The sequence below is a fragment of the Benincasa hispida genome, chromosome 3 (assembly GCF_009727055.1).
Source record: "Benincasa hispida cultivar B227 chromosome 3, ASM972705v1, whole genome shotgun sequence".
NCBI classification, from domain to species: Eukaryota; Viridiplantae; Streptophyta; class Magnoliopsida; order Cucurbitales; family Cucurbitaceae; genus Benincasa; species Benincasa hispida.
The window spans coordinates 19556362-19628450 of NC_052351.1; the positions used below are offsets into that span (position 1 = coordinate 19556362).

The 72089-nt window shown below is 34.8% G+C and overlaps 3 protein-coding genes and 1 long non-coding RNA gene across 7 annotated transcripts; 3 read left to right on the plus strand and 1 right to left on the minus strand.

Annotated features, from left to right (window-relative positions):
- The first annotated feature begins 14215 nt into the window (after positions 1–14215).
- On the plus strand, positions 14216–16439 carry LOC120074009. Its single transcript, XR_005480866.1, has 2 exons — positions 14216–14683; positions 16385–16439. It is a non-coding gene; the product is annotated as an uncharacterized LOC120074009 (long non-coding RNA).
- Positions 16440–30487: 14048 nt separating this feature from the next.
- On the plus strand, positions 30488–31160 carry LOC120073907. Its single transcript, XM_039026822.1, has one exon. The coding sequence runs from the start codon at positions 30840–30842 to the stop codon at positions 31011–31013; it is 174 nt and encodes a 57-aa protein (XP_038882750.1). The 5' UTR covers positions 30488–30839; the 3' UTR covers positions 31014–31160.
- A 190-nt stretch (positions 31161–31350) lies between these two features.
- On the plus strand, positions 31351–37763 carry LOC120073906. Of its 4 annotated transcripts, none has more exons than XM_039026817.1 (2): positions 31351–33352; positions 37485–37763. In XM_039026817.1, the coding sequence occupies exon 1, from the start codon at positions 33159–33161 to the stop codon at positions 33330–33332; it is 174 nt and encodes a 57-aa protein (XP_038882745.1). In that variant the 5' UTR covers positions 31351–33158; the 3' UTR covers positions 33333–33352; positions 37485–37763. The 4 variants fall into 4 exon arrangements, with proteins under 4 accessions (XP_038882745.1, XP_038882747.1, XP_038882749.1 ...); XM_039026819.1 differs by having other exon boundaries at positions 37500–37763; XM_039026821.1 differs by lacking the exon at positions 37485–37763 and adding an exon at positions 36447–37456.
- Positions 37764–38861: 1098 nt separating this feature from the next.
- Positions 38862–39920, minus strand: LOC120073475. Its single transcript, XM_039026321.1, has one exon. The coding sequence runs from the start codon at positions 39918–39920 to the stop codon at positions 38862–38864; it is 1059 nt and encodes a 352-aa protein (XP_038882249.1).
- Between the last annotated feature and the right edge of the window lie 32169 nt (positions 39921–72089).

The window sequence follows — 72089 nt, forward strand, 5'->3', positions numbered from 1 at the left end:
TCTTCCTTTTCTCACTCACAAAATCAATCTTCTCTCTCGCTCTCACTCTTGTTCACCGGAGTTGGTCGTGTCAAAGCTTCTTATGTGAACTTACTGTGCCAGAGAAGAAGGAGAAGATGCACGAAGGAGAAGAAGACGCAACGAAAGAATAAAAGAGAGGAAGAAAGGAAGAGGGAAAAAAAACTCAGCATCATAGAGAAGAAAGGAAAAAGAAAAAAAAATCAGAAAATAAGGGCGACATTGTAATTTCATGTGATCATGACATCAACAAAGGGTCATTTGACATTTTCTTTTAAAATTTGGGTCATTTGCCATTTTGGGCCTTTAAAATAAACTTTTTGCAATTTTCCCCTTAAATTTCTAAGATGAGTTTAAAAAAATACTCTTACCTAGTTTTAATGGAAATCGTTGATATTTTCATGTTAAAAATACCCCTAAACATTAAATTTTTTCAAAAATACCCTTTAGACTAAAAAAAGTTAAAAAAATATCCTTATTATTGTATGAACAGAAACCATTATCGCCATCTTACTTCTTTATTTTTTCTCTTTTTTCTCCCCTCTCTTCTTCAATACCCTCTTACTTTTGTTCTTATCAATTGTTTGACATTTTTTTAACTAAAATAAATAAATAAATAAAATTGCACACTTTAATAAAGTTATATGGACTATAATAATAGGAAAGAGAATAATGGAAGCACCATGATAGATTTTAGAAGTTAAATGTTTTGATAAAGTTGTACGTTAGTAGTTAAACTTGTGCTGATAGTCAAATACATTTTTGTTTTACTATTAATCGTTTTGGTATGTTTAAAGGGAGATTTTAATTTTAGAATTTTGTGAATTTTTGTGGGATTTTATGTTTTAACTTAAATTCTTTTTGTTTTTATTTTGGTTGCTAAGAAAATTTGTGTACAAATTAGAAAAATAGGAGAAAGATGAGAGTATCCATATTAAAAAAAAAAAAGAAAAAAAAAGAAGAGGATATTGATATAATTGTTTTAAAATTAGTTATTTTCAAACAAATTGATCGTCATATTAATGGTAAATATATTTTTTAACTTTTTTTTAAATTTTAGAGTTATTTAATATTTGCAACGAAATATTAACATTTTCTATTCATATACTAACTATAAGTATTTTCTAAACCTTTTTTAAAGTTTAATGGTATTTTTTATCATCTTAAAAGTGTATGGGTATTTTTGAAACACAATTATAAGATTTTCATCCAAAATTAACAATAAGGGTATTTTTTAATTATTCTTCAAAGATTATGAACATTTTTTAAACTTTTGAAAGTTTAAGGATATTTTTTATACAAATAAAACATTTTTTATAATTTAACCTAAAAATTATGTCGTGGAATGGTAATCGATAATCTAACCATACATTTATGCGGAAAAAGAAAAACGAATCTCTACAATTTCCTTATCTACTCCACAAACAACATTTCACGGATGTTTTAAAATTGAATTATATTTCGCAACCAGATTTCTGCATAAATATGAGATAATTTCTACCTTATGACATATTCTCTCTCATATTAATTTTTTCTATCGACTTATTTAAGGCTTTTTTTACCTTCATTTTTTTCTTCGTCTTTCCATGTTTTTATTTGATTCGACAATCTTTTTCAATGCAAAGATTTTATTTTGTATATAACTAACTTTCCATTTCCATGATTTTAGTTAATATTTGATTTTGTTTTTCTTTCTAAATTTTGCTATATTTGTTCTTCAATTCTTGGCCTAAATTTTGCTTTATTCCATATTTTGAATGTATATTTTATTAAATGCAAAAAAGAAATCACATTCCACTAAATTTGTAGATTTTGCCATCATATTCCCCGGTATGATGGGATAATTTAATATATACCATGTAATATTTGTTGAGAAATATACAATATATTTCTAAATATATTTAAGTGTGAGGATATACTAATATATATATATATATATACAATATACGATATTGTGCGAATCATATTCTGATATTAGTTAAATATACAATATTTTATTTTCAATCTAATGAAGATATATGAATATATTATCACATATATTGTCTATGCCAATGAAAGCTATATATGGTTTCTCTCCACATTCAATATAGAGTTGCTCTCATTAATGGTGAGGCAAGGAAAATCTTACATAATTCAATTTCAAATACACATAATTAAGGAAGGTAAATAATGCATTATTTTTAACTCAAATGAATGAGAATGGGGCTTCTTAGTAACTAGAACTCTACTTTTTTGAAAATATGAGATTCATTAGGTCATTCATGTAAGGAGCTATTTGGGAGGTGGAATGTAATAAGAATTACAGCGTATCAGAGTGGTGTTAACACTCTACACTATCGAATGCGGCCCAAGTCTCTCTCGGGCTAATGAGAGGGTGGGGTCCCTTGTTCAAGACTCAGAGTCAACACTTAAGGGAACAAACTCTCTACTATTTCTAAAAGCAGATAGAAGTAAATTTCTTCTTGCACCCTATGTCCCCAGCTATCTACCTGATCTTACTCCTGAAATGGGAGGCTTATTGAGCCGACGCTGTTGAGCCAACCCTCACCTATGAAAATCTAAGGATAATCCTGAATAAATAGAAGTTCATAGTTAGCTCAGGATTAAAGTTAAGTTACATAGGTCATCGCTTTAAAATAGTCAATCTTAAACAGTAAACAACGTTATAAAGTAAGAGTAACTTATTTCTTAGTCTGATCTTATGTAAACTCATTGTACAAGACGCCTCCACTCCTCATGTTACCACATGACCGAATCAGGATCACTTCGTTTGTAGCACTTTACAACAAATTGTAACAACTACAGAATGGGCCGCATTCGATAGTGTTACCAGAATAAGGCACCCAACCTTATTTGTATATTATAGATCATTTTGACTAATTACTTGAACCTGATCCACTCTTATGTCTCCACATAAAGTTCAAGTACTCATATAATAGTCATGAATCTTTTAGTTTATTAGATTTATTTCTGAAACGAAATGAGCAATTCATATATTCAATAACACCTTCTATTGAATCAAACTTCAATAACATCTTTATTGATCAACATAATAAGTTTATCGTTTACAAACCACGAATTTTAGGACAGAAAACTAAATAGCTTTGACCACGAAATCGTGGACCATGTCCACGACTTTCTAACTCGTGTATTAGGTACACGAATTAGTTGTTGGGAATGTTCTAAACTCGCAGTTCGTAAATGTTGTTAACATATTCAATTTATCAATAAAAATTGTGTTGAGTTTTTTATTCAATAAATTACTATTGATATTGCATCCTTCTATAAAAATCCAATAAACGAATCTATGGCTATAACATAAATACTTTAACTTTATGTGGCGACATAAAAATGGATCAAGTTTTAGTATGTAATCAAAATGGTCTATAAGTATACGGATGAGATTGGGTACCTCATCCTGGTGACACTATTGGATGCAGTCCACTTTGTATACTGATACAAATGATGTGATCCAAAAATCATTCATATAGAGACATATGAGTGGAGGCATCCTGTGCAATAAGTTTGCAAAAGATCGGACCTCGAAATAGTCACTTTTCTTTATAACAACCGTTTACTGTTAAAACTAACTATCTCAAACTCAATGACCTAGGTAACTCGATCTTAATCTTGAGCTAACTATGATTTCCTATTTATTCGAGATTATCCTTTGATCTGTATGAGTGAGAGTAGTCCAACAACACTAGTCAATAAGCCTCCCCTCTTGGGAATAAGACCGGATAGATAATTGGGGACATAGTTTTGCAATATGAAATTTACTCCTACCCGATTTAGGGCTAGCAGATGGGTTGTTCTCTTAAGCGTTGATGCCTTATCTTGAACAACGGGGCCCCGCCCTCTCATGGAAGAGAGGGTTATGATTTATAAGTTGGACTATAATCAATTGCTCAATGGAAGATCAGTGGGAGCTTAAGGAGCAAGATATATTTACAGGGTAAAACGATAATCTTTAACCCAACTATAAATACGAATGACCTATGAATGATTGACTTACTGGTTATGGTTAAAATGGACATAAATATATCTACAGTGAGGAGAGTGCAACTATCAAGCTATAGTAGAATGTCTTGGTAGTTAATGAAAAGTAATTAATTCGATTTAAAGAGTTTAACCAATTAATTACAAGTCGTTGGAACTCATGATCTGTAGGTCCATAAGGTCCCTCTACTAGCTCAAAATTTGGATTAATAAATTGAGTAATCTTGATGAAATTTAAAATTAGGTTTGAGAATTTGAAATGTTCAAATTCAATTAAGGTTTCTATTTTTTATATTCAATACAATTGAAATATTTAATTTTACCTAAATTAGACAAAATTGGAGAATCAATTGATGTTTTAAATATGATTTAAATATTAAATGTATAAAATTAATTTCATTATAATGGAATTGTTTTTTTTATTGATTTAATATTAAATATTAAATTAACAAAATTAATTAAAAGGTTTAATTAATTAGTTTTATTTAAAAATTAATTAATTAAATTAATATATATATATATATATATATATATAACTAATAAATCAAATTAAATTAGTTTATTTAAAAAATTGGTTGTAGAAATCAATTTTTGGAAAAACTAATTTGAAAACAAAACTTAAGGTGGAACTATGGTGCAAGGCACCTTATTTATCAAATTTCATTTTCTCTATGAAGTAGGAGCTGACCTTCATGCAAGCTATGAATTTGCATGATGAAAGCTTTATAAATTGAAGTGTTGGGCTGAATAATTGGATTAAGCTTTCAAGAACTTCTTGAAGAACTCTGCAGAAACCAAAATCCTCTTCATATCTTCATAATAGCCAGCTCAATTTAGTGTTTCCGCCACACAATCCTTACAAAAGAATAATAGAGAAGATCTTTGGATGGTCTACTTATAGATTGAAGCACTTTACGTGGAACTCAGCTAGTGTTGAAGAGGATTCTTCAAAGGTATTGTGTTCAGCAAACCCTCTTCTGTAACAGTTACTTTGAAGCATGTTTTCAACTCAAATCAAGTATAATTAGAGTGCTTATTGATTCTGATTTTCTTAGCTGCATGTTAATATACTCTATCAATTGGTATCAGAGCATGATTTAAGCACTCAATTATTGTTAATTTGAGTTCGGTGGGTGTTCTTCATAAACTATATGAAAATAGTGAACTGATATTATTTTTCAGTGTTTTGGCATTTGAGTCTTTTCAATTATATTATAACTCTTGTAATTGACTCTTGTTTGATGGGCCTTGATGTGTGTTTAAGTGTCTGTAATTCGTTTGGAGTCATTAGAGTTGCAATTAAGTTGTAATTGAAGAAAGAAGTGAAGAAGGTCGAAGCAGCAGGAACTAAAAATTCAAATTTCTACTAGATACTCGATGCTCGATGGAATACTCGATGGCATAGTCGATGATATTCCATGAAATACTTGATGCACGATGCCATACTCAATGGCACTCGATGCGTTTACTCGATGATATTTCATGAAATACTCGATGGTACTCAATGCGTTCACTCGATGATATTTCATGAAATACTCGCTGCTTGATGCTTGATGCTTTACTTGATGGTTGATGGCATTTACTCGATGGTATTTTGTGAAATATTTAGTATTCGATGATGTTGGGTGTCATACTCGATGCATACTATGAAAAAGTAATAAAACATGCAAAGGAAGACTTCAGAATCAATAAACACTTAAACTACATTTAATTTGAGTTGGGCTTACTAGGCAACTCAGTAGGATTTATATTTAGATCTTACTGAGAAAACTTGCATGCACAACGCATATTCCACCATCGCATTCTACTCCATTATTTCATCGCATAACAACACACATCAATATCGCATGTTGGTACATACTCATGGGGGTGGTGCCTATGTTTCATGGCTTTATAGAGAAATTGCGAGGTCCAAACGGAAGCAAGGATTGTCCCAATTTTAAATAGTTCACATAATCAAAATTCATAGTTTAGAAAATTATGCATCAACATTAAATTACAGCATGCAATAAAGGAAGAGGAAGAGTTTGAATCAATTTACCCTTGAAGTCAAGTCTTCTATAAGAAAGCCTCTGTTCTCCGGTCATGAACAAACACGAACCTAAAAACTTCCAATGAGGACACCACCACAAAAGTTTCATCTGTATTCTCTATAGGGAAAGAGAATTCTTAGGATATGTGGGCTCTGAGTTTTGGAAAAATGGAAGAATGATTTGAGAATGAAATTTCTTTTTCTGTGTGTGCTTGAGAGAAACATGAGTGATTGAAAAAAAAGCAAATAAAATCACCCACAAGCACGATCAAATTGAGAGAAAAGAGGGAGATAGAGTTACAACTCCATCCTCAATTAATTTTTTAAAAAAGATTAATTAAATTCAAAACAATTTAATAAATACCAATTATTTAATATATATATATATATAATAACCATCTTATCATAAGTATATATTAAACTATATATTATATCAAATATAACACATAACTTAAAGTTTTTATATTGTATCAAATACAATATAACCTATAGTTTGTTTCTCTCTCAATAATGCATGGCTTTTAATAATTCACATTTATACTAAATTTAATTATATGAATCACTTCCATATAATTAATATTTGAATCATATTCAAAAATTTAATTCCTCCCAAATAAACTTTATATTATAATGTATCAAATACATTATATTAATTATATCACATGTAATTAATTTAAATTAATTATATCATATATAATTAATTCTCTCAATTAATTTGAACAATTCAAATTAATCCAAAATTAATTCTCAATAATTCTTATTAAGCTACAAAGGGACCTTATGGACCTGTAGATTGAAACTCCAATTGAATGAGTAATATAACATGCAACAGAAGACTTCGGAATCAATAAGCACTTAAACTACATTTAATTTGAGTTTTAAACATGTTATTCATATGACATTCATAAAAGGGTTTGAAACACATATTATCTTTGAAGATCTCTTCCACGAATTTAGCAAAATTTCACCAAGATTGAGATTAAATCTTCAAGAAGACCACCACCAAGATCTTCTCCATTATGCTCAAGAAGGAATGTGTAATGGAAACACTTAAATCAAGCTAAATTGAGGATGAACTAGTGAGGGTTGAGTTGGGTTTCTAGATTTTTTTCACTTCAGCAAGTAAACTCAGATCAATCCATAATCTTTCTGCATGGAGCTTCTATATATACATAGAAATCATGCAAATCAATAGGGTTGCATAGATGGCACCACCTGAAGGAACTCTTATTCCAGAGTACCTATGAGCGGAAATGAATCTTTCCAATTCAGTGTGACAGAATTTCCACTTATACATTCAAATATACAGATATGCATTCACAACGCTAAATTACTGGCATGCTTAAAGAATCAATAAATAAAAGACCGAGAGATCAAACCAGTTGAAGACTTTTCTTCACAGCAAATCTCGCTTTCACAGGAATGACAAGTTATTGTTCAGCAACTCCTAATCGTTTACCTCGAACAGTCTCCACACGAACAGAAGAAAATGGGGACGACACCACCACTCGGATCCCTCAGTATTCTCGGAATGAGAATCCAAAGGGTGGGCTTTGTTCAGATTTGGTAGAGGGGAGGAGGAAAGGAGATCATATACAATGATCAAGCAAGTGGGAGAAAGGCTCGTCTATCGTATAGACAAGATGCTTGATTGTTTAGGTGAAGTATACAATCATGTAGGAAAAGGTAAACGATCGTCTAAACGATCGTGTAGGAAAAACTAAGCGATCGTCTATACGATAATTTAGAAGAAAAAAAATCGGGGCCTAAATGATCGTTTAGTAAAAGATAAGCGGTCGTTTAGTAAAAGGTAAGTGATCGTTTAGTAAATAGTGCGCGGGGGTGTAAGCGTTAAGCGATCATTCAGCACTATCGTATAGGTAAGCGATCGTTCAGCACTATCGTATAGGCTCTGATTTTACTAAGAGATGACACACTTGAACACTATATCGCAAATGCTTGACACACCATGAGCTATTTAAGTGTCTCAATGCGATCTTCATCTTACTCATCCGTTATGAAAACATAAGAGATGCCGGCCAATTATCCCATAACTGTCCAATTAATAGATAATAAATATAATCACATTATATTCATAACCTATGGTTTAATATCATATATTAACCATAGTATTTTTTCTTCACTAGATATAAATCATATTTATATCCAATTTTCTCCAAATTAATGTATCTTATACATAAAGTTAATTATATTATATAATTAACTAGTTCAATTATATCATATATAATCGAACTCCCTCTTGTTAATTTGAACATTTCAAACTGACCCAAAAACTTATTCTCAACTTGTACCCAAGCTACCAAGGGGACCTTATGAACCTATGACTCAAAGCTCCAACAGTACGTGAATAACTGACTAAACTTTTTAGCCACGATATCTACCATTCGTTAACTGCCAGGCATTCCACTAAAGACCGACAACTGAACTCTTCTTACCATAGATATATTTCTATGTCCATTGGATATAACCAATCATCAGTATGATGACCCTTCACAGATGCTCGTAAGTACAGTTGGGCAGATTTACTGTTTTATCCCTATAGTTACATCTTACTCCTTAAGTACCACTGATCTCTCTAATAAACAATACAACAAATAGTCCTACCATATGTGAACACCTCTTGGGGCCTGAGAAGGTGTGTGGTGCCACATCGTTCAAGCCCCGGGATCAACCCTTAAGGGAGCAATCTATTCTACTTACTTCTGCTTCGGGAGGAGTGAACTCCATCTTTGTAGCTGAGTTCCTTGCTCCCAATAGCAAGAGATCCCAACTCACTCAGGATTGAGGTCATGTTACCTATGGTCATCCTAGTGAAATGAAGTCTCTATCATGAACGGAGTCATATGACGAGACGTTATCACTTTGTGGTCAAGTCTTATACAAACTCTTTGTATAGGACGCCCCTACGTGCATGTCCCCTACACGAATGTTTAGGATCAGACAATCTGTGACAAGTCACAACACTTGTAACTATTCTACAAAGTGGGTCGCATCCATAGTGTTACCAGGATAAGGTTTCCCTCCTATATTCGTATACTACAGACCATTTTGGTTATCACTTAAGATATGATCCACTTGTATGTCACTATATACATGTTTAAGTTATATAATGACAACCAGGGATTTTAAGTTTATTGGTTTTGTGTAAAGCAAATAAAACATCTAAATGTGCAAAGTTAAGAAGTGAAATAAATATCATATATTATATATCACAAGCGTTCGTACAAAACTGTTTACAAATACAGGACACGAGACTTTAGGCATCAACCCCAACATCACCTACTTGGTGATAATTGCAAACTTCAATTGGAATTTGGTGAGAATCCAATAAAATGTAGTTAGTGGATTTTTCTCAAAAATTGGAAAAATCCATTAACATGATTCAAAAATAATTTTATTTTATTTTTTAAAATTATTTTTATATAATTAATTCAAAGTAATTAATTTAAAAATAAAACTAATTGTAATTTTTAATTTTAAATTAAACTTTTTAATTAAAAGAATATTAACTTAATATCTTGATATTAAATTAATAAAACACCAATTTCAACAATATAAATCAATTTCATATTTAAATCATAATTTAAATATTAATTGATTTTTCAATTTTGTTTAACTTAAATTAAATTAAACGTTTTTAATTGTATCATATACAATCAATTGAAAATCCTAAAATTGAATTTGAACATTTCAAATTCATAACCCTAATTTCATACATTAATACTCAATTTTCATTCCAATTTAAGAGCTAGTAGAGGGACCTAATGTACCTACAGATCATGAGCTCCAACAATTTGTAATTAATTCGTTAAACTCTTTAATCGAATTAATTATTATTCGTTAACTATCAAGACACACCACTATAGCTCGATAGTTGTACTCTTCTTACTATAGATATATTTATGTCCATGTAAACCATAATTAGTAAGTCGATCCTTAACAGGTCGTTCGTAATTACAGTTGGGTCAAAATTACCATTTTACCCCTATAAATACATCTTGTTCCTCAAGTTCCCATTGACCCTCTAATGAATAATTAATTCATAATACTACTTATGAATCATGTCTGTAACGTCCCGGAATCTAGGTAAGATTTAAATTAATTCGTGGAATTAATCGTTTCTTTTAATTCAAGACCAAAGTTTAGGCAATTAAATAATTTATTGGTGGTTTGAGTTTTTTTGGGAAAAGGGAAACTAGGGGTTGTTATATTTATTTTTTTATTTTTATTTTTATTTCTTTTTGTTTTGTTTTACCTTTACCTAAAGGAATTAGGGTTAAGGGTATGATTATCTAAAAAGGGGGACCTCAAGAAGCGTGCAGTAGAGAAAAAAAAGAGAAAAAAGGGAAAATCTTCTTCTCCTTCTCCCAGTCGATGCCTCCCTCTCCAAGCCCTCTTCTCCCAGCTAGTTTTCTTCTTCCAGACGCGCGAGGAGCTCGCCGCCTAGCCGTAGACGCCGTCGATCAGTACCAGGAGGTGTCACCATTCGTCGTAGATCAGAAGCTGCATTCGTCCAGACCTGAAGCTACGTTCGTTCAGACCTGAAGCTGCATTCGTCAGACCTGAAGTCATCGACCAAAAGGCGTAGCCATGTTCTTCTCCCAGGCCACGACGTCTTTCCCGTTTGCCAGCCACCAGCCTAAACCCAAGCACCATCCGTTAGTCTTGATGCGGCCAGTTCTGGTATTCGTCGAATCATGGTTGTTTCCACTCGATCTTTCTATTTGGGGGTAAGTTTCGGGTTCTTTTGGCAGCCCATCGTCATTGGTTATTCTTGGGCCAAATCTAATTTACCCATGGAACTTTGTGGTTGGATTCAGGAACTTGGGTGGTGAAGGAAGTTTCCAAGCGGAGTGGAGGTTCATTTTGGGGAAGTTTGGTATCCTTAGGTAAGTGGATGCAGTTACAATGCTTTTGTAGGTTGGGTTATGCTACTGTGTTTTGTGTCAAACTGTTGTTGTTGTTGTGTGGCCAGGTTAGACTATTCATTTGAAGTGTTAGAAGTTCGTTCGAGTGTGTGGGTTTCGTTGCTTTCGTACTTGCATTGAATTTTCTCATTGGGTCAGACTTAGGTAAGTGATTTACTAATGGTTTGCCCTCGAACCTAAGCATGCGTACCACTGGTTCTAATTGGAATGTAATATTTTTGTTATGTCTGTATATGAATGGATGATTGATGAAGGAATAGGTAGTCTTAGCATGATTCGTGACGTTGGATCAATGCTTATGTTTGTATGAGATTGCATGAGATTGCAGTGACTGTTAGCATTTCCATTGGGTTGTGCACATCGCATGCTATGAGCCTTCGGGCTCACACCCTATGCTTATGTACGGTGTCCTTTTGGGATCACCACTTATGTTTATATTAGTACCCACCGCGGTCACTACTTATGAAAACATGCCTTTGGGTTCGCCTCTTATACCTATGCCTATGCCTATGCCTACGATGTTGTTGTACACCCATGTCCCGATGGGAAGGCTAATAGATCGTTGAGTGGGCCCAGTAGTGGGTCGCTTACTAAGTATACTTTTATACTCATCCTTTTCCTTTCATGTTTTTCAAGTAAAGGTAGAGATAGATCAGCGAATGACAAGAAAGATCCGTGACCTGGCTATTTGGACGAATTATTGCTTCCGTACTTAGGTTTCATTTACTAGTGTCTAGTTTAGGAGTCAGGCATTTTAAAATCCCATGAGATATTTCTTGATTTCATTTATTGATTTATTTAATTGTTATTTATTTTAAAGTTGGGTTAGGGGTACCCCAAACGATATTTTCAGGATTTCTCTACTTTATTTATTTGCACTTTATTTAATAAAATAAAAATTTTATCTCTTTTATTTAATTATTCTTCGAAAAACGTATTTCCAAGCCTATGCATGCATAGAGTAGCATCCTAGGATCATACTAGAAATTTGGGTCATTACAATGTCCTCTATTATGAGAAGGCGAGACCCCGATTGTTCAAAACCTGGAATCAGAACTTAAGATAACAACCTATCTACTAACCCTAAAATGGGTAGGAGTGAATTCCATCTTGCAGGGCTATGTCCTCAGCTATCTATTCGGTCTTATCCCCAAAATGGAAGGCTTATTGAGCAGTGTTGTTGGACTACTCTCATCCATATAGATCAAAGGATAATCCCAAATAAACAGGAGTTCATAGCTGGCTCAGAATTAAGATCGAGTTATCCTAGGTTACTTTAATATGAAATAGTCAGTTTTAACGGTAAACGGTCATTATAAAGAAAAGTGACTATTTCATGGTCCAATCTATATGTAAACTCATTGCATAGGATGCCCCCACTCACATGTCTCTACGTGAAAGATCTATGGATCACATCATTTGTATTACCTATACAAAATGGGTCGCATCCAATAGTGTTACTAGGATGAGATACCCAATTTCATCCATATACTTATAGACTATTTAGGCTATATACTATTAATTTGATCCTGTTTATGTCACCACATAAAGTTAAAGTATTCATACTATAGCCATGGATATGTTTATCGGATTTTCATAATAGAATGCAATATCAAAAGTTTTATTGAATAAAATACTCAATAATATTTTATTGATAAATAGAATGTTTAACACAAAATTTATGAACTACGAGTTCTAGGACATTCCCAACACCAATGGTACTTGAATAATTAATTAAACTTCTTTAATTAAAATATTCAACATCCATTAATATCGGTCAATCTGCTAAAGACCGACAGTTGTACTCTTCATACTACAAATATATTTCTATGTCCATTAGATAAACCCAGTCAATAGTGCGATAATCCTTCACAAATTACTCGTAAGTATAGTTGGGCCAAAATTACCATTTTACGCCTATAGTTACATTTAACTCCTTAAGTATCATTGATCCCTCTAATGAATAATAAGTCATAGTCCAACTATGACCAAACCCCTCTTGGGCCAGGAGAGGGTGTGGAGCCATATTGTTCAAGCCCTAGAATCAGCACATAAGGGAACAATTTATCTACTTACCCCAACATTAGGAAATGAGTGTCTTCCGTCTTGTATAGTTATGTTCCCAGCTCCCCAATCAGACGAGTACTCATAATAGTAAGCTTATTGAGTCGAAAATCTGGCCACTCTCACCCATACAAATCAAATGACCGCCTTCATAGGCAGGAGTTCACAACTCACTTAGGATTCAGGTCATGTCACTTATGGTCATCTTGGTGAAATGTAAGTCTCTACAATTAACGGCGTTATATAAAGAGGCTATTCATTTCGTGGTCCGATCTTATACAAACCCCTTTGTATAGAATACCCCCACTCACAATTCTCTACATGAATGATCAAAATTAGATCATTTGTAGCACTTTATAACAATTGTAACATGTACAAAGCGGGTTGTATTTGTAGTGTCACCAGGATAAGATATCCAGCCTTATCCATCTACTACAGACCATTTAGGTTATCACTTAAACATGATCCACCTGTATATCTCTACATACATGTTTAAGCTACAGAAGATAACCTTGGATGTTAGTTTATTGGTTTTTGTGGGTTAATGCTACTAAATAAATAAAATGGTTTGAACATCACAATTACAAATTATAGGACTCACGAGATTTAAGGTATCAATCTCAACAATCTCCCGCTTGTCCTAAAGCTAGTGAGGTGTATATAAAAAAAGTCACACTAATAAAAGTACACAAACAGTAAACTAGGGCATAAAACGCGCCTAGTACAAAATCTCCCACTTACCCTAGACTAGATGTGGACAGTCCCATAGACCCCATACTGTAAAGTCCCAAATTTTTATTCCTATTGTACTTTCAGTAATTTCTAGTATTAAAGAGAATTTTTGGAATTTTGAAAATTATAATTGGATTACTAAGTTGTAATTACTAATAAAGGGATGTTACAATTTAATTGTTTAATCAGAGAAAATTGTGAAATTTGGACTTTTGTCATCTGAATTTAATTTTGGAGTTATTGTCGAAAATTGAAGCCATTTTGGGGAAAAGTGGCTGAGTTTTGAATTGGAAGTTGTTGGAGAAAAAAAAAAGGAAAAAGAATAAGTGTTGAAAGGAAGAAAAAAATAACATAAGATAAAATATAATAGAATAAAATAAAGTATTTTATTTTATTTTTATTTTATATTTATATTTTCTCTTTCTCTTTCTCTTTCTCTCCCTCACCCCTCTCCTTCCCCCTCACGCCAACACTCCGCCCCCCCTTCCATCTCTATCTCGTAGTTGAACCCTCGCCAGCAAGTCATGTTCGCCCATGACCCAGTTAAACTACGTTCGCTCGTGACCCAGCACTGCCGTCCCTCCTGCGTCTCAGTCGTGCCACCCAACATTCCACTCATCGAACAACCCAACTGCGTGACCCGCTGTTCCGCCCGATTCAGTGACGTCCGAAGTCACCGCCCCAGCCCAGGCAGCTGTTCGCTCGCCCAGCTAACCTCTCAGATGCAAAGTCGCACCACGCCGCCGCTCATCCAGATCCACCATCACATATCTCCTCCGCCACCGCGCCCTTCTTCACACCAACCTTGCCAGATTCGTCACTGCCGTCTGCATTTATCTGATGCTGCCTCTCCCTTGTCGTCGTCTTGGGTGCCGTCATATCTATTTGGGTAAGTTTGTGCTATTTTAATTGGATTTCTTGGCTGATGGTGTTTTGCTTCAATCTATTTATACATATTTGTTTGGGCTTTAAAATCGATTTTTAGAGAAGCGTTGGAGTTAAAAGTATGTTGTTAAGAGGATTTGGAAGTGGTTTCGACAGCTTTTGGGTATGTTTTGGGGTCTTTGTCGATCATTTTTGGATACACACTAAGTAATGGCTTATTTATTGATTCAATTATTCGAGAGTAAAGGTTGAATTTGTGACTAGAGTTGTCAGGTTGTATTGATTTTGTAGCATGAGGTGATGTTTGGACCAACACACTTTGGGTAAGATTATTGGGAATTATTTTGTTAATTTGGTTATTAGAACTAAGCTCTTTTTATTAATTGTAAATTTGGATTATGTTTAGGCCTGATTCAAGATTCATCTACGCTAGGAGGAAAATTAATTTGCTTGTCGCTTAGACATAATTTTGAGTAAGTAATCTTATTACTTAAACTGCCCTAGTGCCAGACAATGATAATTATGATTTGTTGAAGATTATTAGTTAGCATAATGTTTATGTATGCCTTCGTTGACTGAAGTTTGAAAGGACTGAAGCCAGGTATTGATAAATATGATTTACTGAGGATATATTGATGGTTTGATATTTATGTATGTCTTGTTGACATGAGGGTTTAAAAGACTAGTTGCGCATAGAGATGTTTGAATACTAGTATGATTTGAGTATATTATTGTTATTGGAGATCCTGCGGAATCTGAGTATGATGAGATGCATATGTATCTTATAGAGCTATGATGAAGAAATTTATATGTGTGTTTTAGAACCATGATGATGAGATGTATATGTATGTTATAGAACCATGATGATGAGGTGTATATGTATGTTATAGAACCATGATGATGAGGTGTATATGTATGTTATGAGACTAGAATGGCGAGAGGTATATGTATGTTGTAAAATCATAATGATGAGATGTATATGTATATTATGGGACTAGGATGATGAGACGTATAGGTAGGTTGTAGAACTATGATGATAAGGTGTATATGTATGTTATAGAACCATATTGTGATACTTGGGATGTTGAGATTGTGATAGTGTCCTCACAGATTAGTTAGATGCCCACTTGATGTTTTGTTTCCTTCAGGATTCACCAGAGGTGGTGTTATCCTTCGAGATTCACCAGAGGTGATGTTATCCTTCGGGATTCACCAGAGGTTGTGTTTCCTTCTNTGTTTCCTTCTGGATTCACTAGAGGTTGTGTTTTCCTCGGGATTCACCAGAGGTTGTGTTTCATACGGAACTCACAAGAGGTTATGCTTCCTTTGGGATTCACTAGAGGTTGTGTTTCCTTTGGGATTCACTAGAGGTTGTGTTTCCTTCGGGATTCACTAGAGGTGGTGGTTTCCTTCAGGATCCACCAGAAGTTGTGTTTCCCTCGGGATTCACTAGAGGTGGTGCTTTTCTTCAGGACTCACCAGAGGTTGCGGGTCCTAGGATACTTACTAGAGGTAGTGGACATACTTAACTACAGTAGGATGAAATTTAGTTATTCATGTATGTATGTGTCCTATGAGGACTAGAGAAGTTTATATGTGCCACCAGAGGTAGGCATCTAGAGGACATAGATACCTAGCCTGACCCCAGTAGTGGGGTTACTTACTGAGTATTTTATACTCATTCTTTCTTATGTTGTTATTTCAGGTAAAGGTAGAGATGCACCGGCGATCGACAAGCAAAATCCATGATCAAGCCACTGGGACCAGTTTTATACTTTCGTTCATGATATTTAAATTTCTTTTCATGTTTTTCAACTTTCAATTTTGATGTTTGATACTTACTATTAAGATTTGTTTTCAGACATATTTATTATCATTTATGATTTATGGGTACCCTATCGTTTATTTTTATATTTGAATTTAATGAAGGTCTTTTGAATTTACTTTATTTATTTAGCATTTATTTCACTATAAAAGGGTGTCGTTTTAAGTTCCATGCATACATGTGTTTAGTAACGGCCCAACTTGAGTCCTAGGGGGTCAGGTCGTTATATATACTCTACAGGTGACCCTTAAACACCTTAGCCGTGAGGGCCTTTTTAATGGATTAACAAGACGACCACGTCCCCTCGATGCACAATCTCCTGAATGAGATGATACTTTCGTTCTATGTGCTTTCTGTGCTTGTAACTCCTAAGCTCTTAGAAATTAGCTACAACACCACTATTATCACAATAAAGGGTGATGGGCTTAGACATATTTGGAACCACTTCCAGATTAGTTAGGAACTACCTGAGCCATACAGCTTCCTTAGCAGCTTCACAAGCCGCTACGTACTCAGCTTGCTTGATGCTTCTTTAGACTATTGCCCCTTCATTAAGAGTGAACACTGATCCTGATATGGATTTCCTAGAATTCTTATCAGTTTGAAAGTCAGAATTTGTGTATCCTATAATGATCAAATCCTTAGAACCATGCACAAGCATATAATCCCTCATTCTCCGTAGATACTTGAGGATGTTCTTAGCGGTGGTCCAGTAATCAAATCCTGGATTAGACTGATATCTACTGACTATCCTTATTGCATAGCAGATGTCAGGTCTAGTACATAACATTGCATACATCAGGCTACCAACAACCGATGCATAGGGGATCCATCTCATTTCCTCAACTTCTTGAGGTGTCTTAGGACATTGTTCCTTAGACAAAATAACTCCCTGCTTGAAAGGTAGTAAACCCCTCTTGGAGTTCTACATGGAAAACTTGGCAAGCATCTTTTCAATGTACGATGCCTGAGACAATGTCAACGTTTTGTTCTTTTGATCTCTAAAGATCTGAATGTCTAGAACAAACTGTGCCTCTCCCAAATCTTTCATTTGGAATTGAGTCGCTAGCCAATTCTTAATTTTAGTTAGCACACCTATATCGGTCCCAATGAGTAGGATATCGTCTACATACAGCACTAGAAAAGTTACTGAACTCTTGATGATTCTTTTGTAAACGCAGGGTTCATCAACATTTTGATTAAAGCAATAAGATTTGATCGTTGTATCAAATCTTATATTCCAAGATTGAGAATCTTTCTTCAATCCATAAATGGATCGATTAAACTTACAAATCTTTTGCTCTTGACCTTGGGTTATGAATCCCTCAGGTTGCTCCATATAAATGGTTTCCTCAAGATTGCTATTCAGAAAAGCAGTCTTGACGTCCATTTGTCAAATCTTATAGTCATAATATGAGGCAATGGATAGGAGTATCTAGATAGACTTCAACATGGTGACAGATGAGAAAGTCTCCTCATAGTCGACTCCCTCAACTTGGGTGTTTGCATTTGCCATAAGTCTAGACTTGAAGGTTTGTACCTTCCCATTAGCACCCTGTTTTTTCTTGTAGATCTACTTGCAACCTATAGGTTTTACTCTATCAAGTTGATCTACGAGATCCAAAACTAAATTGAAGTATATAAACTCCATTTTGAGATCTATAACTTTGATCCACTCATCTTTGTCAACATCCTCCATTGCGTTCTTGTAAGAAAATGAATCTTCAACATCTCTGTCAGCTATGATAGCTAGGGTTTCTGTTAAACCCATATAACGAATAGGCAGGTTCGTAACCTTCCCACTATGTCAAGGCTCCCTCAACGCTTGACATGGATGTGACATACTAGATGAACCAACTTCAATAACTCTTGTTGAGGTGTTGGGTTGTTCAACAACTCTTGTTGAAGGTTCAGTAGTTTCATTGGAAAATTCACTCAACACTATCTTACTGTGGGGCTCATGCTCTTTTATGTAGTCATCTTCTAAAAAAGTAGTGTTTGTCAACACAAACACTTTATTTTCTTTAGAATTGTAAAAGTAACCACCTCTCATTCCTTTGAGATAACCTACAAATAGGCACAATGTTGAATGAGGTTCCAATTTCTTAGGGCCTCAAGCACATGTGCTGGGCAACCCTAGATCCTGAAATAACGCAAACTACTTTTACGACCATTTCATAATTTCAAAGGTGTTCTAGTAACACTTTTGGATGGAACACAGTTCAAAATGTAAGTTTCAATCTGTACTGCATAACCCCAAAATGAGTTAGGTAAGGAAGTATAACTCATCATAGACCTACCCATGTCCAACAGGGTTTGATTTCTCTTTTCTTATACACCATTATGCTGAGGTGTACCAGGTGCTGAGAGTTGGGATACAATTTTATGTTCTATCAAATAGTTTTGGAATATAAGATCCAAATACTCTCCACCTCGATTAGATAAAATTGTTTCAATTGTTTTATTTAATGCATTTTCAATTTCAGCCTTAAACTCTTTGAACTTTTCAAAAGTTTTAGGCATATGTTGCATTAAATAAACATACTAATATCTAGAATAATCATAAGTAAAAATGATAAAATATTCAAACCCTTCTCTTGTCTTAACATTCAGACCACAGAGATCTGAATGTATAAGTTCTAAGGGTTCTTTGGTCTTGTGACCTTTTCCAATAAAAGATTGTTTAGTCATTTTGCCTTCAAGGCATGACTCATTTACAGGTGAAGAATTTTCTTCTAACTTGCTTAGAAGTCCATTCTTGACCAGTCTCTCAATCCTATTGAGATTTATGTATCCTAATCTTAGATGCCAAATATGGGCATTTTCCTTAGGAGAATTTTTTTGTGTTTTATTTTGAGTTATCGTAGTTTTAAACAATTCAATATTTAGGAGAGTTTTAATTGCTAATGGTCTTAGCACATATAAATTATTTTCCAGCTTAGCAAAACAATATATTGATACCATTTCTATAAATAAATATTTTATTTACATTAAACGATAAAGTATAATTTTGTTCAAGTAAACACTTTACAGAAATTAGGTTCCTCTTTAATTTAGGAACAACATATACATTTTCCAATAAAACATAACTGTTCTATAAAGTAAGCTAGAGTCCTCTCACTATCCAAGCTGAGACAACATGTCTAGTTCCAACACGCATTGTCATCTCTCCAGCCTTCAATCGCCGCCAGGAACTAATTCCTTGAAATGAAGAACAAACATGGTTAGTGGCACTTGAATTTATAATCCAGGCCGAATCATCATTCTCCACTAAACAAGTCTCTAAAATAAGTAAATCACATTTGCCTTGCTTGGCCTTCTTCTTTTATGCCAAGTATTTAGGACAATTCCTCTTCCAATGTCCCTCTTGGTTGCAATGGAAACAGATTCCCTTTGCAGCCTTAGCCTTTTTGCCCTTCTGGATAGCAACTGGTAGGTTAGCTTTCCCATTTCCACCTTTTTTCTTCTTCTACTTTTTGGTGCTGGAAAGGCACAAACTTAGTTCCATTGGGTTCTATACCTAATGCAACATAAGTCTAAAGCACTTGAAATGTTTAAGGAATGTAAGACTAAAATTGAAAACTTATTAGGTAAAAAGATAAAAACACTACGATCTGATCGTGGTGGAGAGTATATGGACTCAAGATTCCAAAAATATATGATAGAACATGGAATTATGTCCTAACTCTCAGCCCTTAGTACACCTCAACAGAATGGTGTATCGAAAAGGAGAAACAGAACCCTGTTGAACATGATTCGGTCTATGATAAGCTATGCTCAACTTTCTGACTCGTTTTAGGGATATGTAGTAGAGACTGTTGTTTATATTTTGAACAGCGTTCCCTCGAAGTGTGTTTCTGAAACACGTTTTAAGTTATGGAGAGGTCGTAAAGGTAGTTTACGCCACTTTAGAATTTGGGGATGTCCAACCCATGTGCTAATGGTAAACCCCAAAAGGTTGGAACCTCGTTTAGAAGTATGCCTATTTGGAGGCTACTCCAAGAAAACAAGAGGTGGGTACTTCTTTGACCCAAGTGAGAATAAAGTATTTGTATCGACAAATGCTACCTTCTTGTAAGAAGACCACATGAGGGATCATAAACTACGAAGCAAAATTATTTTAAGTGAAATTTCTAATGAATCTACTGAGACTTCAACAAGGGTTGTTGAAGGGGCCGATACATCAACAAGGGTTGTTGATATAAGTTCATCTAATCATTCACATCCATCTCAAGAGTTGAGATTGCCTCAATGTAGTGGGAGGGTTATGAACTCACATGTACGCTACGTGTGTTTAACAGAAGCCCAAGATGGTGTTGAAGATCCATTATCTTATAAACAAGCAATGGTGATGTTAACAAGGATTGATGGATTAAAGCCATGAATCAAGAAATGAAGTCTATGTACTTTCATTATGTCTGATAGCTAGTAGATCAACTTGAAGGGGTAAAACCTATAGGTTGTAAATGTTGGGAATATCCTAAAACTCACAGTTCGTAATATATGAAACATATTCTATTTTTCAATAAAAGTATTATTAAAATTGCATTATGTTATAAAATCCAATAAACGAATCCATAGATATAGTATGAATACTTTAACTTTATGTAGAGACATGAAAGAGGATCAAGTTATAGTATATAACCTAAAAGGTCTATAAGTATATGGATGAGATTGGGTACCTCATCCTGGAGACATTATAGATGCACCCCACTTTGTATAATGATACAAACTATGTGATCTTGAAATCTTTCATGTGGAGACATGCGAGTAGAGACATCCTATACAAAAGACGTTTGCATAAGATTGGACCATGAAATAGTCACTCTTCTTTATAATGACTGTTTACTGTTAAAACAAACTGTTTCAATTCGATGACCTAGGGTAACCCGATCTTAATCTTGAGTTAACTATGAACTCCTGTTTATTCAGAATTATTCTTTGATCTTCATAAGTGAGAGTAGTTCAATAACACTGCTCAATAAGCCTCCCATTTTAGGGATAAAACTAGATAGATAGTTGGGGACATAATCCTATAAGAATGAACGCACTCCTACCCAATTTCAGGGTTAACATATAGATTGTTCTCTTAAGTATTGATTCATGGTCTTGAACAAATGGGTCCGACCCTCTCATGATAAAGAGAGACATGGTTTATTAGTTAGACTATAAACCAATTGTTCAATAGAGGATCAGTGGTGACTTAAGGAGCAAGATGTATTTACAGGGATAAAACAGTAATTTTGACCTAGTTGTAAATACGAACAACCTGTGAAGGATCAACTTACTGATCATAGTTAAATCAAGTGGGCAGAAATATATCTACAGTGAGAAGAGTGCAACTATTGAGTTATAGTGGTATGTCTCGGTAGTTAACAAATATTAATTAAATTGGATTAAAGAGTTTAACCTATTAATCTCAAATTGTTACAGCTCATGATCTGTAGGTCCATCTACTAGCTCGTAAAGATTAAATCTTGGACTAAAATATTATGTGAATTTGAAATGTTCAAATTCAATTTTAGGGTTTGGATTTGAAATGTTCACAATAAATTTTGAGGTTTAGATAATTATATTCGATATAATTAACATTTAAATTTATTGAAATTAAACGTAATTGGAGTGTTAAAAATATTTAAATAATGATTTAAATATTGATTACATGAATAGGGATTCATGTTTGAATTAAATGTTTTATTAATTTAATATTTGATATTAAATTAAAGTTAATTTTAAATTTAAAAAGGAAATTCAATTTCTTGAAATTGAATTTAAATTATATTTAATTTAATTTTAAATTAAATGCAATTAATTCATTTGAAATTTGAAAAACTTTGAGTTTTAGTGAAATTATCCAAGTTTGAGATTTCTAAGTGGATTTTTCCACAATTCAACACCTAGCCCACTTCTATAATACAACTTGAAATGTCAAGTTGCTGAAAGACAAGTGCTTGCATGTTTGTATTGATTAAATACTTCAATATTCTGTTTTTAGAGGCATGCATTCAGATTTTTTAGAAAAATCTGTAGATTTCTTAAGTTGCTCTCAAACCCTTTCCAATCCATCTCCAATTCCCTTCCAATTCAGAGTTCCACCATTCAAATCCAAGGCTGAGAATAGTATAGAAGATTCTCTTGATGGTCTACTAAATATTTGAAGGTCAAATACCTGAAGATTAGCAAGTAATTGAAGAAAATCTGCAAAGGGTGTACATCTAAAACCCTTTTTACTTAAAACTTGTATTTTAGCATGCTTGTGACTCAAATTAAGTGTAATTAGAGTGCTTAATGATTTTGTTAGCTGCCATTTTATGCATGTCTAATCTATCAGTAAATAGATCTACAAGAGAGAAAGAGGTGTAGATAGAAAGATACAGACATTTAAAGCTAGACTTGTGGCAAAGGGTTATACCCAGGTTGAGAGAGTGGATTATAAAGAAACTTTCTCACATGTTTTCATGTTAAAGTCTATTAAAATTCTCTTGTCCATAACATGAAATATGGAAAATGGACATCAAGACTGCCTTTTTCAATGGCAAGCTTGAAGAGACTATCTACATGAATCAACCAGAATGATTCATTGAACAAGTTTAAGAGCAAAAAGTTTGCAAGCTTAATCGATCCATTTATGGACTAAAACAAGTATCTCAATCTTGGAATATAAGATTTGATACTGCGATCAAATCTTATGGCTTTGATCAGAATGTTGATGAGCCTTGTGTTTACAAGAAAATCATCAACAACTCAGTAGCTTTCCTCATGTTGTATGTGAATGATATCCTATTCATTAAGAATGATGTAGGTTTTTTGACTGATATAAAGAAATGGTTGACCACCCAATTCTAAATGAAAGATTTAGGAGAGGCGCTGTAACAACCCCACTTCCTAGGACTACTAAAAAGAGGATCGTTACTGCATGCATGCTTAAATATTCGCATTGAGGAAAATAAAGTAAAATAAAATAGAATAATCATGATTTTGAACTGCTTTAGGTATATAAGAAAATGTTCTATCATTATCTCAAGATCTTAAATCGTTCAACCCGGGCACCCTTTTTAACATGAAATGAGTTATATAAAAAAAATTATAATAAACCACGAAATGTGATAAAAACAAAACATGAGAAAATATAAAGGGTCAAATTCGGAAGCGAAATCTAGTTCCTTTGGCACTGTCAGAATTCCTCTTGTTAGTTGATAACGGGCAGAAATGCACGTTATCATAGTGTTAAGTTCTTAAACAATGCTAGCTTGCGTTGATAAAACATGTTAAATTGCATCCAAAAAGCATTAAATTCATAATATTGCAGTTGCATGCGCTCATCGCATTAGAAGAGTTGATTTTTTGTATTTTTGTGCAGAATATGCGATGACGCAAGGCGGAAATTGCGATCATAGAAAATTATTGGTCGAGCACAACATTACCGCAAGGCTTTGCGGTGATCATGTTCGTAAATATTCGCCCGAGAAGGATTGTCGCAACTTAGTCAGCGCAACATGGTGGGCGCATCTGGGTGAAAGGCTAATTAATCGCGATGGAAAAGAAAGTTGATGACAGTCGAATCCAAATTAAGTTGACAGCTGATAACGATCACAAGTACATTTAGCTTTTCGGTGACAAATATTCGACGCATCAGTCAGGAATTAAAGTTGTCCCATCTGTACAATCATGAGAGAGAAGCCACCTTTCACCCTGGATGTTCTATAAATACCAAGGGCATTCTTCAAAAAAGGGGTCGATCGGTTAATCGATTGATCAGTTGTTTAGTTCACCAGTTTACGAATTTTAGAGTTCAGCTCGTCTTTGTGCATAGTTTTCTTTTCATTTTAAGGCGGAGCAAGAGAAGAGTGGTGATGCCGGAGATCGCTCAGGCCAACTCGAGAGAGAACCTTTGAGCACGAGTAGAAAAACAGTGTAAAAGCCTGGGCAGCAAGAGAATGCTACTAGGCCCTTTATTCTATACTTTCATTGTTATTTTGTACTTCATCTTTATATTTATACAATGGCAATTCTATTCCTACATCTGTTCACTCTCTTAGCACGCATGAGTAGCTAAACTAGTCGAATGGGTTGAGAAGAACTAAGCTAACATGACCTAGGAAGTTCATTGCTTGCGATTGTCTTATTTTATATTGTGCCAAATACCCTTTAGAGCTACTTAAGAGAGAGTCTAAAGAAAGAACCTAATGACTCGAGAGAGCTAGGTTAGAATCTGGACTCGAGAGAGCAAGATTAAAACTGCATAAACAAGAGATAGGGACTTAGAGATAAGCTCTGTTTGTCAACCTGTATCGCATGCATTCTAAAGATGGGAATGATATTATGTGATCACCTTATTTGTGTGTGTGTCATTTTGTCATCGCATAAATAAGAATAGAGGCTTATGCGTAGGTCCTATAGACTTAGTGCATATGTCGCATGCATTCTAGTCTTAGAAGTCGTGGCATTCGCACCGAGAGGTGGTTTACTGTTGTATGCATGTTGCATGATCGCATAGCATGAATGCATCCTAGAAAGTGTTAGCCGAAACTTTTCTCAACCTGTTCACCGCATGCTCATCGCATTTCCCGTTTAATCAACTCTTTTCAAACCCTGCCGTATTTATTTATTTTTCATTAACACAAACAACAATCCAAATAATTTAATTATTTATCCGGTTACCACAAAGTTTTCATAAAAATTACCAACGCAACCTGTTTTCACAAGTCCCTGAGTTCGACCCTAAACTTACCAGGAAACTTAGTAGAATTTACACTTGGATTCCGCCTGAGGAAACTTGAGTGCACAACGCAATTTCACCATCGCATATCATCCATAATTCACTTCATAAAAATCAAGCACCATCAGTCGCCCGAGTGTCCTTGTCCTTACCTGAAAAAAAAAATAAAGATAAAGATTGAGTATAAAATACTCAGTAAGTGATCCCATTACTGGGATCAAATTATGCATCCACAAGCAAAGAAAGGTAGCTCGTGGATCATACAGCTACATCGATTTTTTATGATGAAAGGAAAACCAAAAGATGTACTATCTTGCCTTGAAACGCATGTCTAGCGGCCCATAGGCACACTGTCAAACATGAAAATAACATGAACATGAGCCCATCGACTCATGCATGTCTAGCGGCCCGTAGGCACACCATCAAACATGGAAATAACATGAACGTAAACTTGTCGGCTCACGCATGTCTAGCGGCCCGTAGGCTCGCCGTCAAATATGAAAATAACATGAACGTAAACATGTCGGTTCACGCATGTCTAGCGGCCCGTAAGCACGCCGTCAAACATGAAACATGAAAAAAAAAAGCAAACATGAACGTAAACCTGTTGGCTCACGCATGTCTAGCGGCCAGTAGGCACACCGTCAAACATGGAAATAACATGAACGTAAACCTGTCGGCTCACGCATGTCTAACGACCTATAGGCACATCGTCAAACATGAAACTAGACCCATAGGTCATCTAAAATAAAACATGCATCAAGGTGAGATAGTCAACCGCTCTACTGGTCTATTCATGCATCACATACATAATATCAGTATTGATTAGAAATTCAAACATGCTCATAATACTTGTAACTGCCATGAAACAAGCAAAACATAATGACAAAAAAAAAAAAAAAACCATGCTCAAGAGTCCACTAAGTAACTTTATGGGTCTAGTCTAAGTCGCTTGGCACGAAGGCACCGGTAATAGTATCACTTACCTCAACTTGGTCTCAAAAGTCTACACAAATAACTCCTTAATAGCCCTTGGATAAAACTCAAATCAATCCTAAGACATTAACCACAAGTTTAGTTTAGCAACTATGACCTAGGAAGTGAGTCAAAAATTAAATAAATCCTCGGGGTCCAAGTCCAAAGGATAACCAACCAACTTACATAAAACTTACCTAACTCCAAAAATTCTCCATCGAAAAGAATGGTCTCTTCTTTGATAGAAATGCCCTAAACTCTTCCAAAATCCTAATCCTGAAAGTCGACACAGTGGGTAATAACCAAAATTGTTTCCAACACAAAGTGACACTCCAAAATCTCAAAAACCAACCCTTGCCCAAAATAAACCAACTCTTACCCAACTCAAATAGGTAGTGGCGGTCAAATGTGTCGATTTGTGGCTGGGCGCGGCGGCAGAAGCGGAGTTGTACGGGTGGGCGCGGCGGCTCGCGGTCAACCCAACGGTCCAGACATCGGCAGACGAACAGTGGCTCTGTTGCTGCGACGGACGCGCTGACGCCAGCGAAGCAATAGTCAGCGGCAGCGGCGACTAGGGTTTGGAAAGGAACGGAAGAAGAAGAAGAAAAAAAAAGAAGAAGGGAAGGGCGCGTGGGCCTTGAGGAGAGAGAGAAACTTATTTTTTTTTCTTTTTCCTTTTATTTATTTTTAGCCTTTCCACAAGTATATATAAAAGACTAAACTTTTTCCTTTTTCCTTTAAAAAAAACAAATTCCCTAATCATTTTCCAAAATATATATACTTATATATTTTTTTCTTTTAAAAACTCCAATAAACACATTTACTTATCTCCATAGATAATCAAATCTCCAAATGCAAGCCAAAATAAAACTCAATTAATTCTAAATAATTAAATTATATTTTAGCTTAGCCAAAAACATAAATCTCATATAATTTATCCAAGTAGCCAACATAAAAAAAACTTAAGTACAAAATAAATCAGGATGTTACAAGCGCGATTTGTTCAAGGGATCCAGTTCATCAAGGATCATAAGAATAAAAGGTTGGCCTTGTCTCAAGCATCGTATATTGATAAGATGCTTGTCAAATATTCGATGCACAATTCGAATAAGGGTCTAAGGAGCAGTGTCCTAAGACTCCTTAAGAGGTTGAGGCAATGAGACGAATTCCCTATGCATCGACTGTTGGTAGCCTTATGTATGCAATGTTATGTACAAGAACTAGCATTTGCTATGTAATAGGGATTGTCAGTCGATATCAATCCAATCCAGGATTAGATCACTAAACAACGGTCAAAACAATCCTCAAATACCTTCAGAGAACAAGGGGCTATATGCTTGTATATGGAGATAAGGATTTGATCCTTACAGGATACACAGACTCTGACTTTTAGACTGATCGGGATTCTCGAAAATCTACATTAGGACTAGTGTTTACTCTAAATGGAGGAGCTATAGTTTGGCGAAGTGACTAGTGTTTACTCTAAATCTACATTAGAACTAGTGTTTCCTCTAAATGGAGGAGCTATAGTTCGAAAATCTACATTAGAACTAGTCTCATTAATGTCGTTAATAATAAAGACTTACATTTCACCAAGATGACCATAGGTGACATCATCTGAATCCTAAGTGAGTTAAGAACTTTTACCTATGAAGGCGATCCTTTGATTTGCATGGGTGAGAGTGGCCAGATCACCGGCTCAATATGCCTACAATTTTGAGGATTTGTCTGATTGGAGAGCTAGGAACACATCTACACAGGATGAAATTCACTCCTTCTCTAATGTCGGGGTAAATAGATAAATTGCTCCCTTAAGGGCTATTTCTGAGGCTTGAACAATGTGGCCACTCCTTCTCTTGGCTTGAGAGGGATTTGGTCATAATTGGACTATGACTTATTGTTCCTTAGAGGGATTAGTGGTACTTAAGGAGTTAGATGTAACTATAGGGGCAAAATAGTAATTTTGGCCAAACTGTACTTACGAGAAATTTGTGAAGGGTCAGCACATTGTTGACTGGTTAATATCCAATGGACACAGAAATATATCTATAGTGCGAAGAATGCAACTATCAGTCTTTAATGGAATATCCGACAGTTAATGGATGTTGAATAATTTAATTAAAAGAATAATTTAATTAAAGGAGTTTAATTAATTATTCAAGTACCATTGGAGCTTTAAGCTACAAGTCTATGAGGTCCCCTCTATAGCTCAACAGGGATTTAATGAGAGTCAGTTTTGGATAATTTGAATTGTTCAAATTAATTGTGGGAAATAATTATATATGATATAATTAATTTTACTTAATTATATATATGATATAATTACTATAATATATTTAATACATTATAATATAAAGTTTATTTGAGAAGAAATAAATATTTGAATATGATTCAAATATTAATTATATGAATTGGATTCATATAATTGAATTTATTATAAATAGGATTTATATTAACTATCGTTGATGAGAGAATTATAACTATAGGTTATATTGTATATGATACAATATTAAACCATAGGTTATATGCTATATATGATATAACATATGGTTATATATATATATATATATATATTAATAATATATAGTTTTATATTAAATTATAATTAATTTATTTTTTCATTTTAATTTTAATTTTAAATAAAAGGAGGAAAATAGCTTCCTTCCCCTAAATTTTCTCAACTCTCACATAGTGAGTGGGAATGTGGTTTTCTTCTGAGAGTTCATCCTTCTTCACAAAGCTCTCTGTATGTGATGGGATATAGAAAAATCTTTGCAAAAATTTTCTCCCAAATCTCTCATATTCCTTTCCCTCTCCAAAAATCACAAAGCCCACTAAACTCCTGTGATTCTCATACCAGAGAATACAAAAATCACTAAGTATTGTAATTAAAGTATGACCATTATGCCAGCTGAGCTACGCTCTTGTTGGCATGATTCAATATTTGTATATAGAAACTAAAAGTAAATAATTACTTAACTAAATATAAGAGATCAATTAAATTTAACATTAATTATTGTTATGTTAATTCATTATTTAATTTATGAAATAAAAAATAAATAAATACTTTTTAATTAACATAATTAAATGAATAAATTAATGAATTAAAATATTGATAATTAATAATAATAATAATATTAAATAGTTAAGATGACATAAAATATTAATGGTAAAAATATTAGTTGAAATTTATGAAATCTAAATAATATATTGATATTTAATAAATAATTAAAATTAATAATAATAAATTCTTGATATCTAAGAAGCACAGACACATGTACGGATACACGATACGGATACGATACGATACAACAATATGTTAATTTCTAAAAAACTAAGATAAGGATACATTGAAGATACGTTATATGTGTGTGTCTAATTAATTGCTATAATACTTATTTTAAGTTAGATTAAAATATATTCAAGAAGAGAGTGAAAACTTGAAAAAAAAAGTCCAGTAACATCGAATGATTATTGTTGATCGACTAGAATAGACGGTAGGAAAGAAGTAGAAGATGAAGATTGAAAAATGAAGTTGAGGATGAAGGGAGTGTGAATCATAATTTAAATAGTGAGAGAGAAGGGAAGAACGAAGATTTAATTACGTTTCGAGTTTTTTTTAATGTTTTATCATTTTTAATTTATTTTGATTTGGATTGCTTAATTTAAGTGGATTTTTATGTTTGGAAGTGATTTTAAAATGGTTGAAATCACTTTTGTCATTTTCAAAATCACCGTGAAACATGTTTAATTCTTCAAAACTAATTTTGATGATATGAAAATTGCATTTAAAAGTGTAAAATTGAAAACTAAATTAATTTTGAGTAATTAAAAGTGTATTTTCGAGTGAGTTTAAAAATGAAAAAAAAGTTATTTTTGATGATTTAAAAATCATTCCTAAACATGCATTAAAATAAAATGGGTTGTGGGTTGGGCTTAAATTTGAAAAAAAAAAAATAGACCAACGTCATCTGGAAGCAGACACGAATATCTGAAAATTAAAAAAAAAATCAAATACTTAAATCACGTATCAGACACGTATCTATCACGTATCTGGACGTATCCGTATCTAATATCGATTCTCGACACAATTAAAAGTATCTGTACTTCCTAATTTGATATTAATTAATTTATTAATTAAGCTATATTTTTACCGTCCATCTTCCAAGACATATAAATCACGCACTTTTAAAAATTTGTGGATAGATTTTAAAATTCCTTATAATATATCAAACAAATAAAAATATTAAATGTTGTCTGAAATACCACGAAAAACCCTGAGCAGAAACCCTTTCCAATTGCAATATTGCGGGTTATAGAAACGGCCCGGCAACTTCGGTCCGTGCAGAGCAAGAAAGCCTTGAAGTCGCACCAATACAAATAGAGGTCGGAGGAAGATCGAGAGTCAGAGACCCAGAGAGATCGAGAAGGAACAGAGTGAAGGAAAGAGAACGGCTACCGGAGACTGACGACCGGCGAGTTCAAGCGATAAATCCTAATAGGAGAGATCGAGCGCGCCGACAAGGGAAGATCGTACAAGTCTCTGTGGCTGAATTGATTATTCCGTGCCCTAAAACCCCATTTCCGATCGGCTTTCCGCTTGCTGATAATTTCAGGCTCCGGCGAAAGAGGAGGACGCCGATGGGCTTTATCAGAAGTAGCTTCTCCTTTATAACGGGAACTGTTTTTGGGATTTACCTGGCTCAAAATTACAACGTTCCAAACATCAGGAAGCTCGCTAATACTGGGCTTGTGATGGCCAAGCACATCGAAGAGAATTACAGGAAGCCAAAGAAGAGGGAGGATGATGATTGATTGGAAGATTTACAATCCAGGTTCCCCTTTTGACATACTATTGAAGAACTGCTTGTTACTTCTGTTCTGGATTTGTAGGCATTGAGTACTATATGTTAAAATTTTGTGGTCTTATATTCAGGGAACTAAAAATTTTCAGCAATTTAATGAGTTTGGATCACGTAATTGGAGTATAGAATTTCTTCCTGCATGAATGCATCACTGTGGCTTCTGGATGCTATTGTGGTAATAATTGGGGATAGTTATTGCCACATTTTCTAGAACCCTGGGTTTGCATTTGACTGAGCATTGAATCGTCACTTTCACCCATTGGTCTAATTAGTGAAATTTGAAGATGCTAGCGTAAATCCTCAGCACAGAAATCAAGTGTGGATAATATTTTGATGACTGCACATTGTGTATTCCGACTTACCGAGTGTTCCCATCTTAGTTGGATTTTATTTTATAGGATGTTTTGTATAGGAAATAGTGTGCGGAAATCGGGTAGGAAGACAAATAACGACGCTCCTTAATTGGCAACTACAAAAGAAAGTGAAATAGTTACAGAAAACTAGTGCTGAAGGAAACTCTAATTTGAGGCTACACAAATAAACTCACACAAAAATCTGAACACTCTGTTTATTCTAAAAACAAATATTCAATTTTCTTGAATTTAGCGATTCCCATAAAAAGTACTTCGAGCATTCTACCGATCATTGAACTGAAACTTTAACCCCTAAACAAGCCACCAACGATCCCAATCTCGATGAGGAAATGCCCATATTCTCTATGAATAGGTACAAACCATTTCAAGCTGAAGAAATTAAGAGGAACATAAAGTGAACTTAGAGTCTGGTTTATTGATTATGTCAAGACTAGCAGTGATGCCAGGCGTAATCAAAATTTTACTGCTTTATAATTGCTATATGGAAAACTAAGCCATTAGTAGCTTCTTAATGGACATTGATAAGAACTTATAGTAATTCATGACTGGGTGTGTTTGGTTAAATCTAATTTAGTTATTTTGTGAAAAATTTGAAGTGTTTTGACAACCTTTAAAATAATTTTTGAAACACTTTCAAAATGTATCGTTTATGACTTTTTTGAAAAATATTTTTTTCTCTATTCAAGCAATGAAATAATTAGTTTGTGGAAGAACTGATTTGTATCGAGGGATTAGAAGATTGGTACCAAGTATATAGGGATGACGACCTTGTAAGCAATTGTCTAATTCGTCGGAGTATATGTAATAGTGTGATTTAGTTTGGAGGCTAACAATCAATTATGCAATTGTAATCTATCATCGTGAGACTTTTGTAGGATATGTACGTTAAAGGTCCATTTGGATGGAGAGAGTTGAGATCCTTCAAACGATGGAGGGAGAGTTCTTAACATGAATCAAGTCGATAATCCAAAATCGTTCTATCACCACTGTGGGATTGCAACTATGAAAATGTGTATAGAGAATATTATTTAGGGTAATTACAATGAGTGACATTCTTTGACTTCTATTAATGATATATTCTATTAGGAATATGGTTTACCATAATAGATATCTAAATTTTACTATATTTGTATCTTTTTACATTTGTTAGATTTACAAATATTTTGAAGGTCCTAAGAATTAACTTCGTATTAAATAAGTTCACTCGAGGCATATATAAATTGGTTCAAACGCTCACAAATATAAAAACAAAATACAAATACTTTCAACATGTAAATAAGTAAAAAGAAAAAAAGAAAAAGGGAAAAGAAATCAAAGTTGGAGCAGCGGAGAGCCGAGATGCTTCTCGTCCATTCACGTTTTTCTCCTCCTCAGTTCTTTAAGAACTCCCTTCGACGAGGAAATTGCCGGCCATAGAACCCACGCGCAACAGCCGCCGCTCAGCACCAGTCGCCGCCGTCGTGCCTCCGCCTCGCCTTCGTCTAGGTGCAGACGGTGGGTTCCGTTTTTCTCTCTCTAACTTGTTTCTGCCGTTCCCCCCCGTGGGCCAGTCCAGTCTCCGTCGGTCCCGTCGTTCTCTCAGTCTGCAGACGTCGCTAATAGGAGAGATTGAGTGTACAAGTTTCTGTGGCTGAGTTGATTAATTGGTGCCCTAAAATCCCATTGTCGATCGTCTTTCCCTTGCGGTTAATTTCAGGCTCCGGCCAAAGAGAAGGACGCCGATGGGGTTTATCAGAAGTAGCTTCTCTTTTATAGCGGGAACGGTGATCGGGATTTACGTGGCTCAAAATTACAACGTTCCCAACATCAGGAAGCTCGCCAATACCGGGCTTGTGATGGCCAAGCACATCGAAGAGAATTACAGGAAGCCAAAGAAGAGGGAGGATGATGATTGATTTGAAAACTTACGATCCAGGTTCCCCTTTTGACACTCTATTGAAGATTGTTACTTCTGGATTTGTAGGCATCGAGTAGTATATGTTGAAATTTTGTGGTTGTCTATTCAGGGAACTGAAATTTTTTAGCATTTTAATGAGATTCAATCACGTAATTGGAGTACGGAATGTCTTCCTACATGAATGCATTATTGTTGCTTTTGAGTGCTATTGTCGTAATTGAATTGGGGATAAGTAATTGAATTGTGTTGTGCGTTTGATTCTTGGTAAATATTTCCTACCGTTCGATATGTTCTTCCTTGGGGGAAATGGGACTGGGAACTGTATCTGTGCAATTTTTTCGTAGTTCCCATTTTATATCCACTGACATGACATGACTGAGCATTGAATCCTCTTCTTTGCTTATTAGTCCAATTAATGAAATCCTCAGCAAGGAATCTAGTGTGTACTCCATCCACCTGAGAAAAGTTTTGGATAACATTTTGATGCCTGCAACTTATTGAGCTTTTCAATAAGAGTATTTCACCATCTTAGTTGGATTTTATTTATAGGATGTTTAATGTTTTGTATAGGAAAAAGTGTACATAAATCGGGTTGGAACTAGGAAGACAAATAATGACAGCAAAAAGAAAAAAAAGAATCCTCAATTGACAACTACAAAGAAAGGTAGAATAGTTTTATAGAAAACTTGTGCTGAAGGAAACTCTAACTGGAGGCTACAAAATAAGCCCAGCCTTATCCTAAAAACAGATACTCATTTTTTTCCCCAATCCATCGATTCCAATAAAGAGCATTTCAAGTATTCCACCAGTGGACTGAAACTTCAACCCCTAAGCAAGCCACCACCTGTCCCAAACTCGATGAGAAACTGCCCATATTATCTATTGATAGGCAGAAGCCCTTTCAAGCTGAAAAAAAATTAAGAGGAACATGAAGTGAACTTTGAGATTTAACTGCTTTCTAATTGCTAAATGGAAAACTAAGGCATTAATAGATTTTTAATAGATCACATTAACCATTGATAAGAACTGTTACCCATTCATGACATCTAAGATGGCAGTATCACCTTGTGAGGTATCCTTAAATTAGTTTTTGGAAGAACTGATTTGTATTGAGCAATGAAACAGCAAAACTTCGCGCTCATTATTTAATTGGCTGGAATATACAGGGCATTCACATTTCCATTTTGTGATAATGGAGTTAGAATTAAATTGGAGGACCAAAGCTGGTCAAGAAGAGTTGAACTTTGTTAGAGAGGATTCACTTCTGGAAGAAGTCAAAAAGTCAGAAGATGACACATCACAAGGACCGCAAATCAGCCGCCAAATCAAAATGGAAAAATCTACTCCAAATATTTGATTTGTTAAAGTTGTTATTTTCTCTCTACTTTGATTGGGTGTAATTTCCAATTCTTTGTTATTCCCTTTTTACCCACATCGGGGTAAACCGTGTTCATAAATAGGGCAGAAGATTGCCCTCTATATAATGAAATCAAACATTTCCTCTTCTCTGTGTGTGTTACTCTAAATCTTAAGTTGGTATCAAAGCATCCATGGCAAATGCCATTCCCACTGCAATCTCATTTGGACCTGAGCCTATCCGATTCAATCACCCACCGTTAAATCAACTCCTCAATCAAATCACCAGCACCAAACTAGAACAAGGGAACTATCTTCTATGGAAGATGCTTGCCCTTCCCATCTTTGCACAGCTACAAGCTCGAAGGCCATCTGTCAGGTGTGAGCTCTTGCCCACCATGTTTCTTGCCACCTCTGAAACCTCTTCAACTTCGTCTGGTGTCAGTCCACAAATTGTATCGGAAGACTCTGTAAGCACCACGATTGAAAGAAATATCAACCCACAATACGAAACTTGGATCCAGGTAGATCAACTCCTACTCGGGTGGTTATACAACTCTATGTCTCTAGAGGTAACCGTCCAACGGATGGGGTTTGATAATGCCAAGGACTTGTGGCAAGTTGTTCAAGAATTGTTTGGCATACAGTCAAGGACTGAGGAGGATTATCTCCGTCAAGTGTTTCAACAAACATGGAAAGGCAACATTTGGATGGGTGAGTATCTCAGTTTAATGAAAACGCATTCAGACAATCTAGCTTAAGCAGGCAGTCCTGTTACGACTCGAGCTCTAATCTCCCAAGTTCTTATGGGCCTAGATGAAGAGTACAATCCTGTCGTGGTAGGTATTCAAGGCAAGCCGGGCATATCATGGCTAGATATGCAATCAGAACTCCTCTCATATGAGAAGAGGCTCGAGCATCAAAACTCAGTGAAGGCCAGACTAGTAGCCAAAGGATTTTATCAACATTCGGGAATTGACTTCTTTGAAATGTTTAGCCCAGTTGTCAAAGCCTCAACTATTCGGGTAATACTCAGCATTACTGTCAGCCTCTTCGCCAATTGGATTTCAGCAATGCGTTCTTGGATGGCACTCTTACTGAAGATGTGTACATGTCACAACCATCGGGCTATGTTGATTCGAGGTATCCAAACTATGTCTGCAAACTTACTAAGGCATATATGGACTCAAATAAGCCCCTCGGGCCTGGAACACAGCCTTAAAAACAGTTCTTCTAAGTTGGGGATTCTTTAACTCAACATCAGACAACTTTTTTTCATTCTCCACAAAGGACCCCCCACTGTATATGTAGATGATGTGATATTAACAGGGAATGGCTTGAAGCTCATTGACTTTCTGATCAAACAGTTGGACAGCAGCTTTGCTTTGAAAGACTTGGGCTGCTTACATTACCTTTAACCCCTAAGCGAGCCACCACCTGTCCCAAACTTGATGAGGAACTGCCCATATTATTATGGATAAGCACAAGCCCTATCAAGCTGAAAACATTAAGAGGAACATAAAGTAAACTTTGAGATTTAACTGCTTTCTAATTGCTAAATGGAAAACTAAGGCATGAATAGATTCTTAATAGATCACATTAACCATTGATATGAACTGTTACCCATTCATGACATCTAAGATAGCAGTATCACCTTGTGAGGTGTCCGTAAATTAGTTTTTGGAAGAACTGATTTGTATTGAGCAATGAAACAGCAACACTTCTCGCTCATTATTTATTTGGCTGGAATATACAGGGCATTCACATTTCCATTTTGTGATAATGGAGTTACAATTAAATTGGAGGACCAGAGGTGGTCAAGAAGAGTTGAACTTTAATAGGGATTGTAATACTATGATTTGGTTTGGAGGTAATAGCCTTTTATGGTGCATCAAGGAAAGTGATTGTGACACAAGTGCACGCCTTTAACTTTGTACCATGAAACTTGAAAGAGAGAGGTGGGTGGACCCTTGTAATGTAGATTGTATTTGGATTAAATTATCTCATGTTGGCATCCAGCTAATATTTGGAAGATCATTTGCATAAAATGTTCTTTAACTAGAAGCTAAAAGTTTTCTCAAGTTCCTGACAAATTTTAAATAATTTTTGCTCGGATCAATTATGCAATTGGAATATTATCTTTGTGAGGCTTGTAGGATATGTACGTTAAAGGCCCATTTGGAAAGTGAGATTTGAGATCTTTCAAACAAAGCTAGGTTTAGCAGATAAAAAAGCCTGTGAATGGAGAATCATGTAAATTTGTCTTCACGAGTTTACCAGGTGTATTGTCCTGTACTTAGTTTAATACAGCAGCTACTTACTTCCACGATGCAAGAAGCAAACAACAGTCTATAAAATCCGAAAGAGTACTAATCGTGTAACTAAAAGGTAAACCAGGATCTGTCAGATAGGGAACCTAGGAGAGGAGAGGAGAGAGCTATCTTGTCCCATACTTGGTGTTAACATTTTTGCTTCATGGATTTTGCTTTGTGTCATTACGATTTGAATAGTCCTTCCATAGACTCTTTCTTTGCGACTTGAGCCTCTATTAGGTAGATTCTGGCTAAGTGTTGTATTGCTGCCATCACAACAGCACCTAGATATGTGTGTTTGGGATACATTGCCTGACCAACAGGCACTTCATGAACTGATATTTGTTTGAAACCCAAGAACTCAGTTATTAAAAATCAAGTTATATGGTCTTGCTCTGCTATATACTTGTTTTCATCATGATTCTTATGTTCATTAAATGGTGAACAGTCAAATATACTTTATCCTGCTTGAACTAATGCAGTTGTGATCTCTATAGCCAAGTGGAGGTTCTTTTTACACTAGGAAGTTGGAAACTTGAACCGCTGTTGGATCTTCTACCCTTTTCTATACTTTGGTGGTTTTCTATTATGCTGTTGGTTTCATCATCCAAAAATAAATATTCTGCCAATGGTAAGCAGGATAAAGAAAGTTCTTCCCTTATTGAAATATTCGATGTGGTCATAGTGGATGAGGTCTAACTTTTTGTTGGATTTCAACTTGCCCATTTTAATCATGTATTTTCATCTGGAACTTGGTTGAATAGACTATTCAAATCTTCTCCTTTAGCTAAGCAGTTTATTCTACTTCTAGATCTGATTTAGTTTATAAGATTCTTATGTTTAGCTTGTTTTAGTAATGTTAAATGTGCAATTTTGATGATCAAACCTTGTGTTTCGTTAGTATTTGGTAAGTTTTTTATATATTGTTTCGGTCTTCAGTTAGAAAATGACTGCTAAAAGGATATGAGACGTTCTCAAATCTAAAAGTACCTACTAAAGCTTGCCGAAAAAAGGACACATTTGTAATCACAAATTTTAAAACAGTACGAGAATGATCCAATGGCATTGTTCTGTTCCATTCTCCATTGGCTCTCTCACCCATAAAGCATATTCATTTTGCACTTTAATCATGACTATCACTATTGTCCATCCCCAATGTCTCTCTTTCTTTCTCATGACTGTCACCATTAGTAATGCTCAACCCTCATCCTCTGGGCCACAATCATTTTCTTCTACTTTTAATATATGATGTAGGGTAATATATACTAGGCTATAAGGTATAATTAAATGGTCTCATTTCACAATTATTCCTTCTTTTTTTATTATTATTATTTTTACTGTTGTCTTTTTCTCTTTGCCTATCTATGATAGATTTGTGAACTAGTCTTAAATTGTTTTTAAGGAGTGTTTGAGATAAGGGATATAGTTTTGTCCTCCCAGGCATTGTGAATTTGTTGGCTCATAGTATAAGTAGTTACTAAGACATAAAATTGATGTTTTTTTAGTCGTGGATTTATAATTTCTTTTTTTAATCAAGTTCTCCAGAGAGATACAATATGATAATTATTGTAATCTACCAACTACTAGCAAACATTACACATATTATAACAAATGATTAAATTGAATACTAAGTTAAGCATTTCATGTTTTTTAACCCAAAATATTAATCATATTTTCCAGAGTTAAAACCTAAATTATTGAAAAGAGAAACTAACAAATATTATATATAACGAACCAAACTCCAAGTTTGAATTTCCCATTTGTTATTAACCAACCCATAATCATAATCATAATTTTTTCTTAAGAAAATAGAGAGATAAAAGTATTAGAAGCATGCGTGTAGGTATCCAAGGCTAAGTCTAAGCCTCACAGGGAAAGGTTGCATGCGAGAGTTCCTTTAGCCATTCAAATGTCCGTTGACGAGACAATGCTAACTTTTCCTCTTCCTCTTTTTCCTTCTCCACCTTCTTTATCCTTAATTCCCTCATCGCCTGCGCCGGAATATTCTTACCGTTAACCTTCCTCCTCCTTACCACCACTGCCTTCGGCGCCGGCGCCACCGTCGAATCCACCGAACACTTACACCCAACTCCGCTCAGAATTCCTCCGCCTTTCCTCTCTATCGATACACTTGCACGAGGTTTCCTCGTCATCTCCTTCACGCTGCTCTCGTTGCTTGCGGCGATGGCGGCAGCCGGAATAAAGGCCTTCCCGCTGTTGCTTCGGCTGACTGAGGAGTTCCTCCTCGTGCTGCTCCGGTGTTTGAGATCCTGCAATTCCATTCCCGGCGTTTTCACTACTCCTAGCCGGAAAAAATCCCACGGGGAGGAGGATTTCTGGCGGCCTCCGCCGGTGTTCGCCTGTCGGAATGTGGTCGGGGAGGCTTTAATTTGGGGTTTAGGACTCGGGTGGGAGTGGAATAAATTCGGGACTGTGAGCCGCGAAATTCTTGCGGCCGAGGTAGTTGTTAAGGAATTGTTAGTTGCGCTCGAGGAAGAGCACTGGCTTCTACTACTACTGCTTCGGCTGCTATTGATGCTTCTAAAGTTCGCAAACGAACCGGAGCCGGAGCCGTGCCGGTGGTAGAATCTGGCGGAGGTATTGTCGGAGCTAACAGAGAGGCGAACAGGTAAAAGTTGGCCCTGGTAGAAAACCTCATCGGCCAGACACATTTCCGGCAGCGGCTGAGCGGCGGAATTACTGAAATCCCGTAAAAAGCCGAAATCAAATTCATCGTCAGCGGCGGCAACGGGAGTCTCGCCGGCTCTGGGTTTAATTTCTGAGAGAAAATGGGGATTGTCGTCTTTGACTAGATTTATGGGAAGATCGCATAAGGATAAAGATTCATCTTCTTCATCGGGCTCCGCCATGTAAAATCCATCTTCACGCCATCTTTCATTGGCATAGCTTCTCCCCATTTTCGAGTTTAAGTTGCAGAGAGTGAGTGAGAGAAACAGAGAGAGTTTTATTCAAATGGTTGCGTCTTTTCTCTAGAACCTGTGGAGAAGAGGAAAACAAACATTGAAATAGATTTTTGTTAAATAACAGAAGAAACCAAAAACAGAGTGAGAGAGATGGAATGTGAAGGCAAAGGGAGACAGAGTATATAAAGGAGCAGCATTTTGAAGCACTATAAAGCAAAAGGAATTGATTGGTTTCTATATGTATGTGTTTTAATGATTAAAAAGTGGGGTTTAGGATGTATAGTTTGTAATATGTGTTTGAAGTGCAAACTATTTTAGTCTATTTATGCTAATCATCCATAACAAAGTGGGAGAGAGATGATAAAAATAATAAACACTATATTAGAATATTTAATTGTAGGTTATAATAGATGAAAATTAGAAGTTTAAATATAGAGTGGGTTATAGTCCACTTCACCCATTCAAATTGGGGACCAAATGGCCCCTAAGATGTTGAATATAATTTAATAGTTTGAACATCAAAGACCATTAAAAAAAAAAAAAGTAAAAACTTAAAAAGGGCTCAAAAGAAGTGCAAGATGGACCCAATATGGGGCCTTTTGAATGTTAGAAAAAGAGGGGGAAATTCAATCCAAAGAAGTAGAGAGCAATTGGGCATTTACCAAATTGAGGGGATGTTAACTAATTGTTTTTCTATGGCAATTCTAAGAATATTTGAGTAAGATTTGTATGGCATGTAGAAGTGGGGTTAAGGGGAAATGAAGAATCTTCTGCCAAAAGTGCTTTTAGAAGCTAAAAGAGAGAAATTGGAGACAGTAAAAACCAGCTTTGAGAATTTAGTGGAGCATTCTCAAAAGGAAAGAAAGAAAATCAGACAAAAGAGAGAGCACTTTGGACTTTAGATTTTGGATTTAATCTCAATCTCTCATCAAGGAAAGGAGATGTTTATGTTAGTTTTATATGGCTAATAGCTTTCTTTGGCTGTCTTTCTCTTCCATTTGGTGAGTATTAGGATCAAATTGGTTTCAAAAGGTTTTCTTATTTTGCCTTTTTGCCTCTTTTTAGCCTAATCTATAATAAAGTTGGTGACAGAAAGAAGAATGCGTCCTAAAAGTAAAAATGAAACCAAGTGGAGGTAGAAAGGACATTTTTCTAAAGTAAAGAACTGGAAACAATCTAATTTTCTCTAAGCTCATTTTGATCATTTATTCAACTTCTTTATTTTTAAAACTTATGCTTCTTTCAAAATTATTATTAATTTTTGTACTTTTTAAGGTTCATTTAATCATTATTTAAGCCGTGTTAGTTTCTTTATAAAATATGAAAAAAAATATATATTTTTTAGTATAGTTTTTATTTAGTCCATAGGTTTCAAAAAATGTTACACATTTAGTCCTTAGTTTTGAGTTTGGTTTTAATTTAGTGTTCAAGTTTCAAAATGTTATAATTTTACCCTTGATATTTGAGTTTTGCTTTCATTTAATCTATATGTTTCAAGATTTATATTTTTAACTTTGATTTTTCACTAAATACTCACTTTCCGTTTTTTAGAGTTAATTTAAGTTAAAAAATTTTCTTAATTAAGTTTCACTATTTTTTCTCACTTTTATAATTAAATCTAAAATTTCACTTCATGATTATTTTTAATTAATAAACAGAAATTAACATCAATGATTAAAAAGTGAGTATTTAATGAAAATTGAGGTTAAAAATGTAAAATCTTGAAACCTAAGGATCAAATTGAAACAAAACTAAAATGTTAAGTATAAAGTTGTAACATTTTGAAATATAGAACTAAATTGAAATAAAATCTAAAACTTAAGAATTAAATGTGTAACATTTTAAAACCTAGTAGATCAAACAGAAACTAGAGCCATCCGAATGTCTTAAAAAAATTTATATTTGTTTAGTTTTGTTTTAGATTAAGAAAAAAAAGAAAGAAAAAAAGGAGCAGCTCAATTTTCAAAAACCCTATCAAATAGTTTCAAATGGGAGAATTGAACCTGTGTTCAAGCTTAGCGCAGATTTCAAAAAAAAAAATAATAATAATAAATAATAATAATAAAGTAACGATTAGAAAAGAAAACTGAAGTATAATTATCATAACAAAAGAGGTAAGTTCCGTTCAATTAAATGGCCATTTATTTTTTGAAAGCCTATGAACACTAACTTCTGTATGGTTTGTTATCCAATTTTTTCTTTTTACTAATGTTTTTAAAATCAAGGTTAACAAAACAATTTTTTTTACTAATGTTTCTAAATGCAGGTAAGTGTTTTTTAAAATGAGAAAAAAAAAACTTAAATGGTTATAAATCAGAGTCTAGTTTTTAAAATGCAAAACAAGTCTTTCATCGGTATTGATATATAATTTAGGCCAAGTTATATAAAACACCATTGAACTGTTAAATTTCCAAAGCGATATTTTTTTAAATGAAAATTATTAAAAATACTCAAACTTCCGACAGAAAACAAAAACTATTGGTATTTTGTATAAAATATACTCCTAAACCCAAAATACCCTTAAACTGAGGAAAAGATTTGAAGACATTTTTTTTTCTTAATAATTTAACCTACAATTTCGAATATTTAAAAATTCAAAATACTCTTCACATTAAAAAAAGAAAAAAAAATGTCAATGAATTTTTTTTATAATTTAACCTATAATTTCTAATACTTTACTTTTGAAAATTGAGTACATAGTTTTTTTTATAATTTACCCTATAATTTGTGCTCAACCTTAAAAAATCACATTTCAAGTAGCTAAGGGCCTCTTGACAACTTAGATTTTAGCTTTTTTTTTTTTTCTTTTTTTTTTTTTTTAGATTTATTAAGTTCACTGAATTGGTAGACGATCTAAATTTTGTTTTTGAAAACTGTTTTGATTTTTTTTTTTTTAAAAAAAACTGTTTTTGAATTAATACAAACTTTGAAAAACATTTTTTTATATATATTTTTAATTAATTTAGATTTTGAGTTTGAAATTTTTTAAGATGTAGAATAATATTAAAAAAATAAAAATATTAATAAATATAGTATTTTATGTTATAAACTCAAATTCTTTTGTTAAATTAAATTATATATTATATTATGTAGTATAAATTATATGATATTAGAAAATAATAGTTATACAAAACTTTTTTGAAGGTTTCGAAAACCTAGCGGAAGCATGGTATGCATCTTGTCTCTTAATTTAATTTTATAGAACAACAATAAATTAGAGAAGACGGAAACTTATATGCGATAAACATTCAATCCAACAACATGCTATTACACAGTACAAAGAGAGAAATAAAGGGAGAGTCTTTTACTTATCCTTGAAAACTCAAAATTTTCACGATTCCTTCCCTATGCACTGCACGAATACAATGAATGGTACTCTTCCTTGAAGACCACGTACTATGCAACATGATACCACCAACGGGTTACCTTTGTATTCTCGAAGGGTGAGAATCGATGAGAAAGGTGGGCTTCACTTTAATTTGGAAGAGAGGGTTTTTGGTTTCTTGAGATGAGAGTTTTCAGTGAGTTCTTTTTGTGTAAAAAGATGTAAGGAGAGTCACTTCTGTGAAGAAGAAAAGGAATATTAGAACCATATTCAAATAATTATTTTCTCTCAAATAAAACTTTATATTATAATATATCAAATACATTATATTAATTATATCACATATAATTAATTTATATTAGTTATATCATATATAATTAATTTTCTCAATTAATTTTAACTATTCAAATTAATCTAAAATTAATTCGATTCTCATGAGTACCAGTTGAGCTACCGAGGGGACCTTATGGACCTATAGATTGAAGCTCCAATGATAGGTTAATTAATTAAACGTTTTAATTAAATTAACCAACTTCCATTAACTGTCGGTCACTTCACTAAAGATCGACAACTGCACTCTTCGCACTACAGATATACTTATGTGTCAATTGGAGATAACCAATCAACGGTGCATTGACCCTTCACAAATTGCTCATGAATATAGTTGGACTAAAACTACCATTTTGCCCCTGTAGTTACATCTAACTTCTCAAGTATCATTGATCCCTCTAATGAATAATAAGTCATATTCCAACTATGACCAAACCCCTCTCGAACCAGTAGAGGTGTGGCGCCACATTGTTCAAGCTTTAGAATCGGCCTTTAAGGGAGAAATTTTTCTACTTAGTCTAACTATAGAGAATGAGAGAATTCCTTCTTGTGTAGCTACATTCCCAGCTCCCCAATCAGATAAATCCCAAAAATGGTACGCATATTGAGTTGACGAATTGACCACTTTCACCCATGCAAATCAAAGGACCGCCTTCATAGATCGGAGTTCACAACTCAGTCAGGATTTAGATCAAGTCACCTATGGTCATCTTGGTGAAATGTAAGTCTCTTCTATTAACGGTGTTATATAGTGAAACTATTCATTTTATGGTCCGGACTTATACAAACTCTTTGTATAGTACACCCCGCTCATATGTCTTCACATGAATGATCAGTATCAAATCTTTTGTAGCACTTTACAATAATTGTAACAATCACAAAGTGGGTTGTATTCGTAAATCTCTTGTATTCTCTCTTGGATACGACCTGCTTTGTAGATGTTACAATTGTTGTAAAGTGCTACAAATGATCTAATCCTGTTCATTCATGTGGAGATATATGAGCGGGAGTACCCTATACAAAGAGTTTGTATAAGACCGGACCACGAAATAACTAGTCTCATTATATAACACGGTTATGTTAGAGACTTACATTTCACCAAGATGACCATAGGTGACATGACCTGAATCCTGAGTGAGTTGTGAACTCCTGTCCATGAAGGCAGTCCTTTGATTTGTATGGGTGAGAGTGGTCAGTTCACCAACTCAATATGCCTACCATTTTGAGGATTCGTCTAATTGGGAAGCTGGAAACATAGCTACACAAGACGGAATTCACTCTTTCCCTAATATTAGGGTAAGTAGATAAATTACTCCCTTAAGGGCTGATTTCGGGGCTTGAACAATATGACCTTACCCTCTCTTGGCCCGAGAGGATTTGGTCATAGTTGGACTATGACTTATTGTTCATTAGAGAGGTTAGTGGTACTTAAATAGTTAGATGTAACTATAAAAGCAAAACGATAATTTTGATCCAGTTGTACTTACGAGCAATTTGTGAAGGGCCATTTCACTGTTGACTAGTTATATCCAATGGACATAAATATATCTGTAGTGTGAAGAGTGCAACTGTTAGTCTTTAGTGAAGTGACTGATAGTTAATGGATGTTGGGTAATTTAATTAAAGAGTTTAATTAGTTATTTAAGTACCATTGAAGCTTCAATCTACAGGTTCTAAAGTCGCATCTGTAACTCAACAAGGATTATTGAGAATTAATTTTTGATTAATTTGAATTGTTCAAATTAATTAAAGGAATTAATTATATATGATATAATTAATTTAAATAATAATATGTGATATAATTAATATAATGTATTCGATACATTATAACATAAAGGTTACTTTGAGAGAAATTAAATACTTGAATATGATTCAAATACTAATTATATGAATGAATTTCATATAATTAAATCTAATATAAATATGATTTATGTTAGATACCATAAATGGTAGACATGAATTAAATACTTGAATATGATTCAAATATTAATTATATGGATGAGATTCATATAATTGAATTTAGTATAAATGTGATTTATATTAAATATCATGCATCATTGAGAGAAAATAAAACTATAGATTATATTATATTTGATATGGTATTTTTTATAGGTTATGTGTTATATATATATATATATATAATTATTAATTAAAGTAAAATATTTTAATTTTAATTTAATTAAAGGAAGGGAGTTAACTCCCTCCCCTTAATTCTCTCTCAACCAGAACGTGAAGGGTTTAGTTTTTCCGAACACCTGATCATCTTCGTCCTCTGGTTTTTACAGAAAACTCTCCTTGGTTTTTCTTATTGGAATTCACAAAGAAGAAATCTTCTTCTTCTTCCTCCTCTCAAATTTTTCCTCTTCCAAACGAAGTAAAGGCCACTACTCCTGTTGAATTCTCAATCCCAAGAGAATACAGGAGGTTCCATTTATGGTGGTGGCAATTTTGGATTGTTGGTTTTTGGTAAGAAGTGTTCATGACCAGTTTGAGGCAATTCGTGAAGATTTTTTTTTATCTTCAAGGGTATGTTTGCTTCTTCCTAGTTATTCTTAAAATCATGCTGTAATTTTATTATAATGCATAATTCGAATGTTTTATAAATTTATGATTCTGTGAAAATTATAAAATTGGGACGATCCCCTTCTGCTGCGAATCTTTACCAGTTCCTTTACCAACGACATTCAAAATCAACATCTTCTTCTCAACGCATTTGATAGAGTTTCCAAAACACCAATAATCCAACCAACTACTTAAACAAACTCAACCAATCTTACCAAAAGCTAACCAACTCAAATTAATGTCAAATGTAACAAAATAAACTAATCAAAACCTATTACAAAATCTTACTCCAAACTAAATGAAAATCTACTTAATCCTAACACAAAGTTTCAAGTTCAAGGAAATTCAACACAAGGTAAACTCCTAAAAAGAAGAATCACAACATAACTCTAAAAGCAGATCATTCTCAAGACCCTTCCTCAACATCACCAAGGTCACAATGTCCATCAGTACCTACAAAGTCTGGTGGGGTGTCAATACACACTTGTTCTGGTAAGTAACCCACACATGAAGGTCCACCAAACAGAATACAAACATTGCAGGGATACACAACGACCGTAAATGGAAACTAAATTCATGCTACTCTCATAATTTAAGTAGTCCGATGTAAAACATACATTACACATAATTATTCAAGAAGAATAACTTGCACATCATACTAAGCATAACAAGGAGGCATTCCTAGTTAACACCAAATAAGTACATTTAAACGTACTAACACATGATTGATGCACCATGCCATGTAATAACACACAACACATGATTTACGTGTCATGCCCTACAACTCATGCATGATTTACGCGATATGTTCTACCACCCACACATGATTTACGCGTCATGCTCTGAAATCCTCACATGATTTACGTGACATGCTTCGCATCCCTCACATGATTTACCCATCATGCTCCGTATCCCTCACATGATTTATCCATCATGCTCTGCATCTCTCACATGATTTATGTGTCATGCTCTGCAACCCACACATGTTATGTCCAACATGCAACATGCTAATCATGATAAACTATTGCTCATGCACTTCTCAAGGATGCAAACATCACAACAAACAATAAGACATACTCAACTATTTTGAGCATGCTCACTTTAGAATCAATATAGCAAGGTTTATACACGTATACAGTATCTATGTAATTAGCAGAAGCAGACCATACACATGCTTATATTCACAACGTCACATGATAGCCTATCAATATGTCATACATATTCAAAATAACATAACGAGCATCATGACGTGCCCAACCATATTAGAATCACAACATAGATTTCAGAAGAATATATGTCATGTTTATACATATACATAACAGAAGTAAATCAAGTAGCATAATCAAGTTACATTATAGCATACAAGCTGTCACACCCTCTCTCGGTTTACCCTCTAAAATCGAAAGATTATATGACGACAACAGTTAATGACCTACTTGCCAGCACTTACTACCTAACTTAAGAAAAACCTGCTTAACACCTTAAAATGCAAAACGACTTGGCAAAAAAAAAAAAAAAAAAAAACCATGAATTTAACTAGTGTAAAGACTTAATTACAGTTCCAAAAACAAACATATGTCCAATGAAAAAAATGATAAGAATAAACATGGGTCCCAAAAGAAAATAAGTTTTACAAGTCTCCAACTCCTTTCGAAATTTGTGTACATCAAAACAAGCTTAACCTAAGTTTCTTCCTAAGGTCACCAAACTTTGGGTGGCAAGCTGCAGCAGATTCAACCGCGAAAGAACTAACCGCTACCTAGGAAAAAGGAAAACATTTGAAAACTAGAGTTGGTTGCCTAGTGAGTGACTCATAGAAATACATATCTACTCAAGCCTTTCATATGCATTAATGTAAATAAATAAACATGCTGGAAAATAATCTCAAGTAACTTGCATAGTATCATGCATTAATCATAGTGTTATAATCAATCATACTATCAAACCTTAGTTGAGAAAGAGTGTTCATAGCTCAAGCTTCCAACGTTCATTCATGGCTGTGAGACCCATACTTTGGTCCCATTATGAAGAATGTAGCTAGGAGACCCATACTTCGGTCTCTCATAAGGAACTACCTACGAGCACGTGGAGTATACTAAGTACCGACAACACCTTAAGTACTTCCTCGGATACCTTCTATACCTTTGGTACCCGGTATATTATAAATGTAACATTCATAGGAAATTCGAGCATCATAAGCTTTAGGCTTAGCACTTAGCTTTTGCCCTAAGAGTATTATTACCATTAAACATGTATGCTTCACAATTATAAACATGTAGTTGCAATACTCTTTCATACATTCTTAACATACGCTAGGATTAGTAAAACTCATTTAAATGACTTAAAGCGTCATGCTTAGGAAATGTCATGAACTCTTTAAAACATAAGTATAGACTTTAGTTTCTTGGAAAACCATGAACGTTAGTATGAAATTCAGTTGGAACGCATGTCCCTTTTTGTGAACATATTTGAAAACATTTAGTCACTCACGGATCTTTGGGCTTGGTTCTTCCTAAGCTTTGTAGGCCTCTCCAATGGACGTAGCTCCTACACATAAAAGAATAAGAGTTTATTTGCTACTTTGGCCTCCCTTTTGAGACTACTCTTTTAACCAAGCTCATTCTTAGCAAGGGGTTGCCTATTCGTCCAACATTTTCAGATTCAACTTCTAACGTAAATAACTTGAAAACTAATATTCATTTTAAGAAAGTTCCTTATCCAAACATGTTCAGAATTTTTTTAGAATGTTGCCTCAAAGTTTCAGCATGAAACTCCTTGTGGTTTAACTTGGGCCTTCAAATCTTTCCCGAAAGCCCTAATCGTAACTCCCTAATTGATAAAAGATTCTAGGTTTAACTTCCAAAATATGTAACTCGAACCTTAGATCTTTTCTTGCGAAGGTTTTTTCTACAAACTTACTTGAAATGATGTTCACGATAATACTTTAAAGTTTCGGCTTGAAAATACAAGTGGTTTGGTCTAGATCTACGTTTCTTCGTTGAGTGCTTAGTAATGCTTGAAAATGAACCTTTGACTATTTCTTCCTTCTATGACCCTCTTTTCGAAGAGAACTCCCTTCCAAAGGCTCAATTTCAGAAACTAGACTCGTAGAGCTTTCCAATGGTACCAAGTTCATCTGGTTTGCTCGAGCAAATCGTCCAAAACGAGCCCTTGAAGTTCTCTTACCTTTTTATACTACTGTTCAGCCCTTTGTGTGAAATCTTCTTAAATCACCTCACCCACTAGTGAAGATTAAGGGCCGAGATTAAGTCATCTATCTAGGTAATAAAAGAGAAGTTTAAAAATGAGCATTTCGAGCAACTCGATCCCCGATGGGAAAACTCGATGGAGGAAGATCCTCACTCGATGGAAGATTCTGTGGTTCTTTGTTAAATACTTGATGGAAGGACTCGATACTCGATGGGAAACTCGGTGTTGGGAGCTCGTTCGATGCACGCTCCTTACTCGATCACTCGTACTCGATGCACGACCCTTCCTCGCTTACCCTCGACACTCGACCCGTCCCTCTATCACTTATACTTGACGCTCGACAGCATTTACTCGATCACTTGTACTCGATGCTTGGCAATATTTACTCGATGCCAGCCTTGTGCTCACTTGATGCTCAATCACCCTTCAATGCGATCAACACTTAGCCATAAATTCTCTTTGTAAAGCCAGATTAACAAGTAACCGAGAGCTAAATTTCCATACTTAAACATTTTCTTTCTTCAAACTCATCCTCTAACTCAAAACGCACAAATCCAATCTAACTTAAATATTTAACCCAACACTTTGCTTAACTTAAACAATAAACATAATGAAAAAGGGAAAAGTAAGGTACAGGTTTTACACAAGTAAACAGACCCATCAAGTAGAATTCCACTTGCATAAGCATCCTAAAGTGCTTCAAGATTAATCGAGAAACTCTTGAAATAATGAAGTCGAGGTTACAAGGATTACAACTCAGTTCAAAACCTTATTCAGAGCCTCAATAATTAATCAGAATGAGTAATCTTACCTAAAGTGACTTTAAACTTCATTTTGGACAATTTAAATAACACCCATAAGTCTAAACTATTTACGACACTTAAAATGATTCAAAAGGCTCTAAACAAAACTCTAAAGGTTAGAACTCACCAAGACACCCTTGGTTTCTTGCTGGAAGGTATTCAATAAGTTAGTTCAAAATGGAGTTTAGAGTGTTCTTACCCTTTGAAACTTACCTAAACAACCCAAAACTTTGCTCGTTAGTATTTGAATAGATTTAATCCTTTACATCTGGAGTCGTTAGCATTGGGTAACTTGAATCTAAAGCAAAATAGGAATGGGTAGGTGTCGAACCTTGTTGAAAAGATGATGAAATTGCGTGGGAGTTCAAATATGACTCCGTTGAAACATCGAGACTTTCAAGAAGACAGAGAGAAGGTTGGATTCAAACTTCTCACAGGCTACCGTGCAAGACAAACATTGAAATTTTCTGGAAGTCGAAGTAGTTGCTGCTTGTGTGCATGGTGTTGGATTTGGTGTCCTAAATCTCATGCATCTTGTAGTTGGTAAATACAAATCATATATTTAATAAAATAAGAGGTATTTTATCAACATTTAGATTGTATTAATTCAATCTAATAAACTAAGAGCCAAGATTATTTCATGTAAATTAAAACATGTATGTGGTTGACATACAGGTGGATCATGTTTAAGTAATAACCTAAATGGTCTGTAGTAGATGGATAAGGCTGAGTACCTTATCCTGGTGACACTACGAACACGACCTGTTTTGTAGTTGTTATAATTGTTGTAAAGTGCTACAAATGATCTGATCCTGATCGTTCATGTGGAGATTTGTGAGTAGGGGTATTCTATACAAAGAGTTTGTATAAGACCAGACCACGAAATGAATAGTCTTTCTATATAACACCGTTACTAAAAGAGACTAACATTTCACTAGGATGACTATAGGTGACTTGACCTTAATCCTGAGTGAGTTGTGAACGAGTTTATGAGGGAAATCCTTTGATTTGTATGGGTGAGAGTGGCTATGTTAACCGAACAAGCCTACCATTTTGGGGATTTATCCGAGTAAGAAGCTAAGAACACAACTACACAAGATGGAATTCACTCCTTCCCGATCTTAGGAAAAGTAGATAAATTGCTCCTTTAATAGCTGATTCCGGGTCTTGAACAATGAGGTCTCAACCTCTCACTGGCATTAGAGGTGTTAGTTTATAGTTGAACTATAAACTGTTTGTTCATTAGAGGAACCAGTGGTACTTAAGGAGTTAGATGTAGCTATAGGGTAAAAAGGTAATTTGATTCAGCTGTAGTTATGAGCAATTTGTGAAGGGTCGACTCATTGTTGATTGGTTATATCCATGAACATAATAATATATTTGCAATACGAAGAGTGTAACTATTATTCTTTATTGGAGTGACCGGTGGTTAATGAATATTGATTAATTTAATTAAAGATTTTAATTAATTAATCTCATATCATTGGAGCTTCTAATCTGTAGGTCTATAAGGTCCCCTTATTAGCTCGCTAAAAGATAGCAATGAGGAATGATTTGAATTGTTCTAATCAATTGAGGCAATTTTATATTAATGAGATTACTATATGATGATTAATTTAGATGTGATCTATAATCCAAATTATGTAAGAGAGAAATATTTGAATGAGATTCAAACTTTAAATTCAAGTGAATTAGATTCATGAAGAATTAATTAATTATATTGTTGGAGAGGTTGATACATATAAGTATGTGATGTTTATATGTTAATTAATTAACTATATACTAAATAGGATTTCATAATTAGTATGCCAATTAATTAAATAAGGATTATTTAATTAACTAGCACTGAGGGTATAGAAGAGAATACTTGGAGAAATATATCCTTATGGCTCATTTAGGGCAAGGATTTTATTTGTGCAAAAATACCTAGCCTCCACACTAATATCCTCTCTACTCTCTCACCATTTTTTCTCTTCTTCCTCTTCCAAGTATTAGAGCTCTCCCAAACCTTTGAATCCTAGAGAATAACGAGGTTATTCTTACGGTGGTGTCCTTGACCGTGAAGAAGTGTTCGTTATCAAAGAAAGAGGTTTTTTTAAGAAGTTTGGGATTCAACAAACGTGAGCTACATTTTTCATTTTCTCTATCTTCAATAGCATGTTGAGTATAATTTTTATTCTCCATTGTTCTTTGTATGGAATGCTGTGATTTTGTTTCTTTTAAATGGAAAAACCGAATGTAAGGCGGTCTCATGCTTTCGCAGGAATTCGATTCCCTTCAATTGGTATCAGAGCCAATGCTTGTATTTTTTTTTTTTTTCATATTTTAGAAACAAAAATCAATGTAGAAAGGTGGGTTTTAATCTGCAATTTGAATGTGATGTTTGCAATACTAGATGTTTACATTTTTTGGCACTTAGCTTTATGTTGTAATGCGATTAATGTAAGGGCCCGTTGTTTTTTGTGCATTTAAGTTTTACTATCGAGTCTGTAAGTCCGTTTCGATCAAGAAGCAAGAGTTGCTAAAGAGATCGGTAAAAAACAGAGGTTTTCTGTCTAAGTTCGAAGCAAAATGCATTAGAATAGAGGTTTTTGGACTACAATGTCGCGACACTGCTATTGAAGCATAGAAATGCTGCGAGGCGAGGCGAAGCGAGGTGAACAATGTCCATAGCATTGCAATGCTATCCCCCAACATTGCAACACTTCAAACTTCATAGGTACGCGCACGAAGTTCAGTGGTTGTGAGTTCAAATCCCCTCTCTGGTGTTTGCAGCAAATTTTCTTTGTATTTTATAAATTTATTTATTTTTATTAATTGAATTAATATAAATTAGTTATATTACTTTAACTAATTTTTTAGGGTGCCAAAATTTTGTCCAATATTTGTTGTTTAATTTATTATACATTTGATGTATGTATAAATTAATGGATGACTTAGTATCACATAATGTATGTCATATAGATTTAAAATCACACCTTAGGATAAATATTTTCATGCATCATATTTAATATAAGTGATATTATTTATAACTGCATAGTTTTATTAGCATGCTCATGCATCATAATATAAGTGTTATATTATTTTGATGTTTGTTTTCTTAAGCATGTTCATGCATCATATAATGTTATAAATGTTATAATGTATATTTAATTTTCATGGATGACAAATATAAGTGTTATATTTTTCAATGAAAATGAACTTTGCATTGAGTATGAAACTACTTACATAAATATAACTGTTATATTTGATCAACGTCATTAGATGCAAATCATAGGTTTTCTTATGGTATTAAAATATAATTGTTATATGTTTAATGGAATAGATTAAAATCTATATTAAAGAGTTGAATGCACACATAGGTCTAATAGGTCCAGCTTAATTTTAAATGGTTTGAAATTAATTGACCTAGACTTATGTTGAAAGGTTTTCTAATGAGATTAGAAATAGGTTAATATTTTAATTTGTTTTCATAGGATTAAAACGAATTTCGTAAAAGATTAAATTTATAAAATAATTACCCATAAGGGACTTTTGTCTTAGGAACTTTCTGTCTATGTTGAGGTATTTAAACGTGATCCACCTGTATGTCTCTACATACATGTTTAAGCTACAAAATAATCTTGGATGTTAGCTTATTGGTTTGTGGGTTTAATACAACTAAATGTCAAATAAAATATCACATATTTTATTAGATAAATAATATGTTTGTACAATACAATTATAAACTATAGGACCCTACAAGATTTAGAGAATCAACCCCAACATAAACGATATATTATAACAGTATTCCAACAAACAATAAATTGAATTTAAGTTCCTTTTGAAATTAGGAACAAAGTAAACATTGTCTAACAATATGAATATAGAATAAAAAAGTACCTCGCATGTTCCTACCCGAAGAGCCATCTCCCTAACCTCAAGCTACTTCCAGGAACTATTTTCCTGCAAAGAGGTACAAACATGATTAATGGCTTCTGAATTAAGTATCCAAGCATTATTATTATCCTCCACTAAATACTTTCCAGAAAAAATAAATCATATTACATTTCTTTTCCTTCTTCTTTTTGGCCAAGTAAGTTGGGCAGTTTCATTTCCAGTGCCATCTTGATCGCAATGGCAACAGGTTCCCTCTGCATCTTTGATCTTCTTACCCTTCTAGGTAACAGTAAGTGGATTAGCTGTATTCTTTCCTTTACCACCTTTCTGCTTCTACTTCTTGGGGTTTAAAGAAGAAGGTGCAGACTTAGCCCTAGAGGTAGAACCCCTGTGGAAGTTTTTCGAGGAACTGGCAACGTTTGCCTCCCGGTTTATCCTTTAATTTTCATCAAGGACTAGTAATTCTACAACTCATTTAGAAAGGTGGTAAGATTGTATTCAATCTTGTCCATACCTACGTTGCTACGAGACTGGAGGTAACTCTTTAGAAGAGTTTCCAGAATAAAGCTAATTTGACTGGCCTCATCTATGATAGCCCTATTCATCTCGGCCTTGTTGAAGTGGACCATCATATCAAGGATATGCTCCCTAATGGATGATCCCTCGTTCATGCGGTCGTTAAAGATGTTCTTTAGACCATCATGCCTGAGATGCATGGCCGATTGGCCAAACATCTCGCACAATGACTCCATGATCTCTCAGGCTGAGACCATGGACTCGTGCTTTTTGGCCAAAACTTCAGATAAGCTTGCCAAAATGTCAACTTTGGCCTTGTCGTTGGCCTTGGTTCACCTGTCATAGGCTTCACAAACATTTTGTGAAGCATTGGGCCTAACAAATGGAGGACATTCCTCCACCAGGACGAATTTTAGGTCGTCTATTACCAAAACTGTATTAATCGTATTCTTCCATGTCGCGTAATTATCGCCATTTAGTTTATCGGCGCGAAGCAAAGAGATTATTGCGTTAGTCATTTTGCTGATACAAAACAAATAACTTATTTTAGACACTTATGCTTCATTTTGATCCAATTAGTTTATCAAAACAGTAATAAACCTAACATCATTTTCTTTTGCAATGATACTTCAGTGATTTAGAATAAATGTCACCTCGGAGCGAATAGTTACTCCACTGAATTGAGACATTCTCAATCAAATATTATCCTATAATAATAAATCTTATTCCTATAATATTTAATTATCATTAATTTGGTCCAGAAACCATTAACTATCTTAATGTTTTCTTGTTAGTGTAACCCTTCATTTTCAACCCTATAACCCCCCAATCAGTCTGCCTCAGGGAAGAACATAATTGGTGCAATTGATTTAGCAATCTTATCCATTTCTAGAGTTTATTATGTCCATTTCCTATGCAAATATCTTCCTAAAAGAGGCATTCCCAAAGCGCCATGAGGCCGAGCATGGAAATGACATTCCAAACCAATGAAGGAGACCGCAGGATGTATTGACATACATCCTTCTCCCACTTACTACAAACACTTTCTCCATTCACCTTGATATTGACCCATGCAAATACCTTCCTAGGAGAGGGTGCGCCCAAGGCACCACGAAGTCAGGCATGAATCTCACCTTATGAAATTTTGGGGAGAACGTGAGTGAAAAATGATATATCACATACATCTTTTTCCTCCCCAAAGTATTTAGCAAAAATGAGTTTATTAACTTAGAAAAATCTAGCTAATTAATTTTAACAAAGTCCTTTGTTAATTTGCTCAATATAACATTTATATTGAATACTTTAACAATATATGATTTCATTTATTAAACTCTTTAATAAATTCAATCATTTATTGCATGTTTATAAAATATTTGTCCAATTAACCTTCTAGGTCGATTCTCAAGTAAAGAAGTTTCGTTCCGTCAGCTTAAATACCTCAACCTATACAGAACGTTCCGAAGACAAAGATCCTTTATGGGCATTCATTTTATAAATTTAATATTTTACATAATTTTTTTTAATTCTATTAAATCAAATTAAAAGGTTAACCTATTTCTAATCTCAATAGAAAACCTTTCAAAATAAGTTTAAGTGAATTAATTTTAAATCATTTAAAATTAATTTGGACCTATTGGACCTATCTTTGCATTCAACTCTTTAATGTAGATTTTAATATATTCCATTAAACATATAAAAATTATATTTTAATGCCATATTAAAACCTATTTGCATTTAATGGTGTTGATCAAATATAACAATTATATTTATCTAAGTAGTGTCATGCTCAATGCAAAGTTCATTTTCATTGAAAAATATAACACTTACATTTGTCATCCATGAAAATTAAACATACATATCCATCATTCCACCATCCATTATAACATTTATAACATTGTATGATGCATGGACATGCTTAAGGAAACATACATCAAAATAATATAACACTTATATTATGATGCATGAGAATGCTAAACAAACCATGCAATTATAAATAATATAACACTTATATTAAATATGATGCATAAAACTGTTTATCCTAAGGTGGGATTTTAAATCTATATGACATACATTATGTGATACAAAGTCATTTATTAATTTATACATATATCAAATGCATAATAAATTAAATAAAAAAATATTGGAAAAAATTTTGGCACCCTAAAAAATTAATTAAATTAATATAACTAATTTATATTAATTCAATTAATAAAAATAAATAAAAATACAAAAAACAAAGAAAATCTGCCGCAAACACCGGAGAGGGGGCTCAAACTCACGATCACCGGACTCCTCACGTGCGCCTGTGAAGCTCGGAGCATTGCAATGTTGGGGGATAGCGTAGCAACCCTATGGATATTGTTAGCCTCGCCCCACAACATTGCAACTGTTGGGATATTTTAGGAAAGCGTTTTGTTTTATTTCAATTATTAAGGATGGATGGGTTTGAACATGAAATCATGCGTTAGACATAACTGATGCGTTTGCTCCCATACATCTAACGTCATGTGTCGGAATGATGATGCGTTATCTTAACATGCAATGACCAGCATTCTTATCACAAGTTTTCTTACGCTTGCACCAAGTATAAACAAACACAAGTTGCTCGGGTAATCCGAGGTCGAACACGGGGACTTGTCACTCAATAATATTTGTGAAGTGATGCATTTGAGGCGAGGAATAAAAAAAATAAAGCAAAGAAAGTTTAAATAACTTATACACTACTCCTACTTCTAGCTAAACAGATTGAGCACTAGGAGGTTTACAATGAGAATAGGTAGAAACACAACAACCAATAACGCATAGTGATATTTACTATCTTAAAACGCCCGAGTAATCCCAGCTCGTTGCACTAACGCATCACACCTCTCGGTGGTCAGCCGCATGACTAGATCTTTATAGTGCATGGTTGCGTTTAGCATAAGATTGTGCCTATCTCTAGGAATAATGTGAACCTTACTTAGTGTGTTCCATCTCTTACCTTCTCAGACAGTTAGACGCGGCTGTTTAACTTATAGACAAGTAAATGCAACATCCCATAGACAAGTGTTGCTACAGCCTTTCACCAAGCAAAGAGGATTAACTCACTATACTCGCACAACGCACACCTCTCGGTGGGTTACTTCATGCGTCCTATCTCTAGGCTACATGATTAAACATGTGATTGACTTTGATAAATAAACGTTGAAGATAAAATATGATAGAAATGAAAATGATGAAGAAGACGGTAATGAGGGAATTAGGATTTGCATTGATCACAAAATGTCTTAATATCTCAAGCTAAAATGTAATACAATACAGAGATTAGAAGGGAGATGAAGGAATCTGCTTCAAGGCTGTCAGTAGTGCCATGGTTGAATGGTGGAGATGTCTCTTTCGAGCTCTATCTCCGGTGAATGCTTCGATCGTCACTCGGTCTGAGTTGTGGAGATGAGGAATTCTCACTGGAAATCTCTTTCAGGCTCTCTTCTGTGATCACAAACTTCTGCCTTGAGGCAAAAGCTCGAATGTCTTAAAATGAAGGTCTCAGGGGCTATTTATAGAGTTTGGACGCCGACAGCTATCATGATGACAATATGGCTCACTGCTACTTTTGTTGCGGTATGGGCATTGTCACATCGCCTTATCTTGTTGATACTCCCAAGGCATGTGTCCGAGCTTATTTAGCTGAAGATATCAACGCATTCTACCCATCTTGCGATCTTCTATTATGGCTATCACTCTGTGGCCGCAATCTCCATTTGGTCACTGCAATTCCTATACGTTGGATGTATGCGATTACCGCAACTTCCATTCGTTGGACGTATGTGATTACCGTCTGCGATCGCTTAGCTTATGTGTTTGTCTTTGCGATCGCCTAGCTTCAGTGCATGTGTTTGTTTGCGATGGCTTATTTCAAACGCATGCGTTTGATTCCTGCGATAGCTACAAAAATAGACATTTTGGCATGGAGTAATGCATAATATTGGGGTCAGTGAGGATTTAGGTGCTAATTGACGCAAAACTCAATTTTTTGCAAATTCTAAATTTTATCACTGCATTTTCTACTTATTAGCCCTCATGATTCTAAATAAAAGGCTTATAATAACTGGCATTTCTGCTAGTTATCAACAACACTTTGGTAGCAGCATCGAACTTGGACTGAAAACCTCTGTTTTTCACCGATCTCTTCAGCAATTATTGCTCCTCGATTGACATGGATTTACAGACTCGATAGCAAAACTTAAATGCCCAAAAAACCATGGACCCTTACATTTTAATTGCATTAAAACATAAAACTAAGTGCCAAAAAATGTAAACATCCAATGCAAACCTCACATTCAAAATGTAGATTAAAACCCCTTTTCTATACTATTTTTTGTTTTTCAAATGCAAGAAAAAAATGAAGTATTGGCTCTGATACCAATTAAAGGGAATCAAATTCCAGTGGAAGCGTGAGATAGTCCTGCATTCGGTTTTTTTCATTTAAAATAAACAAAATTACAACAGTCCATACAAAGAATAATGGAGAATAAACATTATACTCAACATGCTATTGAAGATGGAGAAAAGGAAAAAAGTAACTCACTTTTGTGGAATCCCAAACTTCTCGAAAAATCCTCTTTCTTTGATCATGAACACCTCTTCATGATCAAGGACACCACCATAAGAATAACCTTTTTATTCTCTAGGATTCCAAGGATTGGATGAGTGGTCTCCAATACTTGGAAGAGGAAGAGATAGAGAGAAAATAGTGAGAGAGTAGAGAGGATTTTAATGTGAAGGCTAGGTATTTTTCCACAAATGAAATCCTTGCTCTAAATGGACTATAAGGATATATTTATATGGAGAATGGTTAACTTCTTCTCCAAAGTATTTCTTTTTATACCTTTAGTGTTAACTAATTAAATAACCCTTATTTAATTAATTGATACACTAATTAAATAACCACATATTAAATCCTATTTAATATCTAGTTAATTAATTAACATATAAACATCACATATTTATATGTATCCACCTTTCCAACATTATAATTAATTAATTCTTCATGAATCTAACTCACGTGAATTTAATATTTGAATCCCATTCAAATATTTCTCTTTTACATAATTTGGATTATAGATCACATTTACAATTAATCATTATATATTAGTCTCATTAATATAAAATTTTCTCAATTGATTTAAACAATTCAAATCATTCTTCATTACTATCATTGAGCAAGCTAACAAGGGGACGTTATGGACCTAAAGATTAGAAACTCCAATGATATGAGATTAATTAATTAAACTCTTTAATTAATTTAATCAATATTCATTAACTACCGATCACTCCACTAAAGACCGATAGTTTCACTATTTGCACTGCAGATATATTTCTGTGTCCATGGATATAACCAATCAACAACAAATCACCTCTTCACAAATCGCGCAAAACTACAACTGGGTCAAATTATCGTTTTACCCCTATAGTTGCATCTAACTCCTTAAGTACCACTCATTTCTCTAATGAACAAAAAATTTATAGTCCAACTATTAACACCTCTCATGCCAATGAAAAGTTGAGGCCTCATTATTCAAGACCCAAAATCAACTATTAAGGGATCGATTTATCTACTTTTTCTATGATCGGGAAGGAGTAAATTTCATCTTGTGTAGTTGTGTTTCCAACTTCTTACTCGGATAAATCCCCAATGGTAGGCTTGTTGAGTCAACTAACATAGACACTCTCACCGTTACAGATAAAAGGATTGCCTTCATAACAGGAATTCACAAGTCACTCAGGATTAAGGTCAAGTTACCTATGGCCATCCTAGTGAAATGTAAGTCTCTTCTAGTAACGTTGTTATATAGAGAGACTATGCATTTCGTGATTCAGTCTTATACAAACTCTTTGTATAGAATACCCCTGCTCACATGTCTCCACCTGAGCGATCAAGATCAAATCATTTATATCACTTTACAACAATTGTAACAACTACAAAGTAGGTTGTATTCGTAGTGTTACCAGGATAAGGTACCCGGTCTTATCCATCTACTACAAACCATTTTTGTTATTACTTAAACATGATCCACCTGTATGTCAACCGCATACATGTTTTAAGTTACATGAAATAACCTAGGATCTTAGTTTATTGGATTGAATTGATGCAGTCTAAATGTTAATAAAATACCTCTTATTTTATGAAATATATGATTTGTATTTACAAACTACAAGATACATGAGATTTAGGACACCAAATCCAACAACTCTTATAATTCAAGTAGTCCTATGTAAAATATACATAGCACATAATTATTCAACAAGAATAACTTACAAATCATACTAAGCATAGCAAGGAAACACTCGGTTAACACTAAATAAGTAAATTTAAACGTACTAACTCATGATTGACACACCATGCCATGCAACAACACAAAACACATGATTTACGCACGCCCCGCAACTCACACATGATTTACGCGTCATGTCCCGCCACCCTCACATGATTTACTCGTCATGCTTTGCAACCCCCACTTGATTTATGTGTCATGCTCCGCATCCCTCACATGATTTACGTGTCATGCTCTGCATCCCTCACATGATTTATGTGTCATGCTCCGCAACCCACACATGTTCTGCCTAACATGCAACATGCTAATCACGACAAACTACTACTCATGTACACCTCAAGGATGCAAACATAACAACAAACAATAAGACATACTCGACTATTTTGAGCATGCTCACTTTAGAATCAATATAGCAAGGTTCATACACGTATACATATTCCTATGTAATTAGCAGAAGCAGACCACATGCATGCTTATATTCACAACGTCAATGATAACCTATCAACATGTTATACATATTCAAAACAACACAACGAGCATCCTGACGTGCCCAACCATATCACAATCGCAACATAGATTTCAGAACAACATATTATTTATATGTATGCATAATAAAAGTAAATCAAGTAGCATAATCAAGTAACATTCTAGCATACAAGTAAATAGACCCATCAGGTAGAATTCTACTTACATAAGCGTCCTAAAGTGTTTCAAGATTAATCGAGAAACTACTGAAATAATGATGTCGAGGTTCCAAGGACTACAATTAAGTTCAAAACCTTATTTAGAGCCTCCATAATTAATCTTAATGAGTAATCTTACCTAAAGTGACCTTAAACCTTAGTTCGCACACCTTGAAAGAACTCTAAACTACATTTAAATAACACCCATAAGTCAAACTAATTTACAACACCTAAAATGATTCGAATGGCTCTAAACAAAGCTCTAAAGCTTAAAACTTACCAAAACAGCCTCGATTTCTTGCTGGAAGGTTTTAACAAGTTCCAAAACTATTTCAAACCTATAATATGGGATTATGAGCATTGGAGACAAATCTAAACAATCTTAAGCTAGTTCGAAATGAAGTTTAGAGTGTTCTTACCCACTGAAACTCACCTAAACAACCCAAAACCTTGTTGGTTAGTGTCTAGATAGATTTATTCTGAATAGATTTAATCCTGCATATTTGAAGTTGTTAAGAATTGAGTAACTTGAATATAGAGCCAAATAGGAATTGGTAGGTGCTGAACCTTGTTGAAAAGATGTTGAAACTACATGGCAGTTCAAATATGACTCCGTTGAAACATCGAGACTTTCTAGAAGACAGGGAGAAAGCTGGATTCGAACTCCTCATAGGCTACCATGCAAGATGATAGTGGGAATTGTGTATCGCTCCCAAACCCCTTGCTATACAAATAAAATTTATAAATCATCGAACAAACCCTTTGTACCAACTAGTAGTACAAGTAGCAATTCCAGGGTCAAACGACAAACAACCTAATGTGGATTCCTATAAAAGTTGGAACTTGTAGAAAGTAACCGCCGGGGGGGGGGGCGAGGGGGTGGGGGGGGGGGGGGGGGGGGGGGGGGGGGGGGGGGTGGGGAGGGGGGGGGGCGGCATGGGGCGGGGGGGGGGTGGGAGGGGAGGGTTTGTGAATTCTGGTTTAAAAAAAAACAAATTTTGAAAACAAAAAGAAGTGCAATGTAACAATTATTAAAATTATCAATCAAATAAACACTTAGCTTGGGCAATTGTAATTTAATTCATTCCTCAATAATTCTATTATAGACTACTCAAAATATGTGTGAGATGATTTTAATTAAAAAAACTTAGTCTACTCGATTAGAATCCTAATCGGTAGTCCATAAAATCAAGTTAATTAAAAGAAGAGCAAGGATCCTCAACCAATCAATTAACTAACAGACTTTAAGCTTTAGGGAAAAACTAAGCCAATTAATTGGTTTCCACCGTCTAACCAATTAATTGAGTGAAATTTATCTAAGTTAGAAAGAAAATGTTTGTTAATTGGAATCCCTAATTAACACAACAAACTAACTTAACTTTTGCTTCTAGGTGATGGCTACCTAACGATTACAAATTAAGGCCAATCAAAGCGGTCAATTAAACGTGCATAGCTATGAAATTAAACGTGCATAGCTATGAGGTACTGAAGGAGGAACTGGAGCTTAGACTAGAATGTGAATAACTCAGTACTGAAGTACATAAAGAAGGTACTGAGGCCTTGCCCTAGAATTTGAGTAGCTCAATACTAAAGTACACAGAGAAGGTATCTGAGCAGTAGTACCTAAGATATGATGGTACTTGAACTAGAATTGTACAATTAAGGGAAAAGTTGTGATGGATAGTGTCGAGAACAGTCCATTCTAGCCATGAAATGATGTTGAGGGATTGAGTAAAGTTTCTCTCTCAACTAAAGAATGCAAAGTATGATTGTAGGAAGAGAACAAAAGAAGTTCCTTCCTAGTTAAGTACTAACGCGGTAAAGAATGATAAGGAGTGAGCAAAACGGCCACTTTAGACTAATGGACTAAGGCATAGTTTAGCAAAATAAGAAAAGTGCTATGTGATGTTTGTGTTGTCAACAAGTGAAGCCTAGAAGGCAAAGGCTGGCAGGATTACTCAATCCACTACCGGTACCTTAGTGGAAGTCGGTAGTCACATAGGTAAACATAGAATTTTCACTAGAAATAGAATGTATAGCAGGTTTGCTCAGAGGTTGGTGGCAAACATGAAGTCCATTCTAGTGAATTCAGAGGAAAGGGTGTAATCTAGAGGAAGTCCTTGTTTGATTAAACCTAAAAGGAGGAAAAAGATTAGCAACAGTGAGCTCAAAATGTACCAGAGGCACATTGAGTATAAAAGTAAGGAACAAAATGATCAGTAGAAAACAAAAAGGAAAAGGTCCAGATTTTTTGATGTTCCAGGTAATAGCTCGAAGTTTGAATTGTAACTGAGCTAGAAACTAGTACAGTTAAGAAAACCTTGTATATACAGTATGGTAAGCCATAGTTTGGGAAATGTTATAGTGCAAAGAATGTCTTCTCCCAAGTATGGATAGAAAAGACATCCTAAGAATAGTGCCCTCGGTTATGTCGAGAAGTCTAGTTGACACAAATATTGATTTCACAACTAGCAAGTAATTCAAAGGTATAACAACTAGAAAAGAATGTTCCAGTAGTATGGCTGGAAAATGAAAAAGGACCATTCTAGTAATAAATGAAAACTATGACTCAGTGGAAAATGGAAGAGTCACCAGAGGATGTGACAAATACAGTGAACTATGATGATCAAGTTGTTCATACATACTAGTATTATTTAATATGAACAAAGTTAATATCATAGTAGCATAGCGAAAGTGTAGTAAAAAGGGGGAAGAAGAAAGAAAAGAAGAAGGTTGTAAAGTTTACGATCAAAGGATGTTGTCAAAGTCTAAGTTATAAGTAGGTTCCAGCAAATTTCGAGGACGAAATTTCTTTTAGGGGGGAAGAATTTGTAAAACCCGAACCCTAATTACTTTAAGTAAGAGTAAGTAATGAGATGTCTCCTAATGAGTTAAATGAAGCCATGTTTTAGGAGGGTTGAGGCTAGAAGCAAGAAGAAATAAGCTCTTGTGTATCTAAGTGTAAACCCCGAATTCAAAGTTTCCTAAACAAGCATGTTTGGCTAAAGGAATGATATATTAAACATCATATAAGTGAAAATCTATATTATTTAAAGAAGTTGTAGAGAAGAAAAAGAAAAACATAAAATAAGGAAGCCCACTTATTGGTTTGGCACGTGGCGGTTAATCTTTGAATTCGGGAGGCGGCAGGAAGATTAAAAGAGAAAAGGAACTTCGAAAGTTTGGTTTCGACAATCTACATGAGCAAATTTAGTGAAATTAGTACCATTTGAAAGCTGGGAGAATCTAGTTTTCAAGGTTGTCTTGTCGGAGAAGAAGAATAGAAAGTGATGAAAATTACGGAAGAGACAGAATCTCGGGTTAATCAGGGCCCAAGGAGAAGATTAGAAGCTCTAGGACAAACTATAAGAAGTTTTTTGCTGAAATTTTAAGGTAAGAAAGTTAACTCAATTATAAACATGTTTGTAGAAGGAAGTTTCTTCAAAAGAGGTCTGGATTTTGAGTTATGAATTTTTAAATTTGTAACATAGAATCTGAACATAAGCAGACAGTTGCTTGGGAAGAACAAGCAAACAGCTCACCGTGGAGATTATAGCGAGATTTTGTGATGAGGATCTCTCTAATGAAAGAAATATCGCTAATTTTGTGATGTGGATCTCGCTCTAGAAGGGAATCTCGCTAGGAATTGGGCTGAATCTCGCTAGAAATTGGGCTAAGTATCACTGGTAAGGTGAGTATCGCTGGTATCACTGATCTCGCTCTAGAGGATCTCGTTGGTATCACTCTAGAGGATCTCACTGATCTCGCTCTAGAGGATCTTACTGGTATCGCTCTAGAGGATCTCGTTGATCTCGCTCTAGAGGATCTTACTGGTATCGCTCTAGAGGATCTCGCTGGTATCGCTTTAGAGGATCTCGCTGACCTCGCTCATGGGGATGTCGCCAGAAAAGCTATCTTTGTTGATGAAAGTTCCTTTAACAAATGAATTAATTGAGGTATTTTACTAAGAATTCTAAGTAGTTTAACCAGGAATTATGCCCTTTCAGGCCAAGAGGAGCTAGGAGAGGCGTATAATCCGTTAAGAGGCCAACGAGCTGTGAGTGACTATGTGATGACTTTCTATTTTAACGACTTAGAAACTATGATTTCTTTGAAGTTATTTCTCATGCTAAGTCTTTAAATGATGTGCCAAGCAACATATTTGTGAAACTGTTTCTCATGCTAAGTAAAGCATGTTTTTCATGAAATTGACATGATTTAGATATGTTATATTGTCCAAATACTTTCAGTATGTTTAAGTAACTCCATTTTTATGATGAACCAGTATGATGGGTGAACTAGTATGATGAATTGAGCACTAAGCCTTAGTGTTCAACTAAAGGTTTATGACTAGTTATATGACGGATACTGAAGGACAATGAGAAGGTATCCTTTCAACTAAAGGTTTATGACTAGTTATATGACGGATACTGAAGGACAATGAGAAGGTATCCTTTCAACTAAATGTTTATGACTAGGTATATGACGGATACTGAAGGACAATGAGAAGGTATCCTAGTTAAGTACCTAGGGTATGACAGTACTCAGTTATAACCACATGCACGTAGATAATACGACATCGAGGGATTGAGCAATAGGGTTCTCCCTGACTAAGGTTGACATTGAGGGTTAGATCTAATAGTTCACTCTCAACTAAGGATAAGGGCAGTCATATCTTCTCCTAGGCTAGAAGGATAGTCTGGAATTGCTAATGCTTATGAATGTTTATCAACGCATGATGTTACTAATGTATGAGGTTTTCAAGTATGTTTTTCATATCTAACGCATGCTAATAGTTTTTACAGTTAGTTCAACATGATTTAGGTCAACTTATGTTAAAAAGTATGAAGCATGCGTTAGGGTTAAAGCTAAGGTTGAATGAAGCTTGATGTACTATGCTTTAAATACCTAAGATTGTCAAAGTACATGCGTTAGTATTCCTAAATATACTGAAAGGGATACTGAAGGTAGGGAAGGTATCCTAAAGAGTTTCCTATGCTATATTTGAGAACTATTCTTTAAATGCTTTTCGAGAACTTGATAGCTTGAGTGAGCTGGATACCAAAGGTAAGGAAGGAATCTGAATAAATGTACCTAAGGCGTTGACAGTACATAGAAAACTCCATGAGCACGTAGACAGGTCTGAATAAGAGGCCGAGGTATGGGTCTCTTAGCCGATAAGAGACGTTGGGAGCTAGAGCAATGCATGCTCGTTCTCAACCGAGGAATAATGATGTTAATAGTGGTTTTAAAGGTTTTATGTACACGTTTGCTTGGTATACTCTAGTTTCAGTATTATGTGTTCAAGCTTTCGGTTTTAAGCATGAGATTTATATTTTTATTAAGTCACTCACTAGGCTTCTAGCTCACGTTTTCGAATGTTTTTCTTTTCAGGTAGCGGTCAGTTCCCAAAGGACTATTCTGCTGCTGCTCTACCACCCAAAGAAACAGGTTGAAGGAAGCGTAATTGAAGACCTGTATTAGTTAGTACACATGTGTCTGTCTAGTGACTAGTACTCTTGATGGGGCTCACTAGGTTGTAATATCCATGTATAAACAATGCTGCGAAACCCTGTAATGTAAATGTGTTAGGTTCTGAGTTAATATGTATGTATTCAGGGTTTGAGTATTATTTAGCAGGTAAGATAGGCAGTACGTGCCAGTAAAAGGGTTGATAACTGCTGCAGTCACCATTTCGTCCAGGTTAGGAAGGTAATCTGGTGCGGGATGTGACATTCACAATCAAATAGGTAATCAAAAAGCTTTCCATCATTTCATGAATAGTTTGAAAATTCGTTTTAAAAATATTTTTAATGCATGTTCAAGCTCAAAGTTATTTATTTTGAACCAGAGCGAGCTTGAAATGGCCTTATGAATCTTCCATTTATTTTTCCTTACACTGGCTCGAAGGATCTTGAATTAGCCTTCCTAAATTCAAAGTGGTAATGACATAACATTGGATGAGTAAACAATCTATTTACCATCGCCCCTTTTTTTTCATGTTTTTTTTAACAACAAAAAATAAAAACGGGAAACTTAATTCAGGAAATTGACTTTTATTTTGGCTTACTCACACGGGTGTCATGTGAATCATCCAACTACAGGCCAATTTCCCTTCAAAAGTGCCTAAGCTTACTCATTCCTCTAGGATACTTTAGCTTAGAGGGAAACCACGTATGTCATGGCCGCCCCAGGTTAATCATACCCTTTGAAGAAGAGGACTAAATCCCTAAACATGAATAAATAAAAATTCTCTTATTTATTTATTATTTTTTTTAGCAGGCGACAGTGATATCAATTGACTACATCTCAAGCATGCATTACTAAATTGAACCAGAAAAAGACTAATATTTGTCACTAAGGCCTATCGGAGTGACAACAAACTTATGGTCTCATAATTCAATTCTAAGCAAGCGTACAGGGTCAAGATAAATATGCAAAGGGCTTAAGCAAAATTTTCAAAAATATCATGAAAATTATGAATCCTTTCATTCGACCTATTCTCATGCAAAAACAATTCCTACGAGTGCGTCATAAGCTAGTCATCATAAGAAACACAACATCAAGACAAACAAGCAAGCAAGCATTGTCCGAGCACGACACTCAAGGACCCCAAATAATATCATCAATAAAAAAATAAGCCCAAAAATTTGAAAAAAAATGGCCCAAAAATTCAAACACCCCATCCCAACTTTTTAAAATACACATTGTTCCCAATGTGATCAAAATAAAGCACGAGGGATCAGAATACTTCCCTGAACAATGAGATGAAGGAAGGATGTAGAGCACTTTACTCAGCTCTTTTTCTCCCCAAAAATCCTACAAACAAGAATAATAGAAAGAATTAGGCTCAATAAATGAGAAAAATAAAAAGAGAAAAATACTGAATTCAAATTTAATCCTAGAAAGCAAGTAAATTTAAATCATGGCTGCCTCCAGGTAGTACAAATATTTATGGTTGGTTGCTTGACTGTGATGGCTCGTTTCTTGTCAAGGTATATAAAAATTATCGTGTTTCTCATGTCCCTTCTTGGATGAATCAATATAGCCTGGTAAATCTAAAAGGCATTTCATCTTCAGAAGAAAACCATGCAGGTCGAATTTGGGTTTTTTGGAATATGGTAAACAGGGTAAAAAGAAAGCATCGAAAAACTCAAATGACTCTAGAGAATTCAAAGAAACAAAAGATTCAACAGACTCGTGAGGACTAGGAGAACAAAATTCAAATACATATGAAATCCCAGAAGCTAGAATAGGATGAGGCCTTTTGACCTCAAACTCTATCACCCGATTCTTGTCAAATTCAGATGCGGAATTCTCCGTAACCTCGCACATCGGCAAGCATGGAGCAATATCCTCAATCAGGTCCTTTACAGGAAATGTCTCAGATTCTCCCAGATAAGCATAATTCGAAAGCTCTAGAAGCTTCTTTAAGTCTACTTTAGGTGCCTGCAAAACAAAAAGAAGCACCTCATCAGAGGATTCATCATTAGAATAATAAGGCTTACCTACCGGTTCTGTCATTAATAAATCGAGAAGCTCCTCAAGCGAAATCAAGTCTCCTGAATCATCCTCATCGTTGTCGTAAACGTCCCATATAACCTCCTGCTCAAAATAGTCAAACGCATCAACCTGGCACAAAGACTGTACATGCCCTTTGGTGGAAGTTTTCTTAAAAATATTAAACTTAGCTTTCTCACCATCGAACTCAACAGACAAGGTGCCTTCATCTACATCAATCTTAGTCTTGGCCGTCTTCATAAAAGGCCGACTAAGCAAGATTGATGCAGATGAAATAGATGTGGACTCATCCATCTCAAGAACATAAAAGTCAGTAGGGAAAATCAAACCATTAACCTGAACTAGGACATCCTCAATAACTCCTAATAGGTGTATAAAAGACCTATCAGCTAATTGAACTACAATTCCAATTTCAGTCAAGTCCTTTAATTTTAATTCTTGATAAATTGAATAAGGCATAACATTCATTGATGCACCCAAATCTAGCATGGCCCTATCAATTTTCTTTTTGCCTATGATGCAAGGGAGAGAAAACATACCTGGATTCTTCTGTTTTTCTGGCAAGTTTTTCTGTAGGATTGCAGATGCGGATTGACTTACCATCGTTCTCTCTTTTTCCTTGGCTTGTCTTTTTCTCGTGCAAAGCTCCTTAAAAAATTTGGCATACTTAGGGATTTTCTTGATGGCATCGAGGAGAGAAATATTTATCTCAACCCTTATAAACATCTCCAAAAGTTCCTTGTCCTTGTCTGCAACTGCTTTCTTTGGCCTAGCAAGCCTAGAAGGGAAATGGGCTTTAGATACATATGCATCTAAAGGGGGATAAGGGTGAGAAGATACTCCCTGTTTCTTCCGTGGTGGTTTATCTTTTGAATTTGAAGAAGAAGAAATTCCTGAATTTTCAAACTCTGGCTCATTCATTGACTCAGCAGGTGGCTCCAACTCCTTGCCACTCCTCAGCGTTATTGCACATACATTTTTTCTGAGAACAGACTCTGGTTGGGATGGGAGTTTGCCAGACTGTCTCTCTAATTTGCTCATAGAGCTAGCTAGCTACGAGACTTGGATCCCCAAATCTTCAATGGCTTTCCTTGTATCTTGTTGAAAATGTTATGTATCCTTTTGAAATTTAAAATAGTTGTCAGCAAGACTTTTAACAGTGTCTTCCAAGGACATACCTGAACTAGACGAAGCTCCATGAATGGCTAGGCCTACTCATTCTGTCCTCCCCATTTGAAGTTTGGGTGGTCTCTCCACCCAGGATTGTAGGTCTAACTAAATGGATCCCACTGTCTGTTTTGCTCATTATAATTGTAGCCTCCAACGACATTCACCTCAGGAATTTCTCCTTGTAGAGCACTTGGGCAAATGTCAGCTAAATGGCCAGTTCCATGACATACTTGGCAAACGGCAGCGGGCTGTCCAATCTCCACTTTTGCCAACTGTTTCATAACAGAAACTAAGTCAGATATTTCTTTCTTAAGTCCACTTACCTCATTGGCGGACTTTACACTGACTGTAGCTTTAGTTCCAAACTGTTGAGAATTTTTTGCCATAGTAACTATCAAGTTCATTGCCTCAGTCGGGGTTTTATTAACTAAGGCTTCTCTTACAGCTGCATCTATGCTGCTTTTGTCAGTCTGCATTAATCCCTCATAAAAGTACTGGATCAAGAGTTGGTCTGAGATCTAATGATGAGGGAACTTAGCACATGTCTTTTTGAATTGTTCCCAATACTCATGAAGGGTCTTTCCATCAAACTGCATGATGCTGTAAATTTCCTTTCTGATGCTAGCAACTCGGGATACTGGAAAAAATTTCTCCAAGAACTGTCTCTATATTTCTTCCCAAGATGTGATGCTTCCAGGCGGAAAAATATAGAGTCATTCCTTGGCATCTTCCTTCAATGAAAAGGGGAATTCTCTCATATCGATTTGCTACTGGGTCACCCTATTGGGTTTCATTCCATTGCACATGACATAGAATTCCTTCAAATGTTTGTGTGGGTCTTCGCCTTGCAGACCAGAAAAGGCATGAAGTAAATGAATTAAGCCAGATTTAAGTTCAAAGTTACCTGTTGTCTCCGGATAGGCAATGCACAAGGGCTGCTGAGTGAAGTCAAGGGTTGCAAGCTCCTTGGGGGTCTTTTCTCGTTCGGCCATTACTGAAAAACTTTCAGGGACGTCTCTTTCAAATGTGTCTTCAACACGAATCTCGCTGTCAAGAACAACTTGTTGTCTCCTTTAACTTTTGATTCTCCACTCTTCCTTAGAGATCTCTGCAAAATTCAATTGTCTAGCACCCTTGAGAGTGTGGGTCATGCACTAAAAGAGAAAATTGATTAGCAAGGATAAACACAACAAGTTTCAAAAATTAAGGATTTTGTTGGCTCCCTGACAATGGCGCCCAATTTGATAGCGAGAATTTTGGTGTCGCTCCCAAACCCCTTGCTATACAAATAAAATTTATAAATCACCGAGCAAACCTTTTGTACCAACTAGTAATACAAGTAGCAAGTCCGGGGTCGAACCACAGAGAGTCTAATGTGGATTCCTAAAAAAGTTGGAATTGTTGGGATTGGTGTCCTAATTCTCCTAGAGTTCCGTTGTTTGTAATGATACACATTGTTTGATGAATAAAATAATTGTTATTTCATTCTGGTATTTACTCATATCCAATAAACAAAGCTCCATGGTTATCTTATGTAAACTTAAGCATGTATATGTGATATACAAGTGGATCATGACTTAAGTGATAACCTAAATAAGTCTGTAGTATAAGAATTAAGGTGGGATACCTAATCCTGGTGATACTACGGATATGGCCCGCTTTGTAGAGGTTTGCAAGTGTTGTAAACTACTACAGATGGTAGATCTTGACCATTCATGTGGAGATGTGCGAGCGGTGGTGTCCTATACAAAGATTTTGTATAAGATCGAACCACGAGATGACTAGACTATATATATCACGCCGTTGACACTAGAGACTTACATCTCACCTAAACGACCATAGGTGACACG

What these genes read in the sequence shown, in the direction of transcription:
- LOC120073906 (XM_039026817.1), top strand. Translation starts at nt 33,159, where the DNA reads ATGGGGTTTATCAGAAGTAGCTTCTCTTTTATAGCGGGAACGGTGATC.
- LOC120073907 (XM_039026822.1), top strand. Translation starts at nt 30,840, where the DNA reads ATGGGCTTTATCAGAAGTAGCTTCTCCTTTATAACGGGAACTGTTTTT.
- LOC120073475 (XM_039026321.1), bottom strand. Translation starts at nt 39,920, where the DNA reads ATGGGGAGAAGCTATGCCAATGAAAGATGGCGTGAAGATGGATTTTAC.